The following is a 60,948-nucleotide window of genomic DNA, read 5'->3' as shown; positions in this document are numbered from 1 at the left end:
TAAAATATATCGGACTGGTGGGGAGTGTAAGAACAATAAACACAGATATCCATTGAATTCACATAATTACTACAGTGAAGAAAGAGTCCATTCTCCACATCAGGTCTGCATTGACCCTCTGAAATAACACCATTCTCCGGCCTAATCCCCCGCCTTGTCCCCTCAACCCCAAACTCCCACCGAATTAAAAAGTTCCAGAGAGAGATTATTCCACACTTTGAGCATCATAATAAATTGTTAACATAGCAATTATATGTTTCATGTGTTCTATACTTTTATTGCAATGGCCAGGGATAGGTTACCCACGCAGCCTGAAATAAACACTCAATCATTTATGTTACGGATTAAATGTTGCTTGCACAACATGTTCCCAGGAGCAGCCCTGCAGAAGTAATTTGGGAACGTTTATTCAGCGATCGTGTGTGATTGCTCAGGAGATCAAATGCCTGATGATTCACATTCTGTTCGAGTAGAGCAATTTTGCGTGAGAGGGGGAGGTGAGAATGAGGAACAGATTGCGTATGGTTGTTAACGTCAGAACCTTCCAAGGAAATAAGACGGGTTTTTTTTCCATTGCACTGTTTAATCCCACTCGACCTTTCTTCATAGCTACTAGGATGTTGCCAGATATGGAGGGTGCTAGCTATGAAGAAAGGTTGAGTAGATTAGGAGGTTGAGGTTGAGGGTGGACCTGATTGAGGTCTACAAAATTATGAGAGGTATGGACAGGGTGGATAGCAACTAGCTTTTTCCAAGAGTGAGGGTGTCAATTACAAGGGGTCACGATTTCAAGGTGAGAGGGGGGCAAGTTTAAGGGAGATGTGCGCGTAAAGATTTTTTACGCAGAAGGTGGTGGGTACCTGGAACGCTTTGCCAGCGGAGGTGGTAGAGGCGGGCACAATAGCATCATTTAAGATGCATCTAGACAGATATGTGAACGGGCGGGGAACAGAGGGAAGTAGATCCTTGGAAAATAAGTGACAGGTTTAGATAAAGGATCTGGGTCGGCGCAGGCTGGGTGGGCCGAAGGGCCTGTTCCTGTGCTGTAATTGTCTTTGTTCTTTGTTCTTTGTCCTTTACATTCCTCGGAATAATGGGCTATTGCAGGCAATGGATACCAGACTATAGAGAGATGGACGCAGCACTGTGCAAGGCTAGCCTACAGGACGTCCCTTCAGTTGTTGCCTGGATCCCAGAGAGGGAGCAAGCATTTCGTAATTTCAAAGAACCCATGACTAAATCGAACCTCGAAGAATTTGTCTTTATTATGATTTCCACGGCACTGAGAAGTCGAAATATGTCCAAATTACCATGTCAAATATCAGGATATATATGAGGTGGAATAAATGCGTACTTTCTGGAACTGTCAAAGCGATCATTCAATCATGGTGAATTTGCCTACAACCTGCTTTCAGCATTTTGCTGAGAACTTAACTTCATAAAGCTATCCTCGGCTTTCTAAGTCCATGGCACAGACGTGCAAACTGCAATCATAAGGCAGCAGACATATGGGAACACCATCACCTGTAAGGTCCCCTCCAAGCCCCGCAGCACCCAAATTGGAAATGTGTCACCGTGCCTTCGCTGCAGCTGGGTCAAAGTACTGGAAATTCGTCCCTACGAGCACATTGAGCTCATTTATGCCTCAGGAACATCGATCCAATGGATAAAAACTACGCCGCCCCTCCCCTCTACATGCTCCTCCATTAATATAGTTCTTTGTTTCCTTTCAAATTGAGAGTACCCAATTCATTGTTTTCCAATTAAGGGGCCAATCCACCTAACCTGCACATTTTTGTATTGTGTGGGTGGAATCCGCGCAGAAACTGGGATAATGTGCAAACTCCACACGGACATTGACACAGGGCCGGGATCTAACCTGGTTGCTCAGCTGACCACTGGGCCACTGTGATGCCCTTTCCATTAAAATAGTTGCCCACACACACTTAGAGAAACATTGTGACACAGATTGGAGATAGCATGGAGCAAAATATATGTTTTCTCTGTACAGTGTGACAACGGACATAAATGAAATTTGCCTACCTGTGTTACCACTGTAAAAATGCAACGTTCCCGTCTCATAAGGGACCGAATTTTGAAGCACCATTGCAGACTTCGACCTGACACAGCAGCAGCCATTCTTCTCTGCTGTCCGACTAATGCTCTAGGGCGAACAATCCTGTGATTTGTTTGATGGAGTGGAAGCTTGTCATCTACAATTAATCGTATGGCAAGATCTGCGCTTAATAATGATGTGTCCATCTTTCGTTAAACAGACAAAATATTGCAATGTAAATTGACAATTGTGAAAGATGTGTGATGCCAGGAGCACTGTGCTGATAGAATATGGATACATCTTGCGATCGATGGCACTATGGCAAACTTGGAAGATGTCTACTTTTCCACACTCACAAATAACTATTCCTTTGATCGTCCACCTTCATCCTCTGCTTCCTTGACAAGTTTAAACACTTTCCATCTCAGACATCTGAATTTGCTCGCAAATTATTGTTGATCCGGCAGTGAAATTTTGATTCTTTCTACAGATGCTGCCAGGTCTGACGAGCATTTCACGAAATGTCCGATTGATACCAACAGGACTGCAGTCGTTCAGGAAGGCTACACAGCCACAACTTCTCAAGCGAAGTTAGGGCTGGGCAGAAAATACCACGTAAGTCCATATCTTTCGAAAGTAGCAATGAAAAAGTCCAAAGGCATACAACGGATCATTGCAAACCTAAGTTGTCTCTGAACCACAATGCGATACAAGAACAAGGAACAATACTGCACAGAAACAGGCCCTTCGGCCTTCCAAGCTTGTACCGGTCATGATACCACCTTTGGCCAAAACCCTGAACGATTCCTACTGCCGTATCAGGTAGTATTGAAGAGGCATGGGCTGCAGAAGCACTTGGACAAGCTAGGAGAGTGGGAACTGAAGTGGCAAATGAAATACAATGTGGAAAAGTGTGAGATTGAAGGAGGAATTTAGGCAAGACTATTTTCTAAATGGGGAAATGCTTCGGAAAGCAGAAGCACAAAGGGACTTGGGAGTCCCTGTTCATGATTCTTAATGTGCAGTTTAGGTCGGCAGTTAAGAACAAACAAAAACGAACAAAGAAATGTACATCATAGGAACAGGCCCTTCGGCCCTCCAAGTCTGTGCCGACCATGCTGCCCATCGAAACTAAAATATTCTGCACTTCCGGGGTCCGGATCCCTCTATTCCCATCCTATCCATGTATTTGTCAAGATGCCACTTAAACGTTACTATCGTCCCTGCTTCCACCACCTCCTCCGGCAGCGCGTTCCAGGCACCCATTACCCTCTGTGTAAAAGAATTGCCTGGTACATCTACTCTAAACCTTGCACCTTGCATCCTAAACCTATGCCCCTTAGCAATTGACCCCTCTACCCTGGGACAATCCACATTGTCTATGCCCCTCATAATTTTGTGGACCTCTATCAGGTCACCCATGAACTGCGTCATTCCAGTGAGAACAAACCAAGTTTATTCAACCTCTCCTCATAGTTAATGCCCTCCATACCCGGCAACATCCTGGTAAATCTCTTTTGCACCCTTTCTAAAGCCTCCACATCTTTCTGGTGGTGGAGCAACCAGAATTGAACATTATACTGGAAGTGTGGCCTAACTAAGGTTCTATGCATTAAAAAGGCAAATGCAATTTTAACACTCATGTCAAGGCGGCTAGAATGCAAAGCCAGGATGCACTTCTCAGACCCCATTTTGATTATTGTGAGAATTTCTGGGCCCCGTAATTAAGGAAGGATGTGTTGGACTTGGAAAGGGTCCCGAGGAGGTTCACAAGAATGATCCCTTAAATGAAGAACTTGTCGTATGAGGAACGTTTGAGGACTCAGGGCCTGTACTCATTAGAGTTTAGAAGGATGAATGGGAATCTTATTGAAACTTACAAGATACTACGAGGCCTGGATATAGTGAACGTGTTTCGGTTTGTAGGAAAAACTAGAACCAGAGGACACTATCTCAGGCTAAAGTGACGATCTTTTCAGACAGAGATGAGGAGGAATTTCTTCAGCCAGAGGGTGGTGAATCTATGGAACTCATTGCCGTAGAAATCTGTGTGGGCCAATTCACTGAGTATCTTTAAGACAGAGACAGATAGGTTCTTGATTAAAAAGGGGATCAGGGGTTATGGGTAGAAGGCAGGAGATGGGGATGAGAACATATCAGCCATGATTGAATGGCGGAGCAGACTCGATGGGCCATGTGGCCTAATTCTGCTCCTATGTCTTGTGTCCTGGTGGTCTTATGGTATCCCTCTATGCCCATCCTATCAATGTATTTGTCAAGATGTCTTTTGAACCCCTGGCAGCGTGTTCCAGGCACTCACCACCCTTTGCGTAAAACACCTGCCTCGTAAATCTCCTCTAAACTTTGCCCCATAGCAGGGGGGCACAGTGGTTAGCACTGTTTCTTCAAAGCTCCAGGATCCCAAGTTCGATTCCCGGCTTGGGCCACTGTCTCTGCGGAGTCTGCACGTACTCCCCGTGTCTGCATGGGTTTCGTCTCGATGCTCTGGGTTCCTCCCAGAGTCTAAATATATGGAGGTTAGGCATTCTGGCCATGCTAAATTGCCATTGCGGAGCAAAACGTTTGGATGGTGTTGCGAGGTTACGGGGATAGGGTGGCGGTGTCGACGTGAGTGGGGTGCTCTTCCCAGTGGTATGTGCAGACTAAATGGCCCGATTCTGTACTGTAAATTATATGACCTACCATCTGTGACCTTAAACCCCCTGGGGACTGATGCCTTCAGCCTGGAAAGACTGCCTGCCCATCCACTCTATCCATGCCCCCTCAACCCTATCGGGCTAATGAAAAACGTCCTAATCTATTGAGCCTCTTCGCATAGCTAACACCCTCCAGGCAAGGCAATATCTTGGACAACCTCGTCTGCACCCTCTCCAAAGCCTCCACTTTCTTCTGGTAGTATGGTGACCAGAATTGTGCGAAATATGTCAAATGCGGACTTACCAAATTTGTGTACAACTGCTGCATGGCTTGCCAGTTATTATACTCGATGCCCGGTCTAAGTATGGAAATCTTTCCGTATGCTTTCTTGACTATATTGTCCACTTGTGTAGCCACTTTCAAAAGTCTGTGGACCTGCACGCCCAGACCTCGCTGACTTTCAATAGTTCAAAGCATTTTGTCATTTACGGTATATTTCGCCTCTATGTTAGATCTACCAAAATGCAGCACCTCACATTTGTCCAGATTAAACTCCATTTGCCATTTCTTTGCCCAAGCCCCCAACCTATCCATGTCCTGCTGTGTCCTCAGACAATACTCAACACTACCTGCCACTTTACCAACATTGGTGGCATCCGCGGACTTACTGATCAGACCAGCTACATTGTCCTCCAAATCGTTTATGTATACCAAAAACAACAAATGTCCCTGCAAATATCCATGTGGAACACTACTGGTCACAAGCTTCAATTCAGAAAAACACCCTTCTGCTGCTACCCTTTGTCTTCTGTGACGGAGCCAGTTCTGTATCCATCTTACCACCTCACTCTGATGCCGTGTGACTTCACCTTTTCTACCAGCCTGCCATGAGGCATTTGTCAAATGCTTCACTGAAGTCCACGTAAACAACATCCACCGCCCTCCACACATCAATCATTTTGTCACCTGGTCAAAAAACTCGAGAGGTAGGACATCCCCGTCACAAAACCATGCTGTCTATCGCGAATGAGACCATTTGTTTCCAAATGCTAATAAACCCTGTCCCTGAGAATTCTCTCCGATAATTTACCTACTACCAATTCCAGAATTATCCCTGCCACCTTTCTTAAACAGCGGTACTATATTAGTTATTCTCCAGTTCTCTGCGATCTCACCTTCAGCCACTGAGGATACAAAAATATCAGTCAATGCCCCAGCAATTTCTGCCCTTGCTTCCCTCAGTAGTCTTGAAAAAATCCCATACCAAATAGGAGACCTATCTACTTAATAATTTTTTTAAAGACCCAATACCTCCTCCTTTTCGGCGCCATCATGACGAGACTGTCCACACGCCCTACCTCTTCCACAATGTCCTTTTCTTTGGTGAACACTGATGACAAGTACTCATTTAGTGCCTTGCCCATTTGCTCTGTCTCCACATATAGATTCCCCAGTGCCCTTAAGTGGTCCAATCCTTTCCCTGGCCACGCTCTTGCTTTTAACATATGAATTAAACGCCTGGGGATTCACGTTAACCCTACTTGCCAAAGACTTTTCATGATCCCTCCTGGACCTCCTAATTTCCCGCTTCCGTGCCTTGCTACTTTATCAATACTCCTCAACTCCCCTCACCCTTCTAAACTGTATAAAACTCCTTTTTCTCTTCTGCAATGTGAAATGAAATGAAAATAGCTTATTGTCACACGTAGGCGTCAAATGAAGTTACTGTGAAAAGCCCCTAGTCGCCACATTCCGGCGCCTGTTCAGGGAGGCTGGTACGAGAATTGAACCGTGCTGCTGGCCTGTTTTGGACTGCTTTAAAAGCCAGATATTTAGCCCAGTGTGCTAAACCAGCCCCTAGCAATGTTAGCAATAGCGCTCGTTATACAAGGCTTACTAAACTTTCCATACGTATCCTTTGTTCACTCAGGAACATTAATTTTCTTAATCCTAATCAACTGTCACTTGACAGACTCACATATGTCCGATTTTGATTTACCAACCAACAGCCGCACCCACTCAAAATTTTCATTTCGTGTCTCATAGAACATACAGTGCAGAAGGAGGCCATTCGAGTCTGCACCGACCCACTTAAGCCCTCACTTCCACCCTATCCCCGTAACCCAATAAGCCCTCTTAACCTTTTTTGGTCACTAAGGGCAATTATCATGGCTAATCCATGATTACGTCTTTGGACTGTAGGAGGAAACCAGAGCACCCGGAAGAAACCCACGCAGACACGGGGCGAACGTGCAGACTCCGCACAGACAGTGACCCAGCACGGAATCGAAACTGGGACCCTGGCGCAGTGCAGCCACAGTGCTAACCACTTGTGCTACCGTGCTGCCCATAATGTTAATGTTATCGTATAATGTTATAGTCATCTGCGTTTCCTCAGATTAGCACTTTAACGTGAGGGTTACCCTCATCCATATCCAAAAGTACCCTAAAACTTGGGGAATTGTGGTCATTGCACAGAATTTCAGATTGAGAAACATTTATGCAGTTTAAAATATCAAAGCGTGAACACACTCACAGGACCTCCAGAGCCGCCTGCTGACAACAACTCTAGTCAAATAGTTTAAATATATATATATATATATATATGTATATATAAACAGTGCATTCCAGTGAGTCGTTTTATTTAGTCACGAAAGCAAGATATATGTTTTTGTTCTAAATTTAGAGTATCCAATTCATTTTTTCCAATTCAGGGACAATTGAGCGTGGTCAATCCACCTAACCTGCACATCTTTGGTTTGTGGGGGAGAAACCCACGCCAGCAAGGGGAGAATGTGCAAACTCCATACGGACAGTGACCCAGAACTGCGATAGAACCTGGGACCTCAGAGCCGTGAGGCCGCAGTGCTAACCCACTGCGCCACTGTGCTGCCCGGTGAGCACCGTATTTTGACGCCACTTTTAGTTAGAGACCAATATGGAGGTAGAGAGTGCGGAGAGGGAGATGCAGTGGCATAAATCTGGAGCAAAACATAGACCTTTAGAGATATCCTCCCAGGACTCTTAGTAAAATGAATGTCTGCCCAACTACAAAGAACAAAGAACAAAGAAATATACAGCACAGGAACAGGCCCTTCGGCCCTCCAAGCCCGTGCCGATCATGCTGCCCGAACAAACTACAATCTTCTACACTTCCTGGGTCCGTATCCCTCTATTCCCATCGTATTCATGTATTTGTCAAGATGCCCCTTAAATGTCACTATCGTCCCTGCTTCAACCACCTCCTCCGGCAGCGAGTTCCAGGCACCCACTACCCTCTGTGTAAAAAACTTGTCTCGTACATCTACTCTAAATCTTGCCCCTCTCGCCTTAAGCGTATGCCCCCTAGTGATTGACCCCTCTACCCCGGGGTAAAGCCTCTGGCCATCCACTCTGTCTATGCCCCTCATAATTTTGTAGACCTCTATCAGGTCGCCCCTCAATCTCCTTCGTTCCAGTGAGAACAAACCGAGTTTATTCAACCGCTCCTCATAGCTAATGCCCTCCATAATCAGGCAACATTCTGGTAAAACTCTTCTGCACCCTCTCTAAAGCCTCCACATCCTTCTGGTAGTGTGGCGACCAGAATTTAACACTATACTCCAAGTGTGGCCTAACGAAGGTTCTATATAGCTGCGACATGACTTGCCAATTATTATACTCAATGCCCCGGCCAATGAAGGCAAGCATGCCGTATGCCTTCTTGACTATCTTCTCCACCTGTGTTGCCCCTTTCAGTGACCTGTGGACCTGTAAGCCTAGAGCTCTCTGACTTTCAATACCCTTGAGGGTTCTACCATTCACTGTACATTCCCTACCTACACCTATTTCCCAATTATTTAGCGTGCTGGAAACACAGTTCTTAATCGGTAGTCAGACACATATTCTTTCGAAGCTGAACACTTCGTTTGATGTCCTGTCGAGTACTTTACATTCCATTAATCTTTCCAATATGATAAAAGCTGCATTGTCGGGTTCACTGTGGATAATTTGCATATTGAAAGATCCTAGTAACGACTTTGATCAGGTCATTATGGGACATGCGACTGTTTGATCCCTCATGTACAATCACATTGCTCTAATATCGCTCTCATGTGAACTCCGAGACAGGTATTCTCCCTTCAATTCTAAATTGGAAGTAAATTTGCTTGTTAAACAGGGAACAATTTGTTACTTCCTTTTTGAATTTAATAATGAATACCGTTCCTGAAATTAATTCCGCCTTTTGCAAAGTTCTAACTGACATGTTACTTCCTGCACGAGCCCCACGCCTCCCACAGCACGCCCCATAAATGTTCTGTTCACATATCAGAAAGGTGCTATTTTGAAACAGGGAGATGAAGTGCTCATTTGAGGCATTTAAATGTATGTAATCCTCTGCCTGATTGGGCAGAGATGGAAGATGTCCTCTTGTTTCGAAGTGTCTAACCATATGACGTCAACGTTAAATAGGCAAAATGAATATAGTAGGTAATTCAGTAAAATAAATTGTTATCCGCCCAGGAGAGCTAATGATATAGAACTTGCTCCCGCAAGAAGTAGTTGATGAATACATTGTGCATGTATTAATTCGGGCAATATTTAACCAGTTAATCGAGAAAATCTGGAAGTTGTATGTGATATAGATTGACTTGAAAACTAGCAAGCATGTTCAAATACAATTGAACACCACCATAAGGTGCAGGAGAACGATTTGATTGTGTGCCGTTTTTATCAATGCCTACACAATCACCTGTTTTACTAACTCACAAATAAAGCTTCAGCGTCACAAATAAGTACACACAAATATAAAAACTAGGAGCATGATTAGGCCTTCTGACCCCTGGAGCCTGCACCGGCATTCAATAATATAATGGCTGATCTTTTGTGGACTCAGTTCCACTGACCCAACCGCTCACTTAACCCTTTATTCCTTTACTATTCAACAAACTTTCTATAGTTGCCTGAAAAACATTGAACGAGAACGCTTCAATGGGCACTAAGCAGAGATATATTCACAATGAGAACTTCAGCATAATTAATCAGAATAGCTGCTGCAATATTCATTCAACCTGCTAATCCATAAGAAAGTTCAAATTCTTACTGGGGGAGAATTTTACATGTTTTTGTTCAAAGGACAACATGCTCGAGACAGTCAGTGACGAATTGTAGAAAGACCACGTTTCAAAATGTGATTTATTTGTGGTAATCACGAAACTCTGAAAGATTGCGGAGAACTACAAGATCGTGCGTGCCATCCACAATATATTAATAAAACGTCGTTTAAACAGAGAAGAGGAAGATGAACAGTGACAAACAAATATTTACGTTATTCGGCATTAAGGTATCAGATTCTTACATTAGATTGCGAAAGTTTTAGTGGTTCCAAATTATTGGTGATGCATACTCACCTCTGTTATGTATGAAATGCAGGTAACAGCGGAATAACACGTTGGTAGTAGGAACTATGATAAAATATTAAAATAAACCTGCTTGAGAAATGACACACTCCACACTGACGCGTTATGACAGAAACAGGCCGCCAGTAAAACTGTTAAATGAAGAAGAGAAATGCATCCATTTGTCTCGCCTTGTGTTAATACGTGAGCATAAAAATAGGGATTGCAATCGTGGGAGTTCGAGAGAGAAAGGATGACGAGGTGGAGTGAATATTGGGCTGTCTGGAGATAGTGCTCATATACGCAGTAAACTGAGCTCACGTTTCTTGCAGGATCACATTAAACTCCCAAATTAATTAGAATGTCGAAAATAGAAGAGTTATTCGAGACATATGAACATCTGCAGCTCATCCCTTCCAAATGCACAGTTTAAAACATGTCTCATTCATGAAGGAGTGTTAAAACAGGCCACGAGTTTAACACTTTATTTATTTAGTGTTTAAAATGTATTGTTTAAAATTACGAGACGCTGAATGACATTTGAACACAAACATAAATTTCAACTCGATGTGATCATATTAATTTTAAAGCTTATTTAGAGTTTAAACAGTGGAAAAGCACTTTCGACATAACATTATCAAGATTTGCAGAAGTTCCCCCTTTGGTCGAGAAAATTCAGCATAACAGTAGAACATGTGTCCAACATAAAGATCAAACTTGTAACCCTCTCGAGGAAAATCTTTGATCTCCATAAAATTATTTGAAATAATACTCACCTCTATTATGTATGGAATGCTGCAGGTAATTTCCACACAGGAATCGACAAGCAAACAGCAGTCAACGCCCAAGTGAAGTTATTTGAGTGATGTTGCCTGCGGGCATAAATTCAAAAGAATATGAGAGGGAGACGAAAACAGCAGCAACACAACCACAACACCTGACCTCACTCACAAAGACCCAGTGAGGAGCACAATCCCTACTCGAACAAATTGAATCCTGCCGTAACATTTCACAGAATCACGCATCAGAGCTCGAAGGAACAGTGCTACAGTCGGGTGCATTTCGTCGAAATTCCGCTGCTACTGATAATAAAAACAAATTGGGTTTCTGTGTATCGACGATTCATTGCTTAATTAAAGAACGAAATTTCTTCCGGCTGCTGGAGTTTCCTCCCACACGTCCCATAAGACATGCTGTTAGTTAATTTGGACATTCTGAATTCTCCCTCAGTGTACCTGAACAGGCTCCGGAATCTGGCGACTTCGGTATTTTCACAGTAACTTCATTGAAATGTTAATGTAAGCCTATTTGTGACAATAATAAAGGTTATTATTAACAACAAAACACCCTACTTTGTTGTTCCCCATTCCACAAACATTGAAACCCTCCAGCAGCGACGACCAGTGGCAGCCGTGTGCACCATCTACAAGATGCACTGTAGGAACTCGCCAAGGTTCCTTGGACACCATCCAAACCCACAGCCACTACCATCAAGAAGGAAAAGGGCATCAGATACCTGGGAACCCCCAGTTAAACTAAAAAGACACATACGAAATAGAACATAAGAAAGATTGTTGGAACATTGGAATATCAATAAAATAACAAATAAGTATGAAAGCGCTAGCAAGAATTCTCCGGTTGTTGCGTTTCAATTATCCCACTGGCATGGTAGCCCAACCGTTCGGTTTCACGGGGGTGTGGGATAGTTTCAAATAAGCGACAGGAAGGTTGAATCCCACCATCAGCGAACGGAGCCCGGCCGAGAAACAGGCGGCTGGCGGACCAGGGAATCTCACCCGCTGAAAATGCCAGCAAGGCAGCCATCACCTTTGGAGAGTGTAACTCAGTTAATGTTTCAAATGGAATACATTTGACCTACCCGATTAACATTTTAATGATCCTCCGTGGTAACCCTCATAGATGCTTCCAGACCTTATAGAACAAAGAGCAATACAGCACAGGAACAGGCCCTCTGCGCCTCCAAGCCTGCGCCGACCAATGCGTCTGCTTGAACTAAAACAGGCTGCACTTACATAGTCCGTGCCGTTCCATTACCACCCTATTCATATATGTGTGTAGATGCCCCTTAAATGCCGCAATCGTACCGGTTCCCACCACCTCCCCAGGAAGCGCGTTCCATATATTTACCAGTTTCTGTGCAAAAGCTTTCTTCGCACATCTATTCTAAACTTTTCCCCACCCATGTTAAACCTCTGTCACCTAGTACTTGACTCTCCGACCATGTAACTCATAATCGTGTAGTCATAGTCATAATAATAAAATTTACAGTGTTGAAGGAGGCCATTCGCCCATCGTGCCTGCACCGGCCCTTACAAAGAGCACCAGACTCAAGCCCACGTATCTACCCGCTGCCCGTAATCCAGTAACCACAACTTAACCTTTTTGGACACTAAGGGCAATTTAGCTTTGCTAATTCGCCTAACCCGCACATCTTTGGACTATGGGAGGAAACCAGAGCCACCCGGAGGAAACCCACGCAGACACGGGGAGAATGTGTAGACTCCGCACAGACAGTGATCCAAGCCGGAATCGAATCTGGGACCCTGAAGCTGTGCAGCAATTGTGCTAACCACTATGCTGCCCCTAGACCATTATGAGGTCGCCTCTAAACCCCCGTAATTCCAGTGAGAACAGTTCGAGTTTATCTAAACTCTCCTGATAGCTAATGCCTTCCATACCCCCATACCAGGCCTTATAAACCGATTCTGTACCCTCCCAAAGCATCCATATCCTTCTGGTAATTCGGCGACCAGAATTGTACACAGTATTCCAAATGAGGCCTAACTAAGGTCCTGTACAGCTGCAACATGACTTGCGAACGTTAATATTCAATGACCCGACGGATGAAGGCCAGCATGCCGCCTGCCTTCTTGACTACCTTATCCACATGCCACATTCAGTGATCGGTTGTCACGCACGGACAGATCACTCTGCCTGTCAATACTCGCAAAGATTCTACCATTATCTGCGCAATTCCTACATGCATTGGACCTTCAACAGTGTATATGGATGATTACCTCTTCCAAATCATTCATATGGACTACGAACGATAGAGGTCCCACAACTGGTCCCTGTCCAACGCCGCTAGTCACAGGCATTCATTCAGGTAATCCCCCTTCTACTGCTACCCTCTATCTTCTGTGCTCAAGCCAGTTCTGTATCCGACTTGTCAGCTCTGTTCTGATCCCATGTGACTCCATCATGTGTACCAGTCCACCATGGGTTACCCTGTCAAAGGCTTTACTGAAGTCCATATATCCAACATCTAGTGCCTTTCCCTCACCTATCATCGTAGTCACTTCCTCGACAAATTCGATTAAATTAGTGAGGCACGACCTCTCCTTCACAAAACCATGCTATCCATCACTAGTAAGTACACTTGTTTCCAAATGTGAGTAAATCCTGTCTCTAATAACAGTTTCCAATAATTTCCCTACCAGTGATCACCGGCTTATAATTTCTTTGATTATTCCTGCTGTCCGTCTTTAACAATGGAATAAAATTGGCTACTGTCCAATCCTACAGAACTTCACCTGTAGCCAATGAGGATAGAAGGATTACTGTCCAGTCTCCAGCAATTGTTTCCCCTGCCACCCTCAGTATCCTGAGGGGGAGGGGGGGCTATCAGGCCCTGGAGACTTATATAATTTAATGTTTTTTAAGATGTCCAACACCTCCTCTTTCTCAATAACTCCCGGCTTGGGTCACTGTCTGTGCGGAGTCTGCCCATCCTCCCCCTGCCTGTGTGTGATTCCTCTGAGTGCTCCGGTATCCTCCCACCGTCCAAAGATGTGCAGATTAGGCAGATGGACAATGCTAAATTGCCCTTAGTATCCAAAGCGATTGGGTAAGATTGCGAGGTTACGGGCAGAGGGTGGAGTTGTGGGCTCTGGTGGGGTGCTCTTTCGAAGGTCAATCCGTGTGCCGGTTCTGCAGTGTAAATTCTATGACCGATGATCTGTGAATTTAAACCATTGCAGCCTGGTGACTGACACCTCCACCATGGGAAAGAGTGCCTGCCCTTCCATTCTATCCATGCCCCTCATAATCTTGTCGACATCTGTCTGGTCAACCCAACGTCTGTCGTCGAAATGAAAAGAATCCGAGTCTAAGAAACCTCTCTGCATAAGTAACACCCTCCAGACCGGTCTACTCCTGGTAAACCTCCTCTGCGCCCTCCCAAATGCCTCTACATCCTTCTGGTATTGTGGCGACCAGAATTGTGCGCAATATTCCAAATGCGGCCTTACCAAGGTTCTATACAACTGCAGCACGGCTTGCCAGTTTTTTAGCCCCGTCCAATGCAAGCAATCATTCCGTATGCTTCCTTGACTACCCTGTCCACTCGTGTTGCCACTTTCAAAGATCTGTGGACCTGCACGCCCAGATCTCTCTGACTTTCTATATTCCTAAGAGTTTTGATATTTACGGCATATTTTCCCTCTATATTAGACCTAACAAAATGCATGACCTCACATTTTTCCGCTTCAACTTAATTTTCCATTTATTTGCCCAAGTGTCCAACCTACCTCTGTCCTGCTGTATCTTCTGATAATCTTCAAGCCTATCTGCCACTCCACCAACCTTGGTGTCATCCGCAAACATACTCATCAGACCAGTTACATTTTCCTCCAAATTATTTATGTACACTACAAACAACAGATCCCTGTGGAACAGCACGAGTCCCAACCGTCCTTTCACAAAAACACACTTCTACTGCTACTCTTTGCCTTCTGTGACCGAGCCAGTTCTGTATCCATCTTACCACCTCACGTCTGCCATGAGGCAACTTCTCAAATGCGTTCTAAAGTCTATACAAACAACATCCACCAAAAAAACCGAGTTTGTCAAAAAACTCGATAACAGGACCTCCCCTTCACAAAACCATGCTGTCTATCGCTAACGAGTCCACGTGTTTAAATATGTGTATAAGTCCCGTTCTTGAGAATTCTCTTCAATAATTTACCTACAACCGACGTTGTAGTTTCCGTGATCAGCTCTGCTACATTTCTTAAAAAGCGGTACCACATTAGATATTCTCCAGGCCTCTGTGATCTCACCTGTAGCCAATGAGGAAACAAAGATATCAGTCAAGGCCCCAGTAATTTCACCCTTTGCTTCCCTCAGTATTCTGGGATAATTTCAGTCTGGCCCAGGAGACTTCTCTACCTTAAAATATTTTTAAAAGACCCAATGCATCCTCCTTTTCGATGTTCACATGATCCAGACTGTCTACATGCCTTATCAAAGAATCATCTTTCACAAAGTCGTTTTCTTTGGTGAACATTGAAGTACTCATTTAGTACCTCGCCATTTCCTGTGGCTCAACACATAGAGACCCCCCACGGTCCTTAAGTGGTACAATCCCAGGGCAGCACGGTGGCTGAGTGGGTTGGCCCTATTGCCTCACGGCGCCGAGATCCCAGGTTCGATCCCGGCTCTGGGCCGCTGTCCATGCGGAGTTTGCACATTCGCCCAGTGATTGCGTGGGTTTCTCCCCCACAACCCAAAGATGTGCAAGGTAGGTGGATTGAACACGCTAAATTGCCCTTTAATTGGAAAAAAATGAATTGGATGCACTAAATTTATAAAGATAAAAAAACATATTTTTCGTTTTCACTTGGTTCACAAACAAACAAAGAACAAAGAAAAGTACAGCACAAGAACAGGCCCTTCGGCCGTCCAAGCCTGCGCCGACCATGCTGTCCGTCTAAACTCAAATCGTCTACACTTCCGCGGTCCGTAACCCTCTATTCCTATCCTATTCATGTATTTGTCAAGGTGCCCCTTAAACGTCACTATCGGTCCTGCATCCACCACCGCCTCCGGCAGCGAGTTCCAGGCACCCACTGCCCACTGTGTTAAAAGTTTACCTCGTACATCTCCTCTAAACCTTGCCCATCGCACCTTAAACCTATGCCCCCTAGTAATTGACCCTTATACCCTGGGAAAAAGTCTCTGAGAATCCACTCTGCCTATCGCCCTCATAATTTTGTAGACCTGTCAGGTCGCCCCTCAACCTCCTTCATTCCAGTGAGAACGAGCCAACTTTATTCAACCTCTCCTCATACTTAATGCCCTTCATACCAGGCAACATCCTGGTAAATCTCGTTTGCACTCTCTCTAAAGCCTCCACATCCTTCTGGTAGTTTAGCGACCAGAATTGAACTCTATACTCCAAGGGTAGCCTAAACTTCCCATACGTATCCTTCGTTCTCTCAGGAAAGTGACTTTCGTGAATCCAAATCACCTGTCGCTTGACAGACTCCTGCATGTCCTATTTTGATGCAGCCTTCAACAGCCGCACCCAGTTCAATTTTTTTCATTTCCTGTCTAATGTTATAGTAATTTGCCTTTTCCCAGTTTCGCACCTTAACGCAAGGGTTACTCTAATTCCCATCCAAAAGTACCAACAGCCTACGGAATTGTGGTCACTCCTCCCAAAATGATCCCGTGCTGAAACCTCAACCAACTATCCAGGCTCATTCACAAATACCAGGCGCAGTCCCTAGTTGCAGTATCTACATATTGCATCCTGGATGCATCTTACAAACGCTGCCCCCTTCAGGCCCCTAGGACACAGTGGGTCCCAGTCAATATGTGAACAAAGAACATTACAGCACAGGAACAGGCCCTTCGACCCTCCCAGTCAGCGCCGATCCAGATCCTTTATCTAAACCTGTCGCCTAAAAGAACAAAGACAATTAGAGCACAGGAACAGGCCCTGTGGGAAATAAAAATCCCCTATCACAGCAACCCTGTTACTTTTGCACCTATCCACAATCTCTCTCCCTATCTGCTCTATATCTCGCTGGCAGTTGGGGGGTAAACACCCACTCATAGTATAAAGATGAGCCAGCTACAGTGCAGACTTTGTTTGCACTGAGTGCTGAATTTGCGTGCATTTGAGTGCTATAGTGAGAGTTTGGTGACTGAGGGATAATAAGGGCTCTTTTTTATCTAAAGGCTAGTCTTCCTTTTATTTAACTTAAAAGTTGCTGTTTGGCTTGGAAGAAGGTGAATTTTCAATCAGCTTTAAACAAAGGTTCTACTTGTAGCTACTTGCAGCAGGAGCTTGTTAATTAGTTAATTGGATTAGGCCAGTTTTCAAAGGCTAGATTCACAGTAGAAATTAAGCCAGCTACAGTGCAGACTCTGTTTGCACTGAGTGCTGAATTTGAGTGTATTTGAGAGCTATAGTGAGAGTTTGGCGACTGAGGGAGGTAGGTGAGGAAGGAGTAAGGTGCTCGTTTCATTTCATTTCTTACATTTCCTCAAAGAACGCCAAGGGAGCCAGGAGTTTACAGAGAGTGCAGCTGACTGGGAGCAGAGTCGGAGGGCGGAGTTCCAGTTGGTCCACAATGCAGCTCTATTCTGTAAGGTAACACGGGATGAAGGCTATGGCAGTTGCATGCTCCTCCTGTAGGATGTGGCTGGTGAGGGATACCACCGGTGTCCCCGCAGACTATACTTGCGGGAAGTGCACCCAACTCCAGCTCCTCAGCTGTTAGGGAAATGGAGCTGGAGCTGGATGAACTTCCGATCATCCGGGAGGCAGAGGGGGTAATAGACAAAGAGTTACAGGGACGTAATCACACCCAAGATACAGGACAAGCGTAGCTGGGTTGCGGTGAGGGGAAAGAAAACGAACGGGCAGACCTTGCAGGGATCCTTCGCGGCTGTTCCCCTTCAAAACATGTAAAGCGTTTTGGATGCTGTTGGGGGTAATGTCCTCCCGGGGGAAGGCCGTAGCGGCCAGGTCTCTCGCACCGAGTCTGGCTTTGGGGCTCCGAAGGGAATAGAAAAGCAATAGTGATAGGAGACTCAATGGTTAGGGGAATCGATAGGAGATTCTGTCGTCGCGAGCGAGACTCCCGGAAAGTATGTTGCATCCCGGGTGACAGGTCCAGGGATGTCTCGAATCGTCTCTTCAGGATCCTTAAGGGGACGGGTGCGCAGCCAGAATTCGTGGTGCACATCGGTACCAACGAAGTAGGTAGGAAAAGAGCTATGGATGTAATAAACGAGTTTAGGGAGTTAGGCTGGATGTTAAAAGCCAGGACAGACAGAGTTGTCATCTCTGGTTTGTTGCCGGTGCTACGTGATAGCGCGGCGAGAAATAGGGAGAGAGTGCAGTTGAACACGTGGCTACAGGAATGTGTCGGAGCGTACTCTGGGGAAGGTGGGACCTGTACAAGCAGGACGGGTGCCATCCGAGCCAGAGGGGCACGAATATCCAGGGAGGGAGGTTTCATAGTACTCTTCGGGAGGGTTTAAACTAATTTGGCTGGGGAATGGGAACCGGATTTGTAGTCCAGCAACTAAGGTAACCGATGTTCAGGACGTCAAAGCGTGTAGTGAGGAAGGCAACACTGACAAAGGAGAGTACTTGCAGGCACGGAGATGGGTTGAAGTGTGTATATTTCAACGCATGAAGCCTCAGGAATAAGGTGGGTGAACTTAAGGCATGGATCGGTACTTGGGACCTGTAATTGAAACTATGAAAAGGTTTGTAATTTGAAACATGGAAGTCTGGGAATACCCGACTTAAGAAACATGAGAGAAGGATAGGAAAAATCCCATGAAGGGTTAACAGCAGCTGCCAGGAGAGGATTGTAAAATGCAGATAGCATTGGTCAAGCAGGCTTCGCAAACAAAACAAGCAGGTCTTTCAAGTAACAACAGTGAATTTTACTAGACAGCTAAAAGCAATGTTTCGCACATCCTTTTGAAGTTAGATACGCAGATGTAAAAGAATGGACGAGGTTCAGCTGAATTAGGTGACAAATGCAGATAGCATTGGTCAAGCAGGCTTCGCAAACAAAACAAGCAGGTCTTTCAAGTAACAACAGTGAATTTTACTAGACAGCTAAAAGCAATGTTTCGCACATCCTTTTGAAGTTCGATACGCAGATGTAAAAGAATGGACGAGGTTCAGCTGAATTAGGTGACAAATGTTTAAATGTGAGGCAAGTCTTTTAAACTCACCACCAATTGAACCTTTAGTATAAAGCGAGAAGCAATATTTCACACCTTCATTGAAGTTATGTAAGCAGATGGAAAAGAATGGATGAGGTTCAGTTGAATTAGGTGACAACTCAAGGTGTGATGTTCTGCTGATACCAGGTAAATTAAAGAAAGCTGGAGGCACCATATCTCCAGGAACACACGTTAGAACAAATCAATGTCAAAATAAAAAACTGGGGAAACAATTTTATAATAATAAAACTATAGAAATGACATGAACCAAAAGTAACACCCCTTAGAAATCAAAGCATTTTTGAACATCATAAAGGATAGAATGTAATCAGATCTATGAGATGAGATCATGCTCGAAACGAATACTTCGTCGTGTTAGAAAAATTCAGATTAAAGGTGCCTTTTGCAATCGAAGTAAAATAAAAGTTACTTTACAATAAAGTCATAAAAACTAAATAACTGTTAGAAAGATACATGAACCCTGAGAAAGTGGACGGCAGGCAGAGACGCCGAAAAGGAACAAGAGTCATCTCTCATAGCTCGGTCATGGGACAGGGACAGAGCAAAGCAGCCGAGCTAAAACAGCTGATACATCGAAGGAAGCCTCGAATTTAAAGAGGAGACAGAGACAGCTCAGAGCCCCAGAGCCAGCAGAGCCAGCTCTCATAGCTCGGAACATGGGAAAGATAGAGCATAGCAGCCGAGCACAACATCGAACACAGAACATTACAGCGCAGTACAGGCCCTTCGGCCCTCGATGATCCGCCGACCTGTGAAAACATTCTAAAGCCCATGTACACTATTCTCTTATCGTCCATATGTCTATCCACTGACCATTTGAATGCCCTTAGTGTTGGCTAGTCCACTACTGATGCAGGCAGGGCATTCCATGCCCTTTCTACTCTCTGAGTACCTCTGACATCTGTCCTATATATATCTCCCCACAATTAAAAGCTATGTCCCCTCGTGCTAGACATCACCATCCGAGGGTAAAGGCTCTCATTGTCCACCCTATCAAACCCTCTGATCATCTTGTATGCCTCAATTTGTCACCTCTTCTCTCTAACGAAAACAGCCTCATGTCCCTCAGCCTTCCCTCATAAGATCCTCCTTCCATAACAGGCAACATGTTGGTAAATCTCCTCTGCCCCCTTTCCAATGCTTCCACATCCTTCCTATAATGCAGCGACCAGAATTGCACGCAATACTCCAAATGCGGCCGCTCCAGGGTTTTGTACAGCTGGAACATGACCTCATGGCTCCGAAACTCAATCCCTCTAAGAATAAAAGCTAACACACCGTACGCCTTCTTAACCACCCTCTCAACCTGGGTGGCAACTTTCAGGGATCTATGTACATGGATACCGAGATCTCTCTGCTCATCCACACTACCAAGAATCTTACCATTAGCCCAGTACTCTGTCTTCCTGTTATTCCTTCCAAAATGAATCACCTCACACTTTTCTGTATTGAACTCCATTTGCCACCTCTCAGCCCAGCTCTGCAGCTTATCTATCTCCCTCTGTAACTTGTAACATCCTTCCGCACTGTCCACAACTCCACTGACTTTCGTGTCATCGGCAAATTTAGTTACCCATGTTTCTACGCCCTCCTCCAGGTCATTTATAAAAATGACAAACAGCAGTGGCCCCAAAACAGATCCTTGTGGTACACCACGAGTAACTGGACTCCAGGTTGAACATTTACCATCAGCCACCACACTTTGTTTTCTTCCAGCTGTCCAATTTCTGATCCAAACTGCTAAATCACCCTGAATCCCATGCCTCCGTATTTTCTGCAATAACCTACCGTGGGTAATCCTAATCAGACGCTTCACTGAAATCCATATACCATCAACTGCTTTACCCTCATCCACCTGCTTCTCAAAGAATTCAATAAGGTTTGTGAGTCGCGACCTACACTTCACACAACCGTGTTGACTACCTCTGATCAAATTATTCCTTTCCAAATGATTCTAGATCCTATCTCTTATAAACCTTTCCAAGACTTTACCCACAAAGTCTTAATGGTTTCTAGAACCGGGGTTGTCTCTACTCTCCTTCTTGAACCTGGACTCAACATTTGCTATCCTCTAGTCTTCTGGCACTATTCCTGGAGGCAAATGTGACTTAAAGATCAAAGCCAAAGGCTCAGCAATCTCCTCCCTAGCTTCCAAGAGAATGCTAGGACAGATCTCATCCGGCCCAGGGACTAATATATTTTCACACTTTCCTGAATTGCTAACACCTCCTCCTTATGAACCTCAAGCCCTTCTCGTCTAGTAGCCTGTATCTCAGTATTCTCCTCGACAACATTGTCTTTTTCCTGTGTGAATACTGACGAAAAATATTCATTTAGCACCTCTCCTATCTCCTCGGACTCCACGCACAACTGCCCACGACTGTCCTTGACTGGCCCTACTCTTACCCTGGTCATTCTTCTATTCCTGACTTTTCATAAAGTCTCCGATCACCACAACAGGGTTGTGGTGATGGGAGACTTCAACTTCCCCAATATTGACAGGGACTCACTTAGTGCCAGGGGCTTAGATGGGGCAGAGTTTGTAAGGAGCATCCAGGAGGGCTTCTTAAAACAATATCTAGACAGTCCAACTAGGGAAAGGGCGGTACTGGACCTGGTATTGGGGAATGAGCCCGACCAGGTGGTAGAAGTTTCAGTCGGGGAGCATTTCGGAAACAGTGACCACAATTCAGTAAGTTTTAAAGTGCTGGTGGACAAGGATAAGAGTGGTCCTAGGTTGAATGTGCTAAATTGGGGGAAGGCTAATTATAGCAATATTAGGCGTGAACTGAAGAACCTAGATTGGGGACGGACTTTTGAGGGCAAATCAACATCTGACATGTGGGAGGCTTTCAAGTGTCAGTTGAAAGTAATTCAGGACCGGCATGTTCCTGTGAGAAAGAAGGATAAATACGGCAATTTTCGGGAACTTTGGACAACGAGAGATATTGTAGGCCTCGTCAAAAAGAAAAAAGAGGCATTTGGCAGGGCTAAAAGGCTGGGAACAGACGAAGCCTATGTGGAATATAAGGAAAGTAGGAAGGAACAAGCAAGTAGTCAGGAGGGCTAGAAGGGGTCACGAAAAGTCATTGGCAAATAGGGTTAAGGAAAATCCCAAGACGTTTTACACGTACAGAAAAAGCAAGAGGGTAGCCAGGGAAAAGGTTGTACCACTGAAGGATAGGCAAGGGAATCTATGTGTGGAGCCAGAGGAAATGGGCGAGGTAGAAAATGAATACTTTGCATCAGTATTCACCAAAGAGAAGGAATTCGTAGATGTTGAGTCTGGAGAAGGGTGTGTAGATAGCCTGGGTCATATTGAGTTCCAAAAAGACGAGGTGCTGGGCGTCTTAAAAAATATTAAGGTAGATAAGTCCCCAGGGCCTGATGGGATCTACCCCAGAATACTGAAGGAGGCTGGAGAGAAAATTGCTGAGGCCTTGACAGAAATCTTTGTATCCTCACTGTCTTCAGGTGATGTCCCAGAGGACGGGAGAATAGCCGATGTTGTTCCTCTGTTTAAGAAGGGTAGCAAAGGTAATCCAGGGAACTACAGGCCGGCGAGCCTTACTTCAGTGGTAGGGAACTTACTGGAGAGAATTCTTCGAGACAGGATCTACTCCCATTTGGAAACAAATGGACGTATTAGTGAGAGGCAGCATTGTTTTGTGAAGGGAGGTCGTGTCTCACTAACTTGATAGAGTTTTTCGAGGATGTCACAAAGATGATTGATGCAGGTAAGGCAGTGGATGTTGTCTATTTGCACTTCTGTAAGGCCTCTGACAAGGTCCGTCATGATAGACTAGTAAAAAAGGTGAAGTCACACGGGATCAGGGGTGAGCTGGCAAGGTGGATACAGAACTGGCTAGGTCATAGAAGGCAGAGAGTAGCAATGGAAGGATGCTTTTCTAATTGGAGGACAGTGACCAGTGCTGGGACCTTTGTAGCATATATAAATGATTTTGAGGAAAATGTAACTGGTCGGATTAGTAAGTTTGCAGACGGCACAAAGGTTAGGGGAATTGCGGATAACGATGAGGACTGTCAGAGGATACAGCAGGATTTTGATTGTTTGGAGACGTGGGCGGAGAGATGGCAGATGGAGTTTAATCCGGACAAATGTGAGGTAATGCATTTTGGAAGGTCTCATGCAGGTAGGGAATATACAGTGAATGGTAAAACCCTCAAGAGTATTGAAAGTCAGAGAGACCTAGGTGGACAGGTCCACAGGTCACTGAAAGGGGCAACACAGGTGGAGAAGGTAGTCAAGAAGGCATACGGTATGTTTGCCTTTATTGGCCCGGGCATTAAGTATAAGAATTGGCAAATCATGTTGCAGTTGTATAGAACCGTAGCTAGGCCACACTTGGAGTATCGTGTTCAATTCTGGTCGCCACACTACCAGAAGGATGTGGAGGCTTTAGCGACGGTGCAGAAGAGATTTACCAAAATGTTGCATGGTATGGAGGGCATTAGCTATGAGGAGCGGTTGAAAAAACTTGGTTTGTTCTCACTGGAACGACGGAGGTTAAGGGGCGACTTGATAGAGGTCTACAAAATTATGAGGGGCATAGACAGAGTGGATAGTCAGTGGCTTTTCCCCAGTGTTAAGGGGTCAATTACTAGGGGGCATAGGTTTAAGGTGAGAGGGGCAAGGTTTAGAGTAGATGTACGAGGCAAGTTTTTTTACACAAAGGGTAGTGGGTGCCTGGAACTCGCTACCGGAGGAGGTGATGGAAGCAGGGACGATAGTGACATTTAAGGGGCACCTTGACAAATACATGAATAGGATGGGAATAGAGGGATACGGATCCAGGAAGTGTAGAAGATTGTAGTTTAGTCGGGCAGCAAGGTCGGCACGGCCTTGGAGGGCCGAAAGGCCTGTTCCTGTGCTGTGCATTTCTTTGTTCTTTGTTCTATAGAAAGCTTTAGGGTTATCCTTGATACTACTGCCAAAGACTTCTCATGACCCTCTCCTGCCTCTTCTTATCTCTATCTTTAGGTCCTTCCTAGCTAATTTGTAACTCCCGAGCGCCCTAATTGAACCTTCACGTCTCATCTTTACAGAAGCCTCCTTCTTCCTCTTGACAAGTGTTTCAACTGCTTTAGTGAACCACGGTTCCCTCGCTCGACCAATTCCTCCGTGCTTGACAGGTACATAGTTATCAAGTACACGCAATAGCTGTTCCTAGAACAAGCTCCACATTTCCATTGTGCCCATCTCCTGCAGTTTTCCTCTCCATCCCATGCATCCTACGTCTTGCCTCATCGCATCATAATTACCTTTCCCACAGATATAACTATTGCCCTGCGGTATATACCTATCCCTTTCCATCACTCAAGTGAACGTAATCGAATTGTGGTCACTATCACCAAAGTGCTCACCGACCTCCAAATCTAACACCTGTCCTGGTTCATGACCCAGTACCAAATCCAATATGGCTTCGCCTCTCGTTGGCCTATCTAAATACTCTTTCAGGAAAACCTCCTGCACACATTGGTCAAAAACGGACCCATCTAAAGTACTCGAACTATACCGTTTCCAGTCAATATTTGGAAAGTTAAAGTCTCCCATAACAACTACTCTGTATCTTTCGCTCCTATCCAGAATTATCTTTGCAATCCTTTCCTCTACATCTCTGGAACTTTTCGGAAGCCTATATAAAACCCCTAACCGGGTGACCACTTCTTTCCTGTTTCTAACTTCAGCCCATACTACCTCAGTCGACGAGTCCTCATCAAACGTCCTTTCTCCCACCGTAATACTCTCCTTGACTAACAATGCCACCCCTACCCCTCTTTTACCACCTTCCCTGAGCTTACTGAAATATCTGAACCCCGGCACCTGCAACAACCATTCCTGTCCTAGCTCTATCCATGTCTCCGATATGGCCACAACATCGAAGTCCCAGGTACAAACACATGCCGCAAGTTCACCCACCTTTTTCCGGATGCTCCTGGCATTGAACTAGACGCACTTTAAACCACCTTCCTGCATACCGGTACACTCCTGCAACTTTGAAACCTTGCTCATGACCTCACTACTCTCAACCTCCTGTATAATGGAGCTACAATTCAGGTTCAAAATCCCCTGCTGAACTAGTTTAAACCCTCCCGAAGAGCATTAGCAAATTTCACCACAGGATATTGGTACCCCGCTGCTCCAGGTGTAGACCATCCCGTTTGTAGAGGTCCCACCTACCCCAGATTGAGCCCCAATTATACAGTAATCTGAAACCCTCCCTCGTGCACCATCCCTGTAGCCACGTATTCAACTGTTCCCTCTCCCTATTCCTCGTCTCGCTAGTATGTGGCACGGGTAACAACCGAGAGATAATAACTCTGTTTGTTCTCGATCTAAGTTTCCACCCTAGCTCCCTGAATTCCCGCCGTACATCCCAATCCCCTTCCCTACCTATGTCGTTGGTACCTATGTGGACCCCGACTTGGGGCTGCTCCTCCTCCCCCTTAAGGATCACGAAAACACGATCCGAGACAACAGAGATTACATCTGAGGAAGACCAAAAGCTAAAGAAAAGTGATAGCCAAGGTGGACCTGAAGGTCTCTTCAACCAACCAGGAGAATCGAGAAGCAAAATCTTTTGACTTTTCTGTAAAGACAGTAATTGCATCTTTTAAAAGAAAAACTATGATAATAAAATAACTTTAAAGGTTTTACCGAAAACAGTGGTTATTAGCCTACTTTACTTACTTAGCAACGCAGGACCCAGGATATCGATGCTACTAAGTGGCAAGTAGGTAAACTCCTTCTGTGAAGGTATGGGTTATACCGGGGATACCTTGAAAGCATAGTTTGACCTGAATAGCACCCACCTAAGCCTGCACAGGAATCGGGGAGTGAGAATTCCTGTTCACCATTTAGAATGTCGACCCTTTTTGGTATAGGGGGAATTCTGAGAATAGTGGGGAGTTTTTAACTTCATTGCGCCCAGCGTGGAGGCCTAGAATATTAGAAGTTTCTAGGTAAAGCGGGGAAAGAATATTAGAAGTTTCTAGTTAAGCAGAGTGGGGGCTAGAATATTAGAAGTTTCTAGTTTCCAAACAACGGTTAGAATATGAGAAGTTTCTAACCGGCACAAAGACTGGAATATTAGAAGTTTCGTTTAGTCAGGAAAGTCATGTGTGATTGACTTTTGTAAGGAAATTCTGTGGATCGATGGGACATAAAACCCAGGTTGGGTGTGAAAATCAGTGGACTTGAAGATACTGACCCTGAGAAAACGTCTGCAAGACATCTTGGTGACAGCACGAAAAATCTTGCATCCATTACTGGTAAAAGGAGGCCAAAAAATAAATCATCCTTAGAGTGAGGCAGATTGTGAGGGTCGGCCTAGAGAAATAGGGACGCCTAGAAACCTTTAGAGACCAATAGCCAATCGACCCTTAAATAAAGCAGGAAGAGAGTGCCGTAGTAGCCTTGGATAGGGCCCAGAAAGGGTGCTTATCCGTAATTTCAGAGTCGACCTGAAAAGTACAACCAAGAACAGAAGTTAGAAATCCGACAAATGGCAATTAGAATAATCCTCTTGCTCTAAACACGGTCAAGAGTTTTGAAGCAATGAAACAAGAGTGGAAAATAATTAACAGAGACAATAAACTCCTGCACAAGAGAGACATATCAGCACGGAGGGGTCTCAATTTGTGTTAAGAATACCTAAAGCCCTACAGAATAGATGTCCAAGATCTCAGTGGATAAATGTGTGTGTGTGTTTAATAAGGATTTGTGAAACCCTACAGAGTAGAGATCCAAGATCTGAATGGATGAATGAGCGTGTGTATATTTAATAAGGATTTGTGAATTTCCTTTGGTGTTTGTAGTTTTTTAAATGACTGTATTTTGCATAACCGAATTTCACATCAATTAGAAGTTATAAATGGCAGGCAGAAATGTGATCAGTAATAGGAGGTAGTAAATCAGTATGTTCAGAACTAAATTGGTCTCACAATATACAGGTAAAGAAGATTTTACTCGGCAGCAGTCATCTGTGTGCAGGTACTTTCTTTGAAACAGATGCATTGAAATTGACACGGCATAGCTCCGCAGGGTCCTAGTGCCCGACGATTACAAGATAGTCACGAGCAAAAATAATGATGTTTGGAATGTTAAATACATTGAAGAAGGAACTTTAGGGAATTAAGGTATTGGACCAAAAGTTAGATTAAGAGAACTACTTGCAGTATCAGGAAATGAGAATTTGATGTCAGGAAAAGATTTAATAAAAATGGATGCAGGAAAATTTAGGATGTTAAAACAATTGATAACACAGAGAAAATGTGGGTGAAGCTACCAACTGAAACTGCAGGAAAAATAATCAGTGAAGCTGTAAAATGTAAAGACAAGATTGTTCAGAATCTGGGTAAACAGACAGTTGAATTAGAGACGCATGGTGTCTGGAGCAAAATAAATTGTATGACAATTAAAACACATGACCCAATTGGTGGGAAGACACTGAATTGAAACCAGTTTGCAGCATTGATAGGACAGATGATAAAGTTACAATGTCATGTTTGGAACTTGCCTTCATAACAATCCGGTCGTAATCAAAATAAAGTAAAATGTAAATGCAGTGGCAAGGCCCGGAATGTATCAGGGTAAGGTTTCGACCAGACTGGATCACTGAGTGAGCAAAAGAGGAGGATTTTGGGATTCTTCAAATCTCACTCAGGGGTGTAATTACAGAAGGACGAGGCTTAATAGGCCTTAATTGTATGATGTACATCAATGATAAGGAAAATAAACCAGTTCAAAAAGAAAAAGGAAAGAAATTGTGGCAAAAGAAATCCGGAAGTCCTGGAGTATCAAAACGAAAATAGGAAGTACAAATTAAAGAATAGGGTCCTCTCCACCCTTGACCTGTTCATTTAATTTTTCAGATGGAAAAAATAACACAGACAAACCAGTTCACAAGAAGGAAGAGGACTACACTCAAAAGAAGAATGTTTTAAACTGAATTGGGGAAAAACTAATGATACAATTGGCTACATATTTCAGGGAATCAAATGACAGAGCCCGGAGGGAAACTTCACGGGTTAGAAAAAAATCAAAGTATCAAATTATTACTGAGCAATGAAACCTGTGGTCAGACATCTCTAACTGGACATCAGCTGACGGATGATCTGCGGGCTCCACGCGGTGGAATTATTAAGGGTCTCGGCAGACAGCAGTGACTGACGAGGAACCCCAACATGATAAATCACAAGAGTTTAAGATTTTTTGTAGCTTGATGCCACGGTGGGAAAATTGTTACTAATGCAGCAAACAATATTGCATTGAAGAGCTGTAATAGTTATTAAGGAAGAAATGTCATGTAAATTGTAAGGGGATGTTATGTATGTATGATAACCGGAGTATTCGTGCCGTTGAAGAACTTGATCAGCATTTATAAACTGCGTGAATGTTTTAATAGAGGGGGAATAGTGGTAGTTTGGCGTGTTTTCTTGATTTAATTGCATAGAACATCACGAATAACATTTATGTTGTTAACACGCCATATTTTATATGTAATGACTATTGGTCGCAACGCCACGAAGGGATGTGTCGATATTGCACTTTATTTTTAGTGTTGAAATTGTGATGACATTTGCAAATATGTAAAGTTGTAACACACAGTCTATTTGTGTGGTTAGGTAATGAGTAATGTGTTAAGACTTACTTTTTTACGGTGTATTTAACAATAGGGAGAAATTACATGGAAGAAGAAAATGCGATAGTTCGATGTGGTTTTGCGAATACTGTTGGCTTATTATGTTGCAAATGTTGTATTGGAAAATATAGACTTCATGTTGTAAGGCAAATGATAACGGACGAAAGGACTTTGAAGGAAATTTGTCAGAAAGATATTCTCTCATGTAAACCAGGGGCAGCCATACATGGTTCAGGGTAATGTTAGACATCAATGCGAGGAAGTCAGGGATAGAAGCAGGATCGAGTGACGTTTTTGAATTAATGAAACAAGGGAATCAGTGGGTGGTACATGATATCATAATTTACCATTCCAATGAGAAACGGAAAGCAATTTCGTTGACGGAAAAATGGGACACGAGACAGCCAGTGATGGACAAAAGACCGATTTGGTTACTGGTGGACTAAGTTGTGTACTGTTTCTAAGGGACATGGGGAAGGCTTTACGGTGCTGCTACCCCAAGGAAGGAAAATGCTTTGGAGATAGTGGAACACACGGATACAGCCACCGGGTTACCTTCCTGAGCAGAAACTGCTATGGTTCACGGTAATTGGACTTGAGTAAAGAACGAAAAAAGAGTCTATCGACACTGGTCTGTGATATCGATACAGTTCCGAATTGATTTCGGTGCAATATTTAAAATCACAACACATACATACAAATGACAAAGATCGGGAATATAGGTTAGTTAGTACAATTAGATGGGGGGGGGGGATTAATTGACCAAATGATATAGTCATGTTTCAAATATCAAGACAGGGTATAATTGAAAATATGGAAAGATATGTAATTTGAAACATGGAAGTCTGGCAATACCTGATTTAAGTAATATGAGAGAATGAAGGGAACAATCCCACGAAGGGTTAACAGCAGCTGCCAGGAGAGGATTGTAAAATGCAGATAGCCTTGGTCAAGCAGGCTTAGCAAACAAAACAATCAGGTCTTTCAAGACAGAGTAAGCGAATCTTAGTATACAACTAAAAGCAATATTTCGCACCTCCTTTTGAAGTTAGGTAAGCAGATGGCAAAGGATGGATGATGTTCAGCTGAATTAGGTGACACATGTTTAAATGTGAGGCAAGTCTTTTAAACGCACCACCAATTGAATCTTTAGTATAAAGCTAAAAGCAATATTTCACACCTTCCTTGAAGTTAAGTAAGCAGATGGAAAAGAATGGATGAGATTCAGTTGAATTAGGTGACAATTCTAGGTGTGACGTTCTGCTCATATCAGGTAAATTAAAGAAAGCTGGAGACAACGTGTCTACGGGAACACACGTTAGATCCAAATCAAAGTCAAAATTATGAGCTCGGAACACAATTTGATAATAATAGAACTATAGAAATGACGGGAACCAAAATTAACACCCCTTTGAAATCAAAGCATTTTTGAACATCACAAAGGATAGAATGTAATCGGATCTATGAGATAAGGTCATGCTCAAAATGAATACTTGGTCGTATTAGAAAAATTCAGATGAAAGGTGTCTTTTACAATGCAAGTAAAATAAAAGTTACTGTACAATAAAGTCATAAAAAACATAATAACTGTTAGAAAGATATATAAACCCTGAGAAAGGCAGAGAAGCAATGGAGTAACGAGAGTCATCTCTCATAGCTCGGTCATGGGAAAGGGACAGAGCAAAGCAGTCGAGCTGAAACAGCTAATACATCGAAGGAAGACCGGAATTTAAAGAGGAGGCAGAGTCAGCTCAGAGCCAGTAGAGCCATCTCTCACAGCTCGGTACATGGGAAAGATAGAGCATAGCAACCGAGCACAACAGCGAATACATCTGAGGAACACCAAAAGCAAAAAAAAGTGATTGTCAAGGTGGAACTGAAGGTATCTTCAACCAACCAGGAGAATCCACAAGCAATATCTATTTACTTTTCTGTAAAGATAATGATTGCATCTTTTTAAAAAATAATAATAATATAAGTAAAACGTTTTAACCTGAAACAGTGGTTATTACAAAGCCTGCTTTACTTACTTCGCAACACAGGACCCAGGATATCGATGCTACTAAATGGTAAGTAGGTAAAATTCTTCTGTGAAGGTATGGGTTATACCGGGGAAATAACTTGAAAACAAAGTTTGACCTGAATAGCACCCACCTAAGCCTGCAAAGGAGTCCGGGAGTGAAAATCACTGTTCACCATTTAGAATATCGACTCTTTTGGTATGGGGGAAGTCTAAGAATAGTGGTGAGTTTTTAACTTCAGACTACGATGTGGTGGCCAGCAGGGAAACTTGGATAGAAGAGGGGCAGAAATGGTTGTTGGAGGTTCCTGGTTATAGATGTTTCAGTAATATTCGGGAGGGTGGTAAAAGACGTGGAGGTGGGGGAGGTTGCATTGTTAATTAGAGATTGTATAACAGCTGCAGAAAGGCAGTTCGAGGAAGATCCATACTAAGGTAGTATGGGTTGAAGTCAAAAATAGGCAAGGAGCAGTCACCTTGTTGGGAGTTTTCAATTGGCCACCCAACAGCAGTAGAGATGTGGAGGAACAAATTGGGAAACAGACTGTGGAAAGGTGCAGAAGTCACAGGGTAGTAGTCATGGGTTACTTGAACTTCCCAAATATTGAGTGGAAAGTCTTTAGATAAAATAGTTTGGATGGGGTGGTATTTGTGCAGTGTGTCCAGGTAGCTTTTCTAACACAGTATGCAGATTGTCCGACCAGAGGGGAGGCCATACTGAATTTGGTACTTGGTAATGAACCAGGGCAAGTGGGGGAGCATTTTGGAGATTGTGCCCACAATTCTGTGATTTTCACTTTCGTAATGGAGAGGGATAGATGCGAGCAACAGGGCAAGGCTTACAATTGGGGGAATGGTAAATACGATGCTGTCAGACAAGAACTGAAGTGCATAATTTTGGAACCCAGGCTGTCAGGGAAGGAGACAATAGAAATGTGGAACTTGTTCAAGGAACAGATACTACGTGTCCTTGATATGTATGTCCCTGTCAAGCAGCGAAGAGATGGTCGAGTGAGGGAACCATGGTTGACAAGAGACTTTGAATGTATTGTCAAGAAGAAGAAGGGTACTTACGTAAGGCTGAGGAAACAATGTTCAGACAGGGCGCTGGAGGGATTCAACATAGCCAGGAGGGAACTGAAGAAAGGGATTAGGAGAGCTAAGAGAGGGCATGAAAAATCTTTGGCGTGCAGGATCAAGGAAAACCCCAAGGCCTTTTACACATATGTGGGAAATGTGAGAATGACTAGAGCGAGGGTAGGTCCGATCAAGGGCAGTAGCGGGAGATTGTGTATTGAGTCTGAAGAGATAGGAGAGGTCTTGAACGAGTACTTTTCTGCAGTATTTACGAATGAGAGGGACCATATTGTTGGAGAGGACAGTGTGAAACAGACTGGTAAGCTCGAGGAGGTACTTGTTAAGAAGGAATATGTGTTGGGCATTTTGAAATCCTTGAGGATAGACAGGTCCCCCGGGCCTGACGGGAAATATACAAGGATTCTATGGGAAGCAAGAAATGAAATTGCAGAACCGTTGGCAATGATCTTTTCGTCCTTACTGTCAACAGGGGTGGTACGAGGGGATTGGAGAGTGAAGAGGGGCAGAAATGGTTGTTGGAGGTTCCTGGTTATAGATGTTTCAGTAATATTCGGGAGGGTGGTAAAAGACGTGGAGGTGGGGGAGGTTGCATTGTTAATTAGAGATTGTATAACAGAATTTCGTTCCCCTGGTTCAAAAAGGGGATTGGGATAACCCTGGGAATTACAGGCTAGTGAGTCTTACTTCGGTGGTAGGCAAAGTAATGGAAAGGGTACTGAAGGATAGGATTTCTGAGCATCTGGAAAGACACTGCTTGATTAGGAATAATCAGCACGGATTTGTGAGGGGTAGGTCTTGCCTCACAAGTGTTATTGAATTCTTTGAGGCGGTGACCAAGCACGTGGATGAAGGTAAAATAGTAGATGTAGCGTACACGGATTTTAGTAAGGCATTTGATAAGGTTCCCCATGGTAGGCTCATGCAGAAAATAAGGAGGCATGGGATAGGTGAAAATTTGGCCAGTTGGATAACGAATTGGCTAACGGAGAGAAGTCAGAGAGTGGTGGTAGATGTTAAACATTCAGCCTGGAGCCCAGTTACCAGTGGCATACCGCAGGGATCAGTTCTGTGTCCTCTGCTGTTTATGATTTTCATTAATGACTTGGATGATTGAGTTGAAGGGTGGGTCAGTAATTTTGCAGACGATACGAGGATTGGTGGAGTTGTGGATAGTGAGGAGGGCTGTTATCGGCTGCAAAGAGACATAGATAGGATGCAGAGCTGGGCTGAGAAGTAGCAGATCGAGTTTAACCCTGAAAGGTGTGAGGTTGTCCGTTTTGGAAGGCCAAATATGAATGCGGAATACATGGTTAACGGTCGGGTTCTTGGCAATGTGGATGAGCAGAGAGATCTTCGGTCTATGTTCATAGATCTTTGAAAGTTTCCACTCAAGTGGATAGAGCTGTGCAGAAGGCTTATGCTGTGCTAGCGTTTATTAGCAGAGGGATTGAATTTAAGAGCCGTGAGGTGATGATGCAGCTGTAGAAATCATTGGTCAGGCCATATTTGGAGAACTGTGTGCAGTTCTGGTCGCCTCATTTTAGGAAGGATGGCTAAGCTTTGGAAAAGGTGCAAAGGAGATTTACCAAGATGTTGCCTGGAATGGAGAATAGTTCTTACGAGGAAAAATTGAGGGTCCTAGGCCTTTTCTCATTAGAACTGGGAAGGAAGAGGGGCGACTTGATAAAGATTTATAAGATGATCAGGGGAATAGATAGAGTAGACATGCAGAGACTGTTTCCCCAGGTGGAACAAACCATTACAAAGGGACATTAATTTAAGGTGAATGGTGGAAGATATAGGGGGGGGGATGTCAGAGGTAGCTTCTTTACCCAGAGAGTAGGGGGGCATGGAATGCACTGCCTGTGGAAGTAGTTGAGTCGGACACATGAGGGACCTTCAAGCGGCTATTGGATAGGTACATGGATTACGGTAAAATGATTGGGTGGAGATTAATTTGTTCTTAGTATGGGACAAAAGTTCGGCACAACATCTTGGGCCGAATGGCCTGTTCTGTGCTGTATTTTCCTATGTTCTAAGTTCTATTGTGATTGCCCCCTTTCTGTTCCTGAGCTCGATACAGATTGCCTCAATGTGCACGCGCTCCGAGGTGTCTTCCCGCAGTGCGGCTATAATATTTTCCTTCACCAGCAATGCAAATCCCCTACCCCTTTTACATCTCCATCTCTCCTGAAACACCTGTATCCTCCAACATTCTGTTGCCAATTCCGCTCTTCCTTTAACCATGTTTCTGTGATAGCCACAACATAATTTTTCCGAGTACTAATAAGTGCACTAAGTCCATATGCCTTACCCGCTAAATTTCTGGCGTTGATACAAATACACTTCAAATCACTAACGTTTGAGCAGACAGGGTGATATTGTTGTTCGCTTATGTTTTACTATTTCCATTCAGTTATTAGAATCTTCATTGCCACACGTAGGCTTACATTGCAATGAAGTTACTGTGAAAAGCCCCTAGTCGTCACATTCCGGCGCCTGTTCGGAGACACTGAGGGAGAATTCAGAATTTCTAAATTAGCTAACAGCACGTATTTCGGGTCAAGTGGGAGCATCCGAAAGACACCCGCGCAGACACGGGGAGAACGTGCAGACTCCGCACAGTCAGTGAATGGAACCTGTTGACCATAAGACCGTAAGACATAGGAGCAGATTTAGGCCACTCGGCCCATCGAGTCTGCTCTACCATTCAATCATGGCTGATATTTTCCTCATCCCCATTCTCCTGCATTCTCCCCATAACTCCTGATCACTTTATTGATCAAAAACAGATCTACCCCTGTCTTAAAGACACTCAGTGATTTGGCCTCCACAGACTTCTGCGGCAAAGAGTTCGACAGATTCACCACCCTCTGGCTGAAGAAATTCCTCCTCATCTCTGATTTAAAGGATCGCTCCTTTCGTCTGAGATTGTACCCTCTGCTTCGAATTGTTCCTACAAGTGGAAACATCCTGTCCACGTCGATTTATCCATGCCACGCACTATCCTGTAACTTTCAATAAGATGCCCCCCGCATCGCTCTAAACTCCAACGAGTACAGACCCAGAGCCCTCAACCGTTCCTCATACGACACGATCATCATTCCAGGGATTATTCTTCTGAATCTCCGCTCTACCCTTTCCGTGGCCAACACATCCGCCCTTAGTTCCGTGTCCCAAATCTGCTCACAATACTACAAATGGGGTATGACCCGAGCCTTATATAGCCTCAGATGTACAACCCTTGCCTTGTATTCTAGCTCTCGTGATATGTATGCTAACATTCAATTTGCCTTCCTAAATGCCGACTGAACCTGCACGTTAACCTTAAGAGAATCGTGAACAAGGACTCCCAAGTGTCTTTGTGGTGATGATTTCCTAAGCACCTTCCCATTTACAAAATAGTCTTGTCTCCATTTCTCCTTCAAAAGTCAATAACCTCACACTTTTCCACATTGTATTCCATTTGCCACTTCTTTGCCCACTCTCCTTGCATGTTCATGTCCTTCTGCAGCCCGCCTGCTTCTACACTACTACCTGCCCCTATACAGATCGTGCTGCCCACCACCTATTACGCTTCTCAGCTAAGGCTCTGATTCCCACTCCCCTGGCATACTTGTTTAAATACTGCCGAATGACTCTCGGAAACGTCCCAGCCAAGATATTTGTGCCCCTCCAGTTTGATGCAGCGCCTCCTTCTTGCACAGATCACACCTAGCCTGGAAGTGTTCCCAGTAATCTAGAAATCTGAAACCCTCCCTCCTACGCCATCAGTTTAGCCAAGTATTTATCTGCACTATCCTCCTAGTTCTAGCCTCATTGCAACGTGGCACAGGGAGTAATCCTCAGGTTACAATCCGAGAGGTCCTGATTTTCAGCTTCCTGCCTAAGTCCCTGAACTCCTTCTGCAGGACCTCGTCACTCTTCCAGCTTATGACGTTAAGACCTATGTGTACTACGACCTCTGGATGTTCACTATCCCCTTCAGAAAGTCCTCTTTTCGTTCAGAGTCATATTTGACCCTGGTACCAGGTAGTCAACACACCATCCTGGAGTCTCCTTCACGTCCACATGCGCGTTTATCTGTGCCCCTTACGATAGAGTCCCCTATTACTATCGCTCTCCTGCACCCCCCCCCCTGCTGAGCAATAGAGCCAGTTGTGGTGTCATTGTTTTGCCTGCTGTTAGGTTCCATTCAGAGATGGCTCTACAAAACCTTGGTCTTGCACGTTCACTTTAGGGAATGTCTTAAAGGTTAAGGTTAGTAAAGAGTCCGGAACAAAATACGAATGTATTTCCAAAGATTCAACAGGCAATGTTACTATTTCTTCATTACAGGCAACGTAAGGTTCATCGATTGTAGAGAAGACATCGGATTACATGATATGGAAGAACGGCAGCTCATATTCTGGTTGGCAGAGATCAGCCATGGTCATCTACAATGGGTGGAACGCCCTTCCCCTACAGTTCCCAGGTTTGCTGGTACGCCGATGGCCAACAGTATTGTACTTGTTCGAGCAACCGAAAAACACAGGAAGGTGCTCCAGCGAACCTATTTCGAAACATACTTCCGCAGGCGGTGACATTTTAATTATATGTTGAAATATGACAAGAAACCGTTGTTTTATTTTGTCTAAAAACATGGTTCGTTAATTCCGTTCAGGTGGAAAATATGTGCCCGTTATTTCCGAGCCCACATTTTACTCCAGCCACAAAGAAGAGCAATGCTATTGAGTGCTAAGTGTCCTCCGAGGATCGCCTAGCAAACCAGTCAGATCAAGGCCGATGAGCAAGAAATCTGTCAGGGGACATGTACGTTCCTGGGGACACCAGCATTTCTTCCGCATTTCACCATCACTTTGTAATGGGTGGCGCAGTGGTTAGCAATGATTCTTCACGGCGCTGAAGACCCGGGTTCGATTCCTGTCCCAGGCCAATGGCCGTGTGGACTTCTGACATTCTGACAGTGGGTCTCGCCGCCACAAACCAAAAAGATGTGCAGGGTAGGTGAACTGGCCACGCCAAATCTCTCTTAATTGGAAATAAGTATTGGGCACTCGAAATTTATATGAAAAAGTAATGGGCAAATGAGGGCCATACAAAGGCTTAAAATGTAATTTTGCGATCCAAACGGTTTTCAACAACCATGGAATATAAATCGCTTTTTATCGCTTTCACTTCTTGATTGTTGGAGCGAATGTAAGTTCCTAGCATCTGTGGTAGGCGACTAGGGCCTTTTCACAGTAACTTCATTGCTGTGTTAATGCAAGCCAACTTGTGACAATAAAGATTATTGTTATTATTAATTTGGCTGGACTTCTAAACTGCAAATCCCTTCCCATTTCCAGAAGATAATGGCTTTCATTTGTTGTTCCTTGTGTGACATGGGTGGTATTAACGTTTCCTGTTGATCTTTGCTCACAGCCAGATTCTAAAACGTACCGTGAATCTGTGTCTATGTGGCGCATGTGACAGTTACTTCATTCATAATCACTGCCAGTCCGATTGCAGTACTGCAGGTATTATGCGTATTCACAGATTGGTATTGTAATTTCCGTTGGGCTTGAAGACTAAATTGCTGGTCGGTTAGAAATTTACCAAAAACACACAGTTCCAGAATTTCATCCAAGAAAGCAAGCCTTTGTTTTCACTGAGAGATGTTTTAACGAGTGGGCACGGTACCACAGTGGTTAGTATATTTGCTTTACAGCTTCAGGGCCCCAGGTTCGATTCCCGGCTTGGGTCACCATCTGTGTCCGCTGGGTGCTCCGCTTTCCTCCACAGTCCGAAGATGGGCAGATTAGGTTGATTGCTTAATTGCCCTTAGTGCCGAAAGGGATTGAGTGGGGTTGCTGGATTGCGGGATATGGTGGGGGTGTGGACTGAGGTAGGTTGCCCTTTCCAACGGCCTGTGCAGACTCGATGGGCCGATTTGCCTTCTTCTGCACTGTAAAATCTATGATTCTATGTAGCCACAGTTTAACGTGACTATACATTGAAACCCACATGTGCTTTCTCTCGGTTAACAAAGAATAATAAAACTTACATTCGGCACATCGAGTCTGCACCAGACCTTGTGAGCCCGCGCCTTCACCCTATTCCGATAACCCAGTAACACCACCTAATCGTTTGGCAATTTAGCTTGGCCAATCCACCTAACCTGCACAGTTTTCCAATCACAGGTCATTCAAATCAAATATCCCTTTGCTAGACAGCATAAAAAGGGAATATTCCGCCTTATTATTCATTGAACATCAATAAAAGATAGGGATATACAATATGATATAATTCACTGAAATGAAATGTTATCAGCTCAGAGAAGGGTAGAAATGTGGGCCATAATGCGAGAAGGAGGAATTGAACATAAGAACTAGGAGCAGGAGTAGGCCATCTGGCCCCTCGAGCCTGCTCCACCATTCAATGAGATCATGGCTGATCTTTTGTGGACTCAGCTCCACTTTGCGGCCCGAACACCAGAACCCTTAATCCCTTTATTCGTCAAAAAACTATCTATCTTTATCTTAAAAACATTTAATGAAGGAGCCTCTCCTGCTTCACTGGGCAAGGAATTCCGTAGATTCACAACACTTTGGGTGAAGAAGTTCTCCTAAACTCAGTCCAAAATCTACTTCCCCTTATTTTGAGGCTATGCCCCCTAGTTCTGCTTTCACCCGCCAGTGGAAACAACCTGCCCGCATCTATCCTATCTATTCCCTTCATAATCTTATATGTTTCTACAAGATCCCCCCTCATCCTTCTAAATCCCAACGAGTACAGTACCAGTCTACTCAACCTCTCCTCGTAATCCAACCCCTTCAGCTCTGGGATTAACCTAGTGAATCTCCTCTGCACACCCTCCAGTGCCAGTACGTCCTTTCTCAAGTAAGGAGACCAAAACTGAACACAATACTCAGTTGTGGCCTCACTAACACCTTATACAATTGCAGCAGAACCTCCCTAGTCCTAAACGCCATCCCTCTAGCAATGAAGGACAAAATTCCATTTGCCTTCTTAATCACCTGTTGCACCAGAAAACCAACTTTTTGCGACTCATGCACTAGCACACCCAGGTCTTTCTGCACAGCAGCATGTTTTAATATTTTATCATTTAAATAATAATCCCTTTTGCTATTATTCCTACCAAATTCGATAACCTCACATTTGTCAACATTGTATTCCATCTGCCAGACCCTCGCCCATTCACTTAGCCTATCCAAATCCCTCTGCAGACGTCCAGTATCCTGTGCGCGTTTTGCTTTACCACTTATCTTAGTGTCGTCTGCAAACTTGGACACATTGCCCTTGGTCCCCAACTCCAAATCATCTATGTAAATTGTGAACAGTTGTGGGCCCAACACTGATCCCTCAGGGACACCACTAGCTACTGATTGCCAACCAGAGAAACACCCATTAATCCCCACTCTTTGCTTTCTATTAATTAACCAATCCTCTATCCATGCTACTACTTTCCCCTTAATGCCATGCATCTTTATCTTATGCAACAGCCTTTTATGTGACACCTTGCCAAAGGCTTTCTCGAAATCCAGATATACCACATCCATTGGCTCCCCTTTATCTACCGCACTGATAATGTCCTCAAAAAATTCCACTTAATTAGTTAGGCACAACCTGCCCTTTATGAACCCATGCTGCGTCTGTCCAATGGGACAATTTCCATCCAGATGCCTCGCTATTTCTTACTTGATGATAGATTCCAGCATCTTCCCTACTACCGAAGTTAAGCTCACTGGTCTATAATTACCCGCTTTCTGCCTGCCTACTTTTTTGTGGTGTCACGTTTGCTAATTTCCAATCCGCCGGGACCACGCCAGAGTCTAGTGAATTTTGGTAAATTATCACGAGTGCATTTCCAATTTCCCTCGCCATCTCTTTTAGCATTCTGGGATGCATTCCATCAGGTCCAGGAGACTTGTTTACCTTCGACCCATTAGCTTGCCCATCACTACCTCCTTGGTGATAACAATCCTCTCAAGGTCCTCACCTGTCATAGCCTCATTTCCATCAGTCACTGGCATGTTATTTGTATCTTCCACAGTGAAGACCGACCCATAAAACCTGTTCAGTTCCTCAGCCATTTCCTCATCTCCCATTATTAAATCTCCCTTCTCATCCTCTAAAGGACCAATATTTACCTGAGCCACTCTTTTTTGTTTTATGTATTTGTAGAAACTTTTACTATCTGTTTTTATATTCTGAGCAAGTTTACTCTCATAATCTATCTTCCTCTTATTTATAGCTTTTTTAGTAGCTTTCTGTTGCCCCCTAAAAATTTCCCAGCCCTCTAGTCTCCCACTGATCTTTGCTACTTTTTATGTTTTTTCCTTCAATTTGATACTCGCCCTTATTTCCTTAGATATCCACGGTCGATTTTCCCTCTTTTTACCGTCCTTCCTTTTTGTTGGTATAAACCTTTGCTGAGCACTGTGAAAAATCACTTGGAAGGTTCTCCACTGTTCCTCAACTGTTTCACTATAAAGTCTTTTCTCCCAGTCTACCTTAGCTAGTTCTTCTCTCATCCCATTGTAATCTCCTTTGTTTAAGCACAAAACACTAGTGCTTTATTTTACCTTCTCACCCTCCATCTCTATTTTAAATTCCACCATATTGTGATCGCTCCTTCCGAGAGGATCCCTAACCACGAGATCCTGAATCAATCCTGTCTCATTTCACAGGGGCAGATCTAGGACCGCTTGTTCCCTCGTAGGTTCCATTACATACTGTTCTAGGAAACTATCGCGGATACATTCTATTAACTCCTCCTCAAGGCTGCCTTGACCGACCTGGTTAAACCAATCAACAAGTAGATTAAAATCCCCATGATAACTGCTGTACCATTTCTACATACATCTGTTATTTCTTTGTTTAATGCCTGCCCCTCCATAATGTTACTATTTGGTGGCCTAAAGATTACTCCTATCAGTGACTTTTTCGCCTTACTGTTCCTGATTTCCAGCCAAATGGATCCAACGTTATCCTCCATAGCACCGATGCCATCCCTTACTGTTGCCCGGATGTCATTCTTAAATAACAGAGCTACACCACCTCCCTTACCATCCACTCTGTCCTTCCGAAAAGTTTGATACCCTCGGATATTTAACTCCCAGTCGTGACCATCCTTTAACCATGTTTCAATAATGGCCACTAAATCATAGTCATTCACGATGATTTGCAGTATCAACTCATTTACCTTATTCCGAATACTACGAGCATTCAGGTAAAGTACACTTATGTTTGCTTTTTTACCTCTGTTCTGAATCTTAACACCTCGATCAGTAACCTCTCCTAAGTTATATTTCCTCTTAACCTTTCTCCTAATTTTCCTTGTCGTCGAACCCATATCTTCCTGTAACAACCTGCTGCTTCGCTTACCATTAATGCATTATGCACGCATTAATTGGGGAAACATTGAAACAGTTCATGCAGATCTGATTTTTGAAAGAAGGTTGCAGCTCACAGAGGATCACAGAGATGCAGAACGGGCTCTTCAGAATCGTAAGTCAAAATGGCTGCTGAAACGTTAATTTAGCCTCCTCGTCAGCAGAAAATCGAAAATGGAACTTGGGTACTAATAAAGATTTTGACACCTCTGACGTGTCACAGCACTCGTGACGGAGAATACAATTGTAGCCATGTCAAGTCTCAAAATTAAATTTATTGATGATAAGTATGAGACTCCAATAAAACTTTACCAAAACTCGGAATCCACAAGAAACATTGTATTTATAATATGTAAAGTTAATAAAGGAGGGGCAAGAAAGTTACAGGAATAATGAGCAATGGTAAGAGCTCCACGGAGCCGCAGAACAGTGGATTATAACATGAAATAAGTCGCTCATTGAACCGCAAATCGAAACACCCAGAGCAGCGTTAATGGCCCTGAATTAGGTCGCCGCACTCTCATCATTGGTATGTATGAAATGCTGAATGCAATTATACTGCAGGAGCTGAACACTTAGCTTGACGCCCCCTCGAGTTCTTTACGTTCCATTAATCTTCCGTATACGATAAAAGCTGCATTTTCGATTCACTGTGGATAATTTGCATGTAGCAAGATCCTAGTAACTAATCTGATCAGGTCCATATCGGTCATGTGACTGTTTACTCCCTCATATGCAATCACATTGCTCTAATGTAGCTCTCATGTGGATTGCGTGGCTGGTATTCTCCCTTCAATTCCAAATTGGAACTACACTTGCTTTTTTAAACAGGAAATAGTTTCCTACTTCCTTTTTGATTTAATATTGAATTCCAGAAATTAATTCCGCAATTCAGGCCTTTTGCAAAGTTCTAACTGACGGGTTCTTTCCTGCACGAACCCTATCCCACCCCAAGCACGCCCCATAAATGTTTTGTTCACATATCAGAAATGTGCTGTTTTGAAGCAGGGAGATGAAGTACCCATTTAAAGCACTTCAATTTATGTAACCTTTGCCAGATTGGGCAATTCTTGTTTCGAAGAGCATAGCGAGAGGACATCAATGTAAAATAGTCAAATTGAATATAAAATGTTATTCAGGTAAATAAATTGTTCTCCGACAAACGAGAAGTAACGATATAGAACGTGCTCCCACACGAAGTTATTGATGCGTACGTTGTGCATCTATTAATTGGGGCAATATTTAAACAGGTAATCAAGAACTACTGGAAGTAGTCTTTAATAGAGTTTGACATAAAAAATAGCAAGCATGTTCGAATACAATTGAAAAGGGGTTGGTTTAGCACAGGGCTAAATCGCTGGCTTTGAACGCAGACCAAGGCAGGCTAGCAGCACGGTTCAATTCCCGTACCAGTCTCCCCGAACAGGCGCCGGAATGTGGCGACTAGGAGCTTTTCACAGTAACTTCATTTGAAGCCTACTTGTGACAATAAGCGATTTTCATTTAGGGGCTGGTTTAATACAGGGCTAAATAGCTGGCTTTGAAAACAGACCAAGGCAGGCCAGCAGCGCGGTCCAATTCCCGTACCAGCCTCCCCGGACAAGCGCCGGAATGTGGCGACTATGGGCCTTTCACAGTAACTTCATTTGAAGCCTACTTGTGACAATAAGCGATTTTCATTTCATTTCATTTTCGTACCGCCAGAAGGTGGTGGGCAGAACGATTTTCGTGTGTATCGTTCTTATGGCCGCTTACACAATCACCTAGTTTACCCAATCACAAATATACCTTCAGCGTCACAAAAAAGAACATAAGAACACAACAAATAGGGCAGCACGGTAGCACACGTGGCTAGCACTGTAGCTTCACAGCGTCAGGGTCTCAGGTTCGAATCCCCGCTGCGTCACTGTCTGTGCGGAGTCTGCACGTTCTCCCCGTGTCTGCGTGGGTTTCCTCCGGGTGCTCCGGTTTCCTCCCACAGTCCAAGGCCGTGCAGGTTAGGTAGATTGGCCAAGCTACATGGCCCTTGGTGTCCATAAAAGGTACACGGGGTTATTGGTTTATGGGGTAGGGTGTCAGTGAGAGTCAGTGCAGATTTGATGGGCCGAACGGCCTCCTTCTGCACTGTATGTTCTATGTATCTATGTATCAATGCAGGAGCATGAGTAAGCCTTCTGGCCCGTCGAACCTGCTCTGCCATTCAATAATATCATGGCCGATCGTTTTGTGGAATCAAGTCCACTTACCCGCCCGCTCACAACAACTCTTAATTCCTTCACTGTTCAAAAATCCTTCTATATTTACCTTAAAAACATTCAACGAGATAGCCTCAACAGCTTCACTGGGCACTAAGCAGAGGTATACTCACAACGAGAACTTCAACATAATGAATCAGAATAGCTGCTGTAATTATCATTTAACCTGCTAATTCATAAGAAAGCTTAAATTCTTACTGGGGGAGAATTTTGCATGTTTTTATTCAAAGGACAACATGCTCGAGACAATGAGTGAGGATTTGGAGAAAGACCACGTTTCAAAATGTGATTTATTTGTGATAAACCGAAACTCTGAACGATTGCGGAGAGCTGTAAGAACCGACCATCCATAATTTGTTAATAAAAACGTCATTTTTAAACAGAGAAGGGGAAGATAAACACCGATAGATAAATAATTATTTAAATTATTCGGCATTATTACATTAGATTGCGAAATATTTAGTCGTTCCTAATTATTGGTGATGCATACTCACCTCTGCCATGTGTGAAATGCAGGTAGCAGCGGTAGAATAGCTACGCAGTAACAACTACGAAAACATATTAAAATAAAGCTGCTTGAGAAATACCTCACTCCACACTGACGTGTTATGTCATGAAGAGGCCGCCAGTCAAACTGCTAAAAGAAGAAGCGAAATACATGCATTTATGACGCATTTTGTTATCACGGGAGCAAAAAGTACAGGGATCGCAATAGTGGGGGCTGTCGAGAGAGAGACATACAGAGAGAGAGATACAGAGAGAGAGCAAGGACGAGCTGAAGTGAACATTGGGCAGTCTGGAGATATCCTTCACATCTGCAATAATCTGAGCTCACGTGTCTTACAGGATCACATTGATCACCCACATTAATTGCAGTCTAAAAGAGAAGTGTTATTCGAGACCTATGTCCATCTGCAGTGCATCCCATCCAAATGCACCGTTTAAAACATGCCTCATCAGTGAGGGAGTGTTAAAATAGGTTACGGTTCAAAATGTTATTTATTGTTTAAAATTACGAGACGCCGAATGGCATTTGAGTACAAACATACATTTCGACTAGATGTGTTCATATTTCTCTCGATGCTTATTCAGTATTTAAATAGTGGATCAGCAGTTTAGATATAACATTATCAAGATTTGCAGAAAGTCCCCCATAGGTGGAGAACATTCAGCATTACAGTACAACATGTGCCCAATATAAATCTCACATTTGTAACCCTCTCGCTGACAACCTGCAATCTCCATGAATTGATTGTAAATAATACTCACCGCTATTATGTGTGGAATGCTGCAAGTGATTTCCACACAGGAATCGACAAGCAGACAGCAGTCAACGCCCAGGTGAAGTCATTTGAGTGATATTGCCTGCGGGCATACATTCCAAAGTATATCAGAGGTGGACGATTGCAGCAGCAACACAGCCACAACACCTGGCCTCACTCAGAAGGGCCCAGTGAGGAACACAACTCCTACTCGAACAAATAGATTCATGCCGCAACTTTTCACAAAATCACGTATCAGAGCGAGAAGGAACAATGCCGCAATCGGGTCCACTTCATCGAAATTCCACTGCTACTGAAAACAAAAACAAATTGGGCTTCTGTGTATCGATAATTTATTGTGTGATTAAAGAACGAAGTTTCCTCCAGGTGCTCCGGTTTCCTCCCAAGTCCCGAAAGACGTGCTGTGAGGTATATTGTACATTCTCAATTCTCCCTTTGTGTACACGAACAGGCTCCGGAGTTGGCGACTAGTGCATTTTCACAGTAAATTCATTGTAGTGTTAATGCAAGTCTAATTGTGACAATACTAAAGATTATTAAAAACAAAAAATCCTGCTTCATTGAACATAACATAGAAAATACAGCACAGAACAGGCCCACGATGTTGTGCCGAACCTTTGTCCTAGATTAATCATAGATTATCATTGAATTTACAGTGCAGAAGGAGGCTATTCGGCCCTTTGAGTCGGCACCGGCTCTTGGAAAGAGCACCATACCCAAACTCAACACCTCCACCCAACACCAAGGGCAATTTGGACATTAAGGGCAATTTATCATTGGCCAATTCACCTAACCCGCACATCTTTGGACGGTGGGAGGAAACCGGAGCACCCGGAGGAAACCCACGCAGACACGGGGAGGACGTGCAGACTCCGCACAGACAATGACCCAAGCCGGAATCGAACTGGGACCATGGAGCTGTGAAGCAATTGCGCTATCCACAATGCTACCGTGCTGCCCTTAAGAACAAATACATCTACACTATATCATTTTACCGTCATCCATGTACCTATCCAATAGCTGCTTGAAGGTCCCTAATGTTTCCGACTCAACTACTTCCACAGGCAGTGCATTCCATGCCCCCACTACTCTCTGGGTAAAGAACCTACCTCTGATATCCCTCCTATATCTTCCACCTTTCACCTTAAATTTATGTCTCCTTGTAATGGTGTGTTCCACCCGGGGAAAAAGTTTCTGACTGTCTACTCTATCTATTCCCCTGATCATCTTATAAACCTCTATCAAGTCGCCCCTCATCCTTGCTCGCCCTTCCACAAACATTGAAACCCCCCAGCAGCGACGACCAGTGGCAGCCGCATTAATCATCTACAAGATGCACTGCAGTAACTCGGCAAGGTTCCATGAGCAGCAGCATCGAAACCCACAGCCACTACCATCAAGAAGGCAGCAGATACCTTTGAAACGCCAGCTAAACTTGAGATCAGATTGTGTTTTATGAATTACATTTGTAATCCAGGGTCATGCCAGCTTGGCATTTCCGGATCAAGAAATATACAAAAGTGAACAAAAGAATAGAACCTAAGAATGTTGGAATAGTGGAATATCGATAGAAAACCAAATGAAACCTCTGAAAGCGCAGGCCATAATTCCCCAGTTGTTATGTTTCAATTTTTCCTCTGGCAGTGCACCCCCGTCAGTCGGTTCACGGAGGCGTGGAATAGTTTCAGATAAGCTACTCAAAGGTAGGATCCCGCCGTCAGCGACCGGAGCCCGGCCGACAAACAGGCGGCTGGCGGACCAGGGGATCGCGCCCGCTGAAAATGGCAGCAAGTCAGTCATCAGCTTTGGAGAGTGTAACTCAGTTAACTTTTCAAATGGAATACATTTGACCTACCTGATTAACATTTTAAAGTACTCCGTGGTAATTGTTACAAATGCTTCACCTCAAAGAACATTGAACAATACAGCACAGGATCAGGCCCTCTGGCCCTCCAAGCCTGAGTCGATCATGGTACGAAACTAAAACGTCTGCACTTTTGGAGTCCGTACCATTCCAATCCCACTCTATTCATGTATTTGTCTAGATGTCCCTTAAATACCACTATCAAACCTGCTCCCACCACCTCCCCAGGCAGCACGTTCCATTGATTTCCCTCTGTGTTAAAAATGTGCCTCGCACATCTGTTCTAAACTATTCCCCACACATGTTAAACCTCTGTCACCTAGTACTTGACTCTCAAGAGCATCTGACTATCCACTCTGTCTATGTACACCTCTTGTACACCTCTATCATGTCGCCTCTCAACCTCCGTTCCAGTGAGAAGAACAAAAAAAGAACAAAGAAAATTACAGCACAGGAACAGGCCCTTCGGCCCTCCCAGCCTGCGCCGATCCAGATCTTTTATCTAAACCTGTCACCTATTTTCCAAGGGTCTACTTCCCTCTGTTCCCCGCCCGTTCATATACCTGTCTAGATGCATCTTAAATTATGCTATTGTACCCGCCTCTACCACCTCCGCTGGCAAAGCGTTTCAGGCACCCACCACACTCTGCGTAAAAAACTTTCCACGCACATCTCCCTTAAATATTCCCCCTCACACCTTGAAATCGTGACCCCTTGTAATTGACACCCCCACTCTTGGAAAAAGCTTGTTGCTATCCACCCTGACCATACCTCTCATAATTTTGTAGACCTCAATCAGGTCCACCTTCAACCTCCGTCTTTCCAACGAAAACAATCCTAATCTACTCAACCTTCCTTCAGAGCTAACAACCTCTATACCAAGCAACATCCTGGTGAACCTCCTCTGCACCCTCTCTTAAGCATCCACATCCTTCTTGTAATGTGGCGACCAGAACTGCACGCAGTATTCCAAATGTGGCCTAACCAAAGTCCGATACAACTGTAACATGACCTGCCGACTCTTAGAACATAGAACATAGAACAATACAGCGCAGTACAGGCCCTTCAGCCCACGATGTTGCACCGAAATAAAAGCCATCTAACCTACACTATGCCATTATCATCCATATGTTTATCCAATAAACTTTTAAATGCCCTCAATGTTGGCGAGTTCACTACTGTAGCAGGTAGGGCATTCCACGGCCTCACTACTCTTTGCGTAAAGAACCTACCTCTGACCTCTGTCCTATATCTATTACCCCTCAGTTTAAAGTTATGTCCCCTCGTGCCAGCCATATCCATCCGCGGGAGAAGGCTCTCACTGTCCACCCTATCCAACCCCCTGATCATTTTGTATGCCTCTATTAAGTCTCCTCTTAACCTTCTTCTCTCCAACGAAAACAACCTCAAGTCCATCAGCCTTTCCTCATAAGATTTTCCCTCCATACCAGGCAACATCCTGATAAATCTACTCTGCACCCGCTCCAAAGCCTCCACGTCCTTCCTATAATGCGGTGACCAGAACTGTACGCAATACTCCAAATGCGGCCGTACCAGAGTTCTGTACAGCTGCAACATGACCTCCCGACTCCGGAACTCAATCCCTCTACCAATAAAGGCCAACACTCCATAGGCCTTCTTCACAACCCTATCAACCTGGGTGGCAACTTTCAGGGATCTATGTACATGGACACCTAGATCCCTCTGCTCATCCACACTTTCAAGAACTTTACCATTAGCCAAACATTCCGCATTCCTGTTATTCCTTCCAAAGTGAATCACCTCACACTTCTCAACATTAAACTACATTTGCCACCTCTCAGCCCAGCTCTGCAGCTTATCTATATCCCTCTGTAACCTGCTACATCCTTCCACAATATCGACAACACCACCGACTTTAGTATCGACTGCAAATTTACTCACCCACCCTTCTGCGCCTTTCTCTCGGTCATTGATAAAAATGACAAACAGCAACGGCCCCAGAACAGTTCCTTGTGGTACTCCACTTGTGACTGTACTCCATTCTGAACATTTCCCATCAACTACCACCCTCTGTCTTCTTTCAGCTAGCCAATTTCTGATCCACATCTCTAAATCACCCTCAATCCCCAGCCTCCGTATTTTTTTGCAATAGCCTACCGTGGCGAACCTTATCAAACGCTTTGCTGAAATCCATATTCACCACATCAACTGCTCTACCCTCGTCTACCTGTTCAGTCACCTTCTCAAAGAACTCAATAAGGTTTGTGAGGCATGACCTACCCTTCACAAAGCCATGCTGACTATCCCTGATCATATTATTCCTATCTAGATGATTATAAATCTTGTCTCTTATAATCCCCTCCAAGACTTTACCCACTACAGACGTGAGGCTCACCGGTCTATAGTTGCCGGGGTTGTCTCTGCTCCCCTTTTTGAACAAAGGGACCACATTTGCTGTCCTCCAGTCCTCTGGCACTATTCCTGTAGCCAATGATGACATAAAAATCAAAGCCAAAGGTCCAGCAATCTCTTCCCTGGCCTCCCAGAGAATCCTAGGATAAATCCCATCAGGTCCCGGGGACTTATCTATTTTCAGCCTGTCCAGAATTGCCAACACCTCTTCCCTACGTACCTCAATGCCATCTATTCTATTAGCCTGGGGCTCAGCATTCTCCTCCACAACATTATATTTTTCCTGAGTGAATACTGACGAAAAATATTCATTTAGTATCTCGCCAATCTCTTCAGACTCCACACACAATTTCCCATCCCTGTCCTTGACTGGTCCTACTCTTTCCCTAGTCATTCGCTTATTCCTGACATACCTGTAGAAAGCTTTTGGGTTTTCCTTGATCCTTCCTGCCAAATACTTCTCATGTCCCCTCCTTGCTCGTTTTAGCTCTCTCTTTAGATCCTTCCTCGCTACCTTGTAACTATCCATCGCCCCAACCGAAACTCCACACTTCATCTTCACATAGGCCTCCTTCTTCCTCTTAACAAGAGATTCCACTTCCTTGGTAAACCACGGTTCCCTCGCTCGACGCCTTTCTCCCTGTCTGACCGGTACATACTTATCAAGAACACGCAGTAGCTGATCCTTGAACAAGCCCCACTTATCCAGTGTGCCCAACACTTGCAGCCTACTTCTCCACCTTATCAACCCCCCAAGTCACGTCTAATGGCATCATAATTGCCCTTCCCCAGCTATAACTCTTACCCTGCGGTGTATACTTATCCCTTTCCATCATTAACGTAAACGTCACCGAAGTGTGGTCATTGTCCCCAAAGTGCTCTCCTACCTCCAAATCCAACACCTGGCCTGGTTCATTACCCAAAACCAAATCCAACGTGGCCTCGCCTCTTGTTGGCCTGTCAACATATTGTTTCAGGAAACCCTCCTGCACACACTGTACAGAAAACGACCCATCTATTGTACTCGAACTATATATTTTCCAGTCAATATTTGGAAAGTTAAAGTCTCCCATAATAACTACACTGTTACTTTCGCTCATATCCAGAATCATCTTCGCCATCCTTTCCTCTACATCCCTCGAACTATTAGGAGGCCTATAAAAAACTCCCAACAGGGTGACCTCTCCTTTCCTGTTTCTAACTTCAGCCCATACTACCTCGGAAGAAGAGTCCCCATCTAGCATCCTCTCCGCCACCGTAATACTGCTCTTGACTAGCAGCGCCACACCTCCCCCTCTTTTGCCTCCTTCTCTGAGCTTACTAAAACACCTAAACCCCGGAACCTGCAACATCCATTCCTGTCCCTGCTCTATCCATGTCTCCGAAATGGCCACAACATCGAAGTCCCAGGTACCAACCCATGCTGCCAGTTCCCCTACCTTTTTTCGTATACTCCTGGCATTGAAGTAGACACACTTCAAACCACCTACCTGAACACTGGCCCCCTCCTGCGACGTCAAATCTGTGCTCCTGACCTCTATACTCTCATTCTCCCTTACCCTAAAACTACAATCCAGATTCCCATGCCCCTGCTGCATTAGTTTAACCCCCCCCCCCCCCCCAAAGAGCACTAACAAATCTCCCCCCAGGATATTTGTGCCCCTCAGGTTCAGATGTAGACCATCCTGTCTGTAGAGGTCCCACCTTCCCCAGAAAGAGCCCCAGTTATCCAGAAATCTGAATCCCTCCCGCCTGCACCATCCCTGTAGCCACGTGTTTAAATGCTCTCTCTCCCTATTCCTCATCTCACTGTCACGTGGCACGGGCAACAACCCAGAGATAACAACTCTGTTTGTTCTCGTTCTGAGCTTCCATCCTAGCTCCCTGAAAGCCTGCCTGACATCCTTGTCCCCTTTCCTACCTATGTCGTTAGTGCCAATGTGGACCACGACTTGGGTCTTGTACGCAATACCCCGTCCAATGAAGGCAATCATGCTGTATGCCTTCTTGACCACTATATAGACCTGCGGTGCCAACTTCAAGGTACAATGGACCTGAATTCCCAGATCTTTCTGTACATTAGTTTTCCCCAGGACTCTTCCATTGACCGTATAGTCCGCTCTTGAATTAGATCTTCCAAAATGCATCACCTCGCATTTGCCTAAAATTGAACTCCATCTGCCATTTCTCTGCCCAACTCTCCAATCTATTTATATTTTGCTGTATTCTCTGACAGTCCTCCTCGCTATCTGTAACTCCACCAATCTTAGTATCATCTGCAAACTTGCTAATCAGACCACCGATACCTTCTTCCAGATCATTTATGTATATCACAAACAACAGTGGTCTGAGCCATACGACTTCACTTTTTCCATCAATCTGCCATGGGAAACGTTATCAACCACCTTACTGAAGTCCATGTATGTGACATCTACAGCCCTTCCCTCATCAATTAACGTTGTCACTTCCTCAAAGAATACTATTAGGTTTTAAGACATGACCTTCCCTGCACAAAACCATGCTGCCGATCACTGATAAGTCTCTTTTCTTCCAAATGTGAACACATCCTATCCCCCAGTATCCTCTCCAACAGTTTGCCTACCACTGACGTCAAGCTCACAGACCTATAATTCCCTGGATTATCCCTGCTACCCTTCTTAAACAAAGAGACAACATTAGCAATTCACCAGTCCTGCGGGACCTCACCCGTGCTCAAGGATGCGGCAAATATATCTGTTTCGGCCCCCGTTATTTCTTCCCTCGCTCCCCTCAGTAACTTGGGATAGATCCGGTCAGGACCTGGGGACTTGTCCACCTTAATACCTTTTAGAATAACCACAACTTTCCCCTTTCTTATGCCGATTTGACCTAGAGTATTTAAACAACCATTCTTAGCGTCAACATCCGTCATCTGCCTCTCCTTGGTGAATACCGATGCAAAGTACTCATTAAGAATCTCACCCATTTCCTCTGAAACAACGCATAAATTCCCTCTTTTGTCTTTCAGTGGGCCAATCCTTTCTCTAGTTACCCTCTTGCTCTTCATATACGAATAAAAAGCTTTGGGATTTTCCTTAACCCTGTTAGCCAAATATATTTCATGACCCCTTTTAGCCCTCTTTATTGCACGTTAGAGATTTGTCCTACTTTCCCGATATTCCTCCAAAGCGTCATCAGATTAAAGTCGCCTAGATCTTATGTATGCTACCCTTTTCATCTTAGCTCGTCTCACAATTCCACCCGTCATCCATAGTTCCCTAATCTTGCCTTTTCTGTCCCTCATTTTCACGGGGACATGTCTGTCCTGCACTCTAATCAACCTTTCCTTAAAAGATTCCCACATTTCAAATATGGATTTACCCTGAAACAGCTGCTCCAATCCACATACCCTAGCTCCTGCCGAATTTTGTTACACTTGGCCTTTCCCCAATTTATCACTCTTCCTTTAGGACCACTCTCGTCTTTGTCCATGAGTCTTCTAAAACTTACGGAATTGTGATTGCTATTCCCAAATTAATCACCTACTGAAGCTTTAACCACCTGGCCGGGATCATTCCCCAATCCCGAGTTGGACTATTTACATACTACTCTAATAAACTCTCCTGGATGCCTCTTACAAATTCTGCTCCATCTATGCCTCCAGCACTACATGAGTCCCATTCAATGTTGGGAAAGTTAAAATCTCCCATCACGACCACCCTATTGCTCTTACGTTTTTCTACAATCTGTCTACATATTTGTTCCTCCACGCTCGCTTTTGGGAGGCCTGTAGTAAAGTCCCAACAATGCTAGTGCACCCTTCATATTTCTTAGCTCTACCCATATTTCCTCAGTGCTCGAATCCTACATCGTGCCCACCTTAATCATAGCTGTGTCATCATCTCTGACCAGGAATGCAACTCCTCCACCCCTTTTACCTCCCTCTCTATCCCTCCGGAAGCATCTATACCCTGGGATATTTAGTTGCCAGCCTTGCCTTCCCTCAACCAAGTCTCCGTAATACCAATAACAACATATTCCCAGCTACTAATCCAAGCCCTAAGTTCAGCTCCCTTACCTGCTACACTTCTCGCATTGAAACAAATGCACCTCACCTGTCCCTTTGCGTTCATCATCTCTTCCCTGTCTACTCTTCGCTTTAGTAACATTGAGTTTATTATCTAGTACCTTGCTGGCTTTAGTTGCTACATCTTTACTGACCTCTGACCTCCTAATCTGGTTCCCATCACCCTGCCACATTAGTTTAAAACCTCCTCAACAGTGTTAGCAAAAGCACCCCCTCGAACATTGGTTCCAGTCCTGCCCAGGTGTAGACCATCCGATTTGTAATGGTCCACGGCCACCAGAACCGGTTCCAATGTCCCAAATATCTGAACCCCTCCCTCCTGCACCATCTCTCAAGCCACGTATTCATTCTGACTATTCTTCAATTTCTACTCTGACTGTCTCGTGGCACTGGTAGCAATCCTGAGATCGCTACCTTTAAGGTCCTAATTTTAACTTATCTTCTAACTCCCTAAATTCTGATTGTAGGACCTCATCACGTTTTTTACCTATATCTATACGCACCACGACAACTGGCTGTTCACCCTCCCCCTTCAGTATGTCCTGCAGCCGATCTGACACATCCCTGACCCGTGACCGGGAGGCAACATACCATTCGGGAGTCTCGTTTTCGACCACAAAAACGCCTGCCCACCCCTTACGATTGAATCCCCTATGACTATAGCCCTGCCGGTCTTTTTCCCGCCATTCTGTACTGAAGACCCAGCCACGGTGCCATGAGCCTGACTACTGCTGCCTTCCCCTGGTGAGTCATCTCCCCCAACAGTATCCAAAACTGTATTCCTGGTTTGGGGGGAGATGACCGCAGGGGACACCTGTACTGCCTTCCTGCTCTTTCTCTGCCCTATGGTCACCCAATCCCTGTCTCCCTCACCAACCCTAATCTGCGATGTGACCAACTCACTGAACGTGCTATCCACGACCTCCTCAGCATCGCCGAAACTTCAAAGTGAGTCCATCCGCAGCTCCAGAGCCGTCATACGGTCTAACATGAGCTAGCTGCAGCTGGACACACTTCGCGCACTTGAAGGAGTAAGGGGCATCGACCGCGTCCCTGAACTTTTACATTGAGCACGAGGAGCATAACACGGGGCTGGGATCTCATGCCATTTTTTACACTTTACCTTAACTGATTACAGATATATTATCAAATAATGAATAAGTGGAAGAAAGAAGGATTTTACTTACCCATCACAATACTTATCAACCCACGAAGAGTTAAATTTCTCCCGGAGTTCGAGTGTATCTAACCTCTCCTCAGAACTAATTCCCCCCATAACAGAAGGTATCCCAGTAAACCGCTTCTGTGCCTTTTCCAAAGCCTCCTCATCCTTCTGGTAGTGAGGCGACCAGAAATATACTCAGTATTTAAAGTGAGGCCTTACGAAGGTTATGTACACCTTCAACCTGTCTTGCCAATTTTTATATTCAGTGCCAAGACCGATGAAGGCCAGATTACCATCTCAATTCTTGACGACCTTATCTACATGTGTTGACTCTTTCTGTGATCGGTTGTCATGCATGCCCAGATCTCTCTGCCTGTCGATACTCGCAGAGTTCTAGCTTAATTTCTGCATGCGTTTGACCTTCCAAAGTGCATTACCTTACACTTGTCCGGATTAAACTCCATCTGCTATTTCTCTGCCCCAGTCTCCAAGCAGTTTATGTCTTGCTGGATCCTCTGACAATCCCCTTCACTATCCGCGTCTCCACCAAGTTTTGTGCTGTCTGCGAACTTACTAATCACACCATCTACATTTTCTTCAAAATCATTCATATACAGTACAGAGAACAAAGATCCCAGAAGGTATCCCTGTGGAACGCCGTTAGTCACAGCTTTCCATTCAGAAAAGCACTATTCTACTGCTACACTCTGTGTTCCTTGCCCAGACCAGTTCTGTCTCCAAATTGCCAGCTCTCCTTTGAACCTACGTTACTTCATCTTTTGTACCGGTCTACCATGAGGTACCATGGCAAAGTCTTTACTGAAGTCCATTTATGCAGCCTTTCCCTCATCTATGATCCTTACTACATCCTCGAAAAACGATTAAATTAGTGAGGCACGACCTCCCTTTCACAAAACCATGTTGTCCAGCATTAATAAGCCCATTTGTTTTCAAATGTGAGTAAATCCGGTCTCTAATAATATTTTCCGATAATTTATCTACCACTGACGTACGACTCACCAGCCTAGAATTTCTTGATTATCCCTGGTGCCCTTCTGAAACAATGGAACAACATTGGTACTCTCGAGTCCCCTATAACTTCACCTGTAGCCAATTAGGGTACAAAGATTACTGTCAAGACCCCAGCAATTTCCTCCCTTGCTTCCCTCAGCATTCTGGGGAAGATCCCACCAAACCCTGAGGATGATTTACTATATTGCTTTTTAAAATGTCCAACACCTCCTCTTTATTAATTTCAAAATGACTCAGAATATCTACACACTCCACCCTATACTCCTCGTCCATCAAGTCCTTATCTTTGGTGAATACTCAGGCAAAATATTTATTTAGTATGCCGTCCATTTCCCCTAGTTCAATACATACATTCCCTTAAGTATGCTGGAATGGACCAATCATTTCTCTGGCTACCCTCTTGTTCTTTGCATATGTATAATAGGCCTTAGGAATTTCCTTAATTCTGTTTGCCAACGACATTTCATGACCCCTTTTAGCCTTCCGAACTTCGAGTTCTCCCAGTGAGCCAGAGAAGACAAAGCCAGAATGAGACAGCAAAGAGTGAGTTTGGGAATTTGAAGCTTGGTGGGAATTGAATCCAATCGGTAAGACTGTTCCTTCTTAACTTTCAGGAGTTTAAATTAATCTGGAATTGTGCAGTGAAGGTTAACAAGGGCTGCCCCACCCACTCACATAACTGATTGGCAGTTAAGTGTCAGTCACCTTAATCTACTTTGATCTAAAAGCAGGTGGGGTGGGGGGGGGGGGGGGGTCAACTCAGGCCAATTTAAAAGAGCAACTTGTAACTCACTCCCAGTGAGTTCTCCCAGTGAGACAGAGAAGACACAGCCAGAGTGAGATAGCAAAGACTGTGTATGGGAATTTGAAGCTCGGTGAGAATTCGAAGCTGGGTGGGAAGGAGGTGCTTTTTAAACCTGGTAAATGACTGGTAAGTAGTTTTACTTTTCATTGTCTAATTTATTATTTATTCTTTATTTCGTTTTTTGGAATTGTAGTTGTATAAGTTAACCTAAGGTTTAAGACATGGCAGGAGATCCCAGAACCGTGTCATGCTACTCGTGTGCGATATGGGAGCTCACGGACACGTCCACTGTCCCTGGCTCCTTCACGGTCAAGAAGTGTGTCCAGTTCCAGCTCCTGTTAGACAGCTTGACGGCTCGGGAGCTGCAGCTGGACTCACTTTGGAGCATCCACGATGCTGAGGACGTCGTGGATAGCACGTTTAGCGAGTTGGTCACACCGCAGGTGAAAGTTACTGAGGGAGATAGAAAATGGGTGACCAAAAGTCAGAGCAAGAGTAGGAAGGCAGTGCAGGTGTCCCCTGCGGTCATCTCCCTGGAAAACAGATATACCGCTTTGGGTATTGTTGAGGGAGGTGGCTCACCAGGAAAAGGCAGCAGCAGCCAGTTTCATGTCACAGTGGCTGGCTCTGCTGCGCAGCAGGGCAGGAAGAAGAATGGCAGGGCTATAGTGATTGGGGACTCAATTAAAAGGGAAATAGACAGGCGGTTCTACGGACGCAGTCGAGATTCCAGGATGGTATGTTGCCTCCCTCGTGCAAGGGTCAAGGATGTCCCGGAGCTCTTGCAGGACATTCTGGGGGGGGGGGGGGGGGGGGTGAACAGCCAGCTGTCGTGTTGCGCGTAGGCACCAACAATATGGTTAAAAAACGGGACGAGGTCCTACAAGCTGAATTCAGGGAGTTAGGAGTTTAACTAAAACGTAGGACCTCAAAGGTAGTAATCTCAGGATTACTACCAATGCCACGGGCTAGTCAGAGTAGAAATGCCAGGATAGATAGGATGAATGCATGGCTCGATATACGGTGCAAGAGGGAGGGATTCATATTCCTGGGGCATTGGGATCGGTGCAGGGGGAGGTGGGACCAGTACAAACCGGACGGGCTGCAGCTGGGGGGATGTTTGCTAGAGCTGTTGAGGAGGTTTCAAACTAATGTGGCAGGGGGATGGGAACCGATGCAGGAAGTCGGAAAGTGGTAAAACAGGTACAGAAACAAAAGCGGGAAAGTGGAGGCAGAGAAGCCATAGTGAAAATTCAAAAAGTGCGACAGTACAAGTGACTGAGGGGAGCACAGTGAATAGCACCAGTAATACTAAAAGGAATAAAACGGGAAGTAAAAACAAAATGATAAGCGACGCAGCAGGTTCTTACATGAAGATATGGGTTCAACGACAAGAAAAATTAGGAGAAATGTTACAAGGAAATATAACTTAGCAGAGGTTACAGATTAAGTTGTTAAGATTCAAAACAGAGTTATAAAAGCCAACATAAGTGCACTTTACCTGAATGCTCGAAGTAATCGGAATTAGGTAAATGAGTTGATGGCGCAAATCATCGTGAATGCCTATGATTTAGTGGCCGTTACTGAAACATGGTTTTCTGATGGTCACGACTGCGAGTTACATATCCGAGGGTATCAAACTATTCGGAAGGACAGAGTGGATGGTAAGGGAGGTGCTGTAGCTCTGTTCTTTAAGGATGACATCCGGGCAATAGTAAGGGATGACATAGGTGCTATGGACGATGAGGTTGAATCCATTTGGTTGGAAATCAGGAATAGCAAGGCGAAAAAGTCATGATAGGAGTAGTCTTTAGTCCACCAAATAGTAACATTATGGTGGGGCAGGCAATAAACAAAGAAATAACTGATGCATGTAGAAATGGTACAGCAGTTATCGTGGGGGCTTTTAACCTACATGTCGATTGGTTTAACCAGGTCGGTCCAGCCATGAGGAGGAATTTATCGAATGTATCCGCGATAGTTTCCTAGAACAGTGTGTAATGGAACCTACGAGGGAACAAGCGGTCGTAGATCTGGTCCCGTGTAGTGAGACAGGATTAATTAATGATCTCATAGTTGGGGATCCTCTCGGAAGGAGCGATCACAATATGGTGGAATTTAAAATACAGATGGAGGGTGAGAAGGTCAAATCAAACACTAGTGTTTTGTGTTAATCAAAGGAGATTACAATGGAATGAGAGAAGAACTAGCTGATGTAGACTGGGAGCAAAGACGTTATGGTGTAACAGTTGAGGTACAGTGGAGAACCTTCCAAGCGATTTTTCACAGTGCTCAGCAAAGGTTTATACCAACAAAACGGAAGGGCGGTAGAAAGAGGGAAAATCGACCGTGGATATCTAAGGAAATAAGGGAGAGTATCAAATTGAAGAAATAAGCACATAAAGTGGCAAAAATTAGTGGGAGACTCGAGGACTGGGGAATCTTTCGGGGGTAACAGAAAGCTACTAAAAAAGCTATAAAGAAGAGTAAGATATATGATTAGAGTAAACTTGCTCAGTATATAAATACAAATAGTAAAGGTTTCTACCAATATATAAAACAAAAAAGAGTGACTATTGTAACTATTAGTCTTTTCGAGGATGAGAAGGGAGATTTAATAATGGGAGATGAAGAAATGGCTGAGGAACTGAACAGGTTTTTTGGGTCGGTCTTCACAGTGGAAGACACAAATAACATGCCAGTGACTGATAGCAATAAGGCTATGACAGAAGAGGATCGTAACATGATTGTTATCACTAAGGAGGTAGTGATGGGCAAGCTAATGGGGCTAAAGGTAGACAAGTATCGTGGCCCTGATGAAATCATCCCAGAGTGCTAAAAGAGATAGCTAGGGAAATTGTAAATATACTAGTGATAATTTACCAAAATTCACTAGACTCTGGGGTGGTCTCGGCGGATAGGAAATTAGCAAACGTGACACCACTGTTTTTAAAAAAGGAATTAGGCAAAATGCGGTAATTATAGGCCAGTGAGCTTAACTTCGTTAGTCGGGATTATGCTGGAATCTATCATCAATGAAGGAATAGCGAGGCATCTGGCTGGAAAATGACCCGTTGGGCAGACGCAGCATGGGTTGATAAAGAGCAGGTCGTGCCTAACTAATTTAGTGGAATTTCGTGGGGACATTGCCAGTGCGGTAGATAACGGGGACTCAATGGATGTGCTATATCTGGATTTCCAGAAAGTATTTGACAAGGTGCCACACAAAAGTTTGCTGCGTAAGAGAAAGATGCATCGCATTAAAGGTAAAGTAGTAGCATGGATAGAGGATTGGTTAATTAATAGAAAGCAAAGAGTGGGGATTAATGGGTGTTTCTCTGGTTGGCAATCTGTAGCTAGAGGAGTCCCTCAGGGATCAGTGTTGGGCCCACAATTGTACACAATTTACATAGATAATTTGGAGTTGGGGACCAAGGGCCATATGTCCAAGTTTGCAGACGACACTAAGATGAGTTGTAAAGCAAAAAGTGCGGAGGATACTGGACGTCTGCAGAGGGATTTGGATAGGTTAAGTGAATGGTTTAGTGTCTGACAGATGGAATATAATGTTGACAAATGTGAGGTTATCCATTTTGGTAGGTATAATAGCAAAAGGGATTATTATTTAAATGATAAAATATTAAAACATGCTGCTGTGCAGAGAGACCCGAGTGTGCTAGCGCACGAGACGCAAAAAGTTGGTTTACAGGTGCAACAGGTGATTAAGTAGGCAAATGGAATTTTGTCCTTCATTGCTAGAGGGATGGAGTTTAAGACTAGGGAGGTTATGCTGCAATTGTATAAGGTGTTAGTGAGGCCACACCTGGAGTATTGTGTTCAGTTTTGGTCTCCTTACCTGAGAAAGGACGTACTGGCGCTGGAGGGTGTGCAGAGGAGATTCACTAGGTTAATCCCAGAGCTGAAGGGGTTGGATTACGAGGAGAGGTTGAGTAGACAGGGACTGCACTCGTTGGAATTTAGAAGGATGAGGGGGAATCTTATGGAAACATATAAAATTATGAAGGGAATAGATAGGATAGATGCGGGCAGGTTGTTTCCATTGGCGGGTGAAAGCAGAAATAAGGGGAAGTAGATTCATGAAATGAATGAAATGAAAATCGCTTATTGTCACAAGTAGGCTTAAAATGAAGATACTGTGAAAAGCCCCTAGTCGCCGCATTCCGGCGCCTGGTACGGGAATCGTACCGTGCTGCGAGCCTGCCTTGGTTTGCTTTAAAAGCCAGCGATTTAGCCCAGTGTGCTAAACCAGCCCCTGGGTTAAAGACTGAGTTTAGGAGGAACTTCTTCATCCAAAGGGTTGTGAATCTATGGAATTCCTTGCCCAGTGAAGCAGTTGAAGCCCCTTCATTAAATGTGTTTAAGATAAAGATAGATAGTTTTTTGAAAAATAAAGGTATTAAGGGTTATGGTGTTCCGGCCGGAAAGTGGAGCTGAGTCCCGAAAAGATCATCCATGACCTCATTGAACGGCGGAGCAGGCTCGACGGGCCAGATGGCATGGCCTACTCCTGCTCCAAGTTCTTATGTTAAGTTCCTTCCTAGTTTATTATATTCTTCAAGGGCTTCATCTGACCAAAGCCTTGAGACCATACGAGTGCTTCCTTTTCGCCTTTGACAAGTTTCTTAATATACGTCGTTATCCAGGGTTCACTATACCTGCCACACTTATATTTCGTCTTCACAGGTACGTGCCGGTCTTGTATTCTAATCAACTGACATTTGAAAACCTCGCTGTTGATTTTCCCTCAAATAGCATGTCACAATCAGCAT

The 60,948-nt window shown here is 44.3% G+C and overlaps 1 long non-coding RNA gene across 1 annotated transcript; it reads right to left on the bottom strand.

Moving 5' to 3' along the window:
• Positions 1-2,094: 2,094 nt before the first annotated feature.
• LOC140403059 (uncharacterized) lies at positions 2,095-44,244 on the bottom strand. Its single transcript, XR_011938233.1, has 3 exons — positions 44,044-44,244; positions 10,869-10,964; positions 2,095-2,213 (listed from the first exon to the last, which is right to left on the bottom strand). It is a non-coding gene; the product is annotated as an uncharacterized lncRNA (long non-coding RNA).
• Between the last annotated feature and the right edge of the window lie 16,704 nt (positions 44,245-60,948).

The sequence above is a fragment of the Scyliorhinus torazame genome, chromosome 26, assembly GCF_047496885.1.
Source record: "Scyliorhinus torazame isolate Kashiwa2021f chromosome 26, sScyTor2.1, whole genome shotgun sequence".
Classification (NCBI taxonomy): Eukaryota; Metazoa; Chordata; class Chondrichthyes; order Carcharhiniformes; family Scyliorhinidae; genus Scyliorhinus; species Scyliorhinus torazame.
The sequence above is the reverse complement of the archived record's forward strand: the minus strand, read 5'-3'. Positions and strand labels throughout refer to the sequence as shown.